Raw genomic sequence first — 72,089 nt, 5'->3', positions numbered from 1 at the left:
CCCTGCCCCCACTTTGCCCTTGAGGATCGCTAGGTTTGGAGCTTCTCTCCTTTCACCTTTCCCCAAGGTACAGCAACCCTGCTCATTCTCCGGCTCTCTTTACTTAGAGTTGACTCTGCCCACCCAAGCCCCAGGGTGCCCGCCCTCTGCTTAGCTGCTTCATTCCCCAGGATGGACAGTTCACCATGCCTGAGCCATCTTCCATGTGATGAGGTTTGAAGGAACCTTGTAGCTTCCCAATTGCCCACCCATATCCACTAGAAGCATCTCTGAAAATGCAAATGCTGTCAAAAAAGGAATATAGGCAATCCCCATTATTCCTAGGTTTGCCTATGCACTGCATTAATAAAAGACTCTTGCTCCTTGGAAGGAAAGCTATGACAAACCAAGACACCATATTAAAAAGCAGAGACACCATTTTGCAGACAAAGGTCCATATAGTCAAAGCTATGGTTTTTCCAGTAATCATGTGTGGATGTGAGAGTTGGACCATAACGAAGGCTGAGCACTAGAGAATTGATGCCTTCATGGTGCAGGAGAAGACTTTGGGGAGTCCCATGAAATGCAAGGAGATCAAGCCAGTCAATCCTGAAGAAAATCAGCCCTGAATATTCATTGGAAGGACTGATGCTGAAGCTGAAACTCCAATAATTTGGCCACCTGATGCGAAGAGTTGACTCATTGGAAAAAACCCCAATGCTGGGAAAGATTGAAGGTGGGAAGAGAAGGGAGTGACAGAGGATGACATGGGATGGCATCTTTGACTCAAGGGACATGAGTTTGAGCAAACTCCAGGAAATGGTGAAGTACAAGGAAGGCTGTCGTGCTACAGTCCATGGGTTTACTGAGTTGGACACAACTGAGCGACTGAACAACAAAGGTTTGTCATAGCTTTCCTTCCAAGAAGCAGGGGTCTTTTAATTTTATGGCTGCAGTCACCATCCACAGTGATCTTGGAGCCCAAGAAAATAAAAATCAGCTGTAGTTCAATATAAAATATATTTTTAAAAAAGAAGATGGAGATAATCATGCTCATCTCACAAGACAGATAAAACAATAGAATAAGGTATAGCACTGTGCCTAGTAAGAACCAAAAAGTGATTTTTTTTTTTAAACAGTAGATGATAGTAAAGCTTCTTTCCAGCTCAGAAAGTCTATGGATATAAGCAGCCAGCACTGCCTTCCATGCTGTTTTTTTTTCCTGACCCATGTCTGTTCCTTATTAAAACACTGCAATGTTGCAGTGAAGGAAGAACTTATTCAGTAACCCTGCGCATCAAAAAATAAACGAACTGACACCAATGCCTCAGAGATGATTCTGAGGGTCACTATAGACCTTCATCTTTTCTGCTTGAGATCACATATATACCTTGAGGTCACAAAAGAACTATGCAACAGAGTTTTGAAACTCTGGACCCCTCCACGTCCTCTGGCTCTACCTGTTAGCAACATAAATTTATTGACATGCTTATTATTTTGTCTAATTTTGGTTTTCTCCACTGGAGTTATAAGCATGTGTCCTTGCTCAAAGTTCAAGGCCAAATGCAGAGTAAAACTATATATTCTCATGACAGAAAGCTCTGCTTTAAAAACTCTAAAAAATAAAGCCTTGTTTATAAGCTTTAGACCATGGCTGCAAGAAAAATGTAATATGCAAATTAGACATTTTATAACTTTACTGCTAAATAATAAAGGCAGCACTCCAAACCTCAGCCAGACATTTGCATAATTGCATTACCATCATTCATATGAGCCATAATGGAACTGAAGGGGGAAGTCTTGCTTATTTCCTATCCACTCCATAATAGAACATGACTCTCATTTGCCCTTACAAATAAAGCTTAATTGTTGTTTTAAAACCAGACACCATATTTGGGTTCTTTTATGGTTCCTGGTCGCCATGAGGGAGCAGCAGCAAATTTCATAAGGAAGGAAAATGTTTAATAAAAAACTGTGGTTATTGCAAAAGAAGTGCACTAAATATTCAACTTTTATTACACCTCTGCATTTGCTTTCTCTGCGTTTCTCTGCATTTTGGCAGAGCAATTTCTCATTACACATATCATCTCTTTTCAAGATTAATTTCTTCAGGGTCAGTTTTTCCCAAATCTCTTTATGTACACTCAGTACAGAAAACCAGCTGATATTCCTAACAACCCCCTTTAAATTACTTAATTAAGTAATAATTCTTGGGTGTCCTTAGAGACAACCTAGAATGCACTCAATCAATGCTTGATGATTGAGTTGAAATTAAATTTATTCCATTTAAGAAAGTTACTTATGGCACCTATCTTGGTTTTGGGCACTCCCAAATGCAGATCCTGACATAGAGCTTGGGTGCAAGCAGTTTAGGGACTCTCCAAGTGGTTCAGTGGTAAAGAATTCTCCTGTCACTATAGGAGATGTGGGTTTGATCCCTGGGTCAGGAAGATCTCCTGCAGGAGGAAATGGCAATCTACTCCAGTATACTTGCCTGGAGAATCCCATGGACAGAAGAGCCTGGCAGGCCACAGTCCATGGGGTTGCAAAGAGTCAGACATGACTTAGGGACCAGGCACAGACCCATGCAGATAGTGTATTTGGAAGGTGACTTCAGGAAGCACAAGTGAGGCAGTGGGGAAAGTGAGACAGGAAAGGGAGGTAAGCTAAACAGGTGTGTCATTGAGACAGGTTAATGCTGGAGGGCAGCTGGGCTCCAGACCCAGAAGGGATGTGAGGAAGAACCATATGAATGGAACTTCATAAACCCCACGTTTTCCCCCTAGGCAGCCATCTCTGCTGCTGCTGCTAAGTCGCTTCAGTTGTGTCCGACTCTGTGCGACTCCATAGATGGCAGCCCACCAGGCTCCTCTGTCCCTGGGATCCTCCAGGCAAGAACACTGGAGTGGGTTGCTATTTCCTTCTCCAGTGCATAAAAGTGAAAAGTAAAAGTGAAGTCACTCAGTCGTGTCCGACCTCAGCGACCCCATGGACTGCAGCCTTCCAGGCTCTTCCGTCCATGGGATTTTCCAGGCAAGTGTACTGGAGTGAGGTGCCATTGCCTTCTCCGACGCAACCATCTCTGCTCTCCTTCTATTACCCACTCATCCCTGGCTTCCCAGGGATGCAGCCTAGAGTGAGGACTGGACACCATGCATTCCATCATTCTCTGACCCCACATCCCACCTACTGTCAAGGCAAATCCATGCACTATCACTCTTCAAAACAATGTTCTCTGTCACCCTCGACTTAAAGGTTATTAAGCTCATTGGAAACCTTGTTTTTAAATCATTATGAATGATTCTTAGAATCTGGCCTTCAATCATTTTGGCTCATCTTTTCCATGAAATGATTTTAAGACTTTATATTCACTGCAACATATTTTTAAGTTATCTACATGATTTTTATCAAATGTTTAAGTGGTTGCTAGATGTGACTTTCAGTGAAATATAGATATTGAAAGTCCAAACTAAAACTGCTATTCTACTCTTTTCAACGTTCCCAATGGAAGGAATCTAAATTCCAAAAGAATTTGATTCTCACCGTTGTACATTTCAGTCGTGTCCAACTCTGTGTGACACCATAGATGGCAGCCCACCGGGGTCCCCCCTCCCTGGGATCCTCCAGGCAAGAACACTGGAGTGGGTTGCCATTTCCTTCTCCAATGTATGAAAGTGAAAAGTGAAAGTGAAGTCACTCAGTCGTGTCTGACTTAGCGACCCCATGGACTGCAGCCTTCCTGGCTCCTCCATCCATGGGATTTTCCAATATAAATTTATGTGTCTCTTGTTTTATGATGTTCCTTAAAGTCTTATTCCCATTACATTTCCCCCACAGAGTTAATTCTAATATAACAACATTATACTTGAAATAATTTTGGTAAGTAAACATGATAATTCCTTTCAAAATGTAAATAAATTCACATTTTTAAAAATTTCCTGTGACCTTAAAGTTCAGATTTTTTTTAACTTTTCTTCTGAGGCATTCACATATACTTCTCATTTAGTACATAATTAAACAGAATAATGCAAATATCTTTTAAACATTGATAAATATACAGCAATTCAAATGCTAGCAGAAATGCATCTTTTTTTCCTAATTGGTTCATCTCTTCATGAATGGATATTATTTTGTTGCTAAAATAAGACAGAGGCCAGCATTAGTGTTATTTTAATAAATAGCACTGAGAGGACTTGTCAAAAAAAAAAAAAGGTAGCTGGGAATAGAATAGATTTTGTTATAGTAATGTCCTTCAATTCTTTAAACTTTTCCAGAGTTACATCCTAAATATAACATAATATAGTAGTCTATCATCAAAGATTATTATGAATAATCCTGGGTAAGTCTCAGGATAATTTTAGAGCAATTTAGTTTAAAATAAAGAATTAGAAAATGTCGGAGTTGAAAGGAAGTTTTTGTCAGTCATTAGAGCACTTTGCTTTCTCAGTATCAGTATTTCACAGGGTGTTTTGGTTTGGCCTTCAGAAGTTTTTCCATCACAGCAAGAATAGGGGTGAATAAGAAGGAGATGTGGAAAAGGGAGGTGTGAAAAGTAAACATGAAACCCTCCAGATGGTAAGAATGTCTGCAGACAGATCAGCTTGACAAGAGCCTGCAGGGAGTTCAGAATCCGGAAGCTCATTGGTTGAAGCCACACATGTCCTTGCGTACTACCTTGGGAAGTCTGTGAACCCCAAGGGTACACACATGTACACACACACACACACACACACACCGGTTTACACACTGGCTTAGGAACCAACTTTCTGACCCCCGAGTCCTTTTGATCCTTGCCTTGTGAAATTCAAAGACCAAGTTTTTGAAACCCCCAAATTGAAAACAAACTCTTTGGTTTGGCTGTTTCACCCTCTGGGCAAGTTAATAAAACTTTAATGCCCTGGCAGCTGCCTCAAAAGAAGGGAAGGGACAGGGGGCAAACAGTTACCAGGAAAAAACAAAAAACATTAGTTAGCAATTCATAGTTGTGCCTTGCCACAAATAAAAAGAGCTTGCTTAAGATTACAAGTGAGCAGGGTACGTCTTGGGTGCTACAGGTGTCAGCAAGTCAAAATAACTTGATTTGTTGGTAGATTTGTTGGTGGGTTTAAGATTAGTGGGTAAGAAAAGAGGAGCGTCTCCTAGCGGAAGGCAGTAAGATAATAAAAGATAGGGATACTGGAAATCACCAAGGATGTTAAGGGAAAAGTGGAAAGAAGGGTTTTGGTGATGTTCATATGAAAGACCAGAGGAAGACAATACAAGAAAAGTTAAAGGAGGCAGCGAGGAATCAGTGGAGATTTCTGGGTCAGGGGACCACATGAAATGGCCATCTTTAATGATATATAACCTTCAGCATTTTATTCCACTTGCCATATGTCAGTAAATGAAATAAAATCCACAGGTAGAAAAAAATATTTTTTAAACATGGCAGGTCATGGCGTTGTATAAATTTTCCAGCGATTGGTTTAGATTTGTGTGAATGTTAAATGTGCCTTTGTTTTATATGTAATGTGTATGTATACATATAACCATCTGAAATATTCTGCAACTATTTAATGATAACAATACATATAGAGCTTCAGGCAGTCTGGGCCAATTGGGTCCTAAACTAATGACTTCTTTACTGAATGTTTTATTTATTGAATTCAGGGTGATTCCTCCCAATGTAGGGCAAAAGGTCTCAGTTAGTGCTAAATTACCAAAGTTTTACCTGGGAATTCAAAAAAAGAATAGCACTAAAATTTGTATATTTTTTAAACATTTGCAATAATAATGATAAAGACTGGGCTTCCCTGGTGGCCCAACGGTAAAAAATCTGCATTCAAATGCAGGAGACACAGGTTCGATCTCTGGAAAATTCCGCATGCCCTGGAGGACTAAGCCTGTGGGCCACAACTGCTGAGCCTGCACTCTAGAGCCTGTTCTCCACAACAAGAGAAGCCACCGCAATGAGAACCCTGGGCACCACAACTAGAGAGTCCTCCCCCTCGCTGCGACTAGAGAAAGCCCGAATGCAGCAACAAAGATCCAGCACAGCCAAAAATAAGTAAGTTAATTTTTTTCAAAAATAATAATGATGATAAAGACTGCACTTCTGTCTCATCCTGGCCTTGATACCAAGAGACTGAGACAGTCTGGGATCCTTTTCTATCATGGCACGGAAATAAGTATTCTCCTGAAAGTTCCTGCTGCTAAGCTAAGTCGCTGCAGTCGTGTCCAACTCTGTGCCACCCCATAGATGGCAGCCCACCAGCCTCCCTCATCCCTGGGATTCTCCAGGCAAGAACACTGGAGTGGGTTGCCATTTCCTTCTCCAATGCATGAAAGTGAAGTCGCTCAGTAGTGTCAGACTCTTAACGACCCCATGGACTGCAGCCTACCAGGCTCCTCCGTCCATGGGGTTCTCCAGGCAAGAGTACTGGAGTGGGTTGCCATTGCCTTCAGAAAATATCAACCCCTTTTCACTGAAAGGGGTTCAGTGAAAAAGTTACTTTATAGGGCAAGAGAGACTTCCCAATTGTAACCAAGTCAAGGACCTTGATATGGGGACATTTTCTTGGATTATCTGAATGAACCCAGTGTAATCACAAAAGGTCCTTGAAAGTGAAAGAAGGAGGTTTACAGGTCAGAGGCAAGGGAGATGTGATGACGGAAACAGAGATCGGAGTGATGCAAGGCCATCATCCGGGGGATGCACACAGCCTGAGAAACTGGGAAAGGTGAGAAAACAGATTCCCCCTAGAGAGTGCAGAAGAAAGCCAGCCCCGCTGACCCTTTCAGCCCAGTGAGACCCATTCCAGACTTCTGAGCTTCAGAATTGTAAGATTAAAAATGTGCATTGTTTTAAACACTAAATTTGTAGTCATTTGTTTTAGTAGAAATAGGAAACTAATATAGTGCCCTAGTGAAATGACAGGAATCTTTACAAATTAACTATGTAGGCATATCTTATATTAACTACACATTAGAATTACATATTGTCTTCTAAAAATATCCTTTGGGGGAACCCATGTACATTGTTGGGCATCCCCTGTGGCTCAGCTAGTAAAGAAGCTGCCTGCAATGTGGAAGACCTGAGTTCAATCCCTGGGTTGGAAAGATTCCCCGGAGAAGGGAAAGGCTATCCACCCAGTATTCTGGCCTAGAGGATTTCATTGACTGTATAGTCCACACGGTCGCAAAGAGTCAGACGCGACTGAGAGACACTTTCACTTTCACATGTACACTGTGTACACTGTTTGTGGGGATGTGATTGGTGCAGCCCTCTGGAAATTGCAAATAGCTTACAAATAGCTGAGAAAAGAAGAGAAGTGAAAGGCAAAGGAGAAAAGGAAAGATATACCCATTTGAATGCAGAGTTCCAAAGAAAAGCAGAGAGATTAAAAAGCCTTCCTCAATGATCAATGCAAATAAAGAAAGGAAAAAAATAGAATGGGAATGACTAGAGATCTCTTCAAGAAAATTAGAAATACCAAGGGAACATTTCATGCAAAAAAATTGGCACAATAAAAGACAGAAATGGTATGGATCTAACAGAAGCAGAAGATATTAAGAAGAGGTGGCAAGAATACACAGAAAAACTATACAAAAAACATCTTCATGACCCAGATAACTATGATGGTTTCATCACTCACCTAAGCCAGACATCCTGGAATGTGAAGTCAAGTGGACCTTAGGAAGCATCACTACGAACTAGTGGAGTTGATGGAATCCCAGTTGAGCTATTTCAAATCCTAAAGGATGATGCTGTGAAAGTGACGCACTCAATATGACAGCAAATTTGGAAAATTCAGCAGTGGCCACAGGACTGGAAAAGATCTGTTTTCATTCCAATCCCAAAGAAGGGCAATGTCAAAGAATGTTCAACTACCGCACAATTGCACTCATCTCACACGCTAGCAAAGTAATGCTCAAAATTCTCCAAACCAGCCTTCAACAGTACATGACCATGAACTTCCAGATGCTCAAACTGGATTCAGAAAAGGCAGAGAAACCAGAGATCAAATTGCCAACATCCATTAGATCATAGAAAAAGTGCAAGAGAGTTCCAGAAAATATCTATTTCTGTTTTATTGATTATATCCAAGCCTTTGACTGTGTAAATCACAACAAACTGTGAAAAATTCTTCAAGAGATGGGAATACCAGACCACCTTATCTGCCTCCTGAGAAATCTGTACACAGGTCAAGAAGCAACAGTTAGAACCAGACTCCTGATATGGAACAACAAACTGGTTCTAAATTGGGAAAGGAGTATATCAAGGCTGTATATTGTCACCCTGCTTATTTAACTTATATTTAGAGTACATCATGTGAAATGCCAGGCTGGATGAAGCGCAAGCTGGAATCCAGATTGCTGGGAGAAACATCAGTAACCTCAGATATGCATATGACACCACCCTTATGGCAGAAAGTGAAGAACTAAAGTGTCTCTTGATGAAAGTGAAAGAGGAGAGTGAAAAAGGTGGCTTAAAACTCAACATTCAGAAAACTAAGATCATGGCATCTGGTCCCATTGCTTCATGGCAAATAGATGGGGAAACAACAGAAACAGTGATACACTTTCTTTTCTTGGGCTCCAAAATCACTGCAGATGGTGATTGCAGCCATGAAATTAAAAGACGCTTACTCCTTGGAAGAAAAGTTATGACCAACCTAGATAGCATATTAAAAAGCAGAAACATTACTTTGTCAACAAAGGTCTGTCTAGTCAAAGCTATGGTTTTTCCAGTAGTCATGTATGAATGTGAGAATTGGACTGTGAAGAAAGCTGAGCACCAAAGAATTGATGCTTTTGAACTGTGGTGTTGGAGAAGACTCTTGAGAGTCCCTTGGACTGCAAGGAGATCCAATCAGTCCATCCTAAAGGAAATCAGCCCTGAATATTCATTGGAAGGACAGATGCTGAAGTTGAAGTTCCACTGTTTTGGCCACCTGATGTGAAGAACTGACTCATTTGAAAAGACCCTGATGCTGGGAAAGACTGAAGGCAGGAGGAGAAGGGGATGACAGAGGATGAGATGGTTGGATGGCATCAACGCACCAACTCAATGGACCTGGGTTTGAGCAAACTTCAGGAGTTGGTGATAGACAGGAAAGCCTGGCGTGATGCAGGCCATGGGGTCACAAAGAGTCAGACATGACTGAGTGACTGAACTGAACTCTGAAAAGGAGCACAGAGCTTCTCAAAAAAAAAAAAAATAGAACTACCATTGCCTGCATGCTTAGTCACTCAGGCGTGTCTGAATCTTGGTGACCCCATAGACTGTATCCTGCCAGGCTCATCTGTTCATGGGATTTCTCAGGCAAGAATACTGGAGTGGATTGCCATTTCCTTCTCCAGGGGATCTTGCCCACTCAGGGGTTGAACCCACGTCTCCTGCATTGTAGGCAGATTCGTTACCATCTGAGCCACCATGGATTACCAAAGAACTATCATATTACCTAGCAATTCTACTCCTCAGTATATATCTGAAAAAACACTAACTCAAAAAGATACATGCACCCCAATGTTCATAGCAGCATTATTCACAACTGCCAAGGTATGCAAGCAACCTAAGTATCCATCAATAGATGGATGGATGAAGAATCTGTGAGACACTGTATTTAAGTGCACTAAGCAGCTTCAGCTACATGCAACAAATTCTGGTAAATTCACTTTTCATTTTTATTCTATTACAAATATTTTCTAATTTTCCTTGTTATGGCTTCTTAGACATACCCATTATTTAAATGTGGACATTTAATTTCCAAATACATAGTATTTTGCTTAAAATATTTTTAATATTAATTAATCTCTCATTTTACACTAATTTCTGATTTAAATGCTTTCTTCTCTGCAATCACCCTCTGTGTTTTTTTTCAGTCTAACTTTACTGAGGCTTCCAATGGTTAAGTCGAAGATCTCTCTTGGTAAGTGTCACATTGCACTTGAAAATATGTGGGTTTATTTTCAAATATCTTTTGATATTGATTTCTAACATAATTCTGCAGTGATAAGAGAACAGACTCTGTTTGATTTCAATACCTTTATACCATGAAATTTTTGCACCTTGTTTTATGTCCCTGGATATGTTCCATTGTCTCTTGGTTTAGTCTAGAGGAATTTGAATAGAATTTGTATCCTACAGTTGTGTGAAAATTATATAAATCTTAATTATGTTCAATTGGTGCACAGTGCTTTTCAGGTCTACTATATCCTTTTCAGTTCAGTTGCTCAGTCGTGTCTAACTATTTGCGACCCCATGAATCACAGCATGTCAGGCCTCCCTGTCCATCACCAACTCCCGGAGTTCACTCAAACTCATGTCCATCAAGTTGGTAATGCCATCCAGCCATCTCATCCTTGGTCGTCCCCTTCTCCTCCTGCCCCCAATCCCTCCCAGCATCAGGGTCTCTTCCAATGAGTCAACTCTTCGCGTGAGGTGGCCAAAGTATTGGAGTTTCAGCTTCAGCATCAGTCCTTCCAATGAACACCCAGGACTGATCTCCTTTAGGATGGACTGGATGGACTTTCTTGCAGTCCAAGGGACTCTCAAGAGTCTTCTCCAACACCACAGTTCAAAAGCATCAATTCTTTGGTTCTCAGCTTTCTTCACAGCCCAACTCACATCCATACATGACCCCTGGAAAAACCATAGCCTTGACTAGATGAACCTTCGTTGGCACCTTCTCTGCTTTTTAATATGCTGTCTAGGTGGGTCATAACTTTCCTTCTATATCCTTTCACTTCTCTGTATATTCATTCTATTAATTTTTGAGAGTTGGATATTGAAACTCCAACTAAAAATCTTAATTTATCTACTTAAAAGAATTATAATAAACAGTGGAACTACATGTAACCTTGTTCTATGTTTTCCCAGTCTCCTGTAAATGTGTTATCATACTTTCATAATTTTAAAAAAAATTAAAATTAAAAAAAGAAGCAGTGAGGTATATACATATATGTATATGAAGATTCCCCTGGAGGAGAGCATGGCAATCCACACCTGTATCATTGCCTTGGAGAATCCCATAGGCAGATGAGCCTGGCTGGCTACGGTCTGTAAGTTTGCAAAGAGTCAGACATGACTGAGGCGACTTAGCATGAGCACACACACACACGTGTGTGTGTGTAAAATGTAAAATGTAATACTGCTGCTGCTGCTAAGTCGCTTCATCCATGTCTGACTCTGTGTGACCCCAGAGACGGCAGCCCACCAGGCTCCCCTGTCCCTGGGATTCTCCAGGCAGGAACACTGGAGTGGGTTGCCATTTCCTTCTCCAATGCGTGAAAGTAAAAAGTGAAAGGGAAGTCACTCAGTCGTGCCCGACTCTTAGCCACCCCATGGTCTGCAGCCTACCAGACTCCTCCATACTCCACCACAAAAAAAGAATAACATTTTCCCATTTGCAGCAACATGGATGAACTTATAGGACATTGTGCTAAGTGAAATAAATCAGAGAAAGACAAATACTGTATAGAATCACTTACATGTGAAACCTGAAAAATACAACCACTTAGTGAATATTAAAAAAAAAAGAAGCAGACTCACGCATAAAGAACAAAGGAGTGGTTATCAGTGGGGAGAGGCGGGGGTAATTTAAGGGTGGAAGAGTGGGAAAGACAAACTACTGAGTGTAAGGCAGGCTTAGCATTGCATTGTGCAACCCTATAAAATATAGCCAATATTTTATAATAATTGTAAATGGAAAATAATTTTAAATTGCATTAATTTTTTTAATAAATAAAACAAAAAAAAATTTTTTTTGGCTACACAGTGTGTGGGTTTTTAATTCCAAAACCAGGTCCAAACCTGCACCCCCTGCAGTGGAAGTGCAGAGTCTTAACTACTGGATCACCAGTGTGTGTGCATGCTCAGTCAAGTCTGACTCTTTGTGACCCTATGGACTGTAGTCCCCTCTAGGTTCCTCTGTCCATGGGATTTTCCAGGCAAGAATACTGGAATGAGTTGCCATTTCCTCCTCCAGGGGATCTGCCCAACCCAGGAATCAAACCCGAGTCTCCTGTGTCTTCTACACTGGCTGGCAGATTCTTTACTATTGCACTACCTGGGAGGCCTCTAAAATTCTTAAATGATTATCATCTATAACATTTGATTGTTCTTGGTAATCTAATGCAGATATAAAAAGTATGTTTATCACCAGGGTAGGCACAAAGGAAATTGAGGTGGGGAACAGAAATTGAGGGTTATTAAACATTATAGGGCCTTCCTAAAGGGCAGGAAATTTATCAGCTGTGCTTCTCTTCTCTACTCAAGCAGTCCTGTTTGCCCAGAAATCAATGAACATGAAACAACTCATGTATCTTCAGTGGACAAACACATGTGTGTTTCCCTAATTCATGATGTAGAGAGCAGGATGAAAGGCCAGAGACCACTGAGGGTGGAAGAGTATTAGATTTACAAAATGGATTGCATCCAAATGTCATGGGCATGAATTTGGGGGAGCCTAATGATTTTTGAAAAATATCCGTTAGGACTGCTGCTCATGCCAGGCTCCAGGGTAAAACCACAAGTAGGAATTGATCTGTTGTATTTTATAAAATCCAAATGCTTCTTTCCTGTTTTTAAATAGTTTAAAAAAAAAAATAACAGAATCTGAAATAGAACACAAGGGAAGAAATCGAGACAGCACATTTGAACCTTCTCAAGCTGCCAGGTCACATATCTCTCCCTCTTCCCCTCCAGAGAGGCCCAGGTGTGACCACTCTCTGTCTGCCAGGGATCTGGGACTCAGCAAGAGGTTATTCACACAATGTCCAGTCCTAGACCATGCTTTTAAAATATTCAGGAGTGGCCAAAGCTTTGGCATTATGTGTGAAAATGAAGTCACTCAGTGGTGTCTGACTCTTTGCGACCCCATGGACTGTAGCCCACGAGGCTCCTCCATCCATGGGATTTTCCAGGCAAGAGTACTGGAGTGGGTTGCCATTTTCTTCTCCAGGGGATCTTCCCAACCCAGGGATCGAACCCGGGTCTCCCGCCTTGCAGGCAGACTCTACCATCTGAGCCACAAGGGATTATGTGTACACTCATTTAAATTCACTGAACTGAAAAAGAACAAGTGAGAAAAAGCAAACGACATTTAGCAAATGCTAAATGTCTGTGTCACTATTTACACTTTCTGGCAAGTCTTATTTGATGATAATTTCAGTCTCTCCCTCTGCTTCTCCCACAGGTACCATGAGCCACAAAGATCAGGAGGAAGAAGCCTGTCCTTCCCCTGAAGCGATCTCAAAACCGAGCAGCTGCTTAAACCCCTAGATGCCTCCTAGACCGGCTTCCCATTAACTTGAGATTTCTGCTCTTTAAGATTTAGGCTTCAGGCAGGATTTGTCTCTCTCCTACTCATTCCTCTCTCTTATCCTCCTGGTCACCTCTGTCTACTTCCTCCCTCTCCTCTTCCCCGTATAACTCTGTAAATACCTCTGAGTGGTCCAGACTATAGAGCGCACATAAGGAAGTGACTACTGGCTAGCTTGCTCTCTCCTCTTTTGATCTCACCGCATCTCATTCCAGTTACCTCTAACTACCCCCTCCATCTTGTCTTCTCCTTGTAACTCAGTGAACCTCTCTGAGTGTCCCTCAATGTGGAGAAACTTTTCATCTTTAACCTAGATGTTTTACCATTGGTGCTGTATAGACGGAGAAGTCTAGAGGCTACTGTAAAAATAAAACTGAAAACCAGAAGCAGGAGGCTTAAATCCAAAGCCTGAAAACATTAGAGAACTCTTGAATTCAGGGAACATTAAGCAATAGGAGCTCATCAAATGCCTTCATACCTACACCGAAACCAAGCTCCACCCAAGGGCCAACAAGTTCCAAAACAAGACATACCATGCAAATTCTCCAGCAACACAGGGACACTCCCCAGAGCTTCAATATACAGGCAGCTCGAAATTATCCAAAAACCTTTGATGTCTCATAACCCATTACAGGTCACTCCACTGCACTCCAGAGAGAAGAAACACAGCTCGACCCACCAAAACTCCAACACAAGCCTCCCTAACCAGGAAACCTTGACAAGCCATTGATAGAACCCCACCCAAAGTGAGGAAGCTCCATAATAAAGAGAACTCCACAAATTACCAGAATATAAAGAGGCCACCCCAAACACAGCAATATAACCAAGATGAAGAGACAGAGGAATACTCAGCAGGTAAAGGAACAGGAGAGTTGCCCACCAAACCAAACAAAAGAGGAAGAAGTAGGGAATCTACCAGAGAAGGAATTCCGAATATTGATAGTGAAAATGATCCAAAATCTTGAAATCAAAATGGAATCACAGATAAATAGCCTAGAGACAAGGATTGAGAAGATGCAAGAAAGGTTTAACAAGGACCTAGAAGAAATAAAAAAGAGTCAAAATATAATGAATAATGCAATAAATGAGATCAGAAACACTCTGGAGGCAACAAATAGTAGAATAACGGAGGCAGAAGATAGGATTAATGAAATAGAAGATAGAATGGTAGAAATAAATGAATCAGAGAGGAAACAAGAAAAATGAATTAAAAGAAATGAGGACAATCTCAGAGACCTCCAGGACAATATGAAATGCTCCAACATTCAAATTATAGGAGTCCCAGAAGAAGAAGACAGAAAGAAAGATCATGAGAAAATCTTTGAGGAGATAATAGTTGAAAACTTCCCTAAAATGGGGAAGGAAATAATCACCCAAGTCCAAGAAACACAGAGAGTTCCAAATAGGATAAACCCAAGGCGAAACACCCCAAGACACATATTAATCAAATTAACAAAGATAAAAGACAAAGAACAAATATTAAAAGCAGCAAGGGAAAAACAACAAATAACACACAAGGGGATTCCCATAAGGATAACAGCTGATCTGTCAATAGAAACTCTTCAGGCCAGGAGGGAATGGCAAGACATACTTAAAGTGATGAAAGACAATAACCTACAGCCCAGATTACTGTACCCAGCAAGGATCTCATTCAAATACGAAGGAGAAATCAAAAGCTTTACAGACAAGCAAAAGCTGAGAGAATTCAGCACCACCAAACCAGCTCTCCAACAAATTCTAAAGGATATACTCTAGACAGGAAACACGAAAGGGTGTATAAACCCGAACCCAAAACAATAAAGTAAATGGTAACGGGATCATACTTAACAATAATTACCTTAAACGTAAATGGGTTGAACGCTCCAACCAAAAGACAAAGACTGGCCGAATGGATACAAAAACAAGACCTCTCTATATGCTGCTTACAAGAGACCCACCTCAAAACAAGGGACACATACAGACTGAAAGTGAAGGTCTGGAAAAAGATATATCACGCAAACAGAGACCAAAAGAAAGCAGGAGTGGCAATACTCATATCCGATAAAACAGACTTTAAAACAAAGGCTGTGAAAAGAGACAAAGAAGACCACTACATAATGATCAAAGGAACAATCCAAGAAGAAGATATAACAATTATAAATATATATGCACCCAATATAGGAGCACCACAATATGTAAGACAAATGCTAACAAGTATGAAAGGGGAAATCAACAATAACACAATAATAGTGGGAGACTTTAATACCCCACTCACACCTATGGACAGATCAACTAAACAGAAAATTAACAAAGAAATGCAAACTTTAAATGATACATTAGATCAGTTAGACCTAATTGATATCTATAGGACATTTCACCCCCAAACAATGAATTTCACCTTTTTTTCAAGTGCTCATGGAACCTTCTCCAGGATAAATCACATCCTGGGCCATAAATCTAAACTTGATAAATTCAAAAAATCGAAATCATTCCAAGCATCTTTTCTGACCATAATGCATTAAGATTAGATCTCAATTACAGGAGAAAAACAATTAAAAATTCCAACACATGGAGGTTGAACAACACACTTCTGAATAACCAACAAATCACAGAAGAAATCAAAAAAGAAATCAAAATATGCATAGAAACTAATGAAAATGAAAACACAACAACCCAAAACCTGTGGGACACTATAAAAGCAGTGCTAAGAGGAAAGTTCATAGCAATACAGGCATACCTCAAGAAACAAGAAAAAAGTCAAATAAATAACCTAACTCTACAACTAAAGCAACTAGAAATGGAAGAATTGGAGAACCCCAGAGTTAGTAGAAGGAAAGAAATCTTAAAAATTAGGGCAGAAATAAATGCAAAAGAAACAAAAGAGACCATAGCAAAAATCAACAAAGCCAAAAGCTGGTTCTTTGAAAGGATAAATAAAATTGACAAACCATTAGCCAGACTCATCAAGAAGCAAAGAGAGAAAAATCAAATCAATAAAATTAGAAATGAAAACGGAGAGATCACAACAGACAACACAGAAATACAAAGGATCATAAGAGACTACTATGAGCAGTTGTATGCCAATAAAATGGACAACGTGGAAGAAATGGACAAATTCTTAGAAAAGTACAATTTTCCAAAACTGAACCAGGAAGAAATAGAAAATCTTAACAGACCCATCACAAGCACGGAAATTGAAACTCTAATCAGAAATCTTCCAGCAAACAAAAGCCCAGGTCCAGACGGCTTCACAGCTGAATTCTACCAAAAATTTCAAGAAGAGCTAACACCTATCCTCCTCAAACTCTTCCAGAAAATTGCAGAGGAAGGTAAACTTCCAAACTCATTCTATGAGGCCACCATCACCCTAATACCAAAACCTGCCAAAGATGTCACAAAAAAAGAAAACTACAGGCCAATATCACTGATGAACATAGATGCAAAAATCCTCAACAAAATTCTAGCAATCAGGATCCAACAACACATTAAAAGATCATACACCATGACCACGTGGGCTTCATCCCAGGGATGCAAGGATTCTTCAATATCCGCAAATCAATCAATGTAATTCACCACATTAACAAATTGAAAAATAAAAACCATATGATTATCTCAATAGATGCAGAGAAGGCCTTTGACAAAATTCAACATCCATTTATGATAAAAACTCTCCAGAAAGCAGGAATAGAAGGAACATACCTCAACATAATAAAAGCTATATATGACAAACCCACAGCAAACATTATCCTCAATGGTGAAAAATTGAAAGCATTTCCCCTAAAGTCAGGAACAAGACAAGGGTGTCCACTTTCACCGCTACTATTCAACATAGTTCTGGAAGTTTTGGCCACAGCAATCAGAGCAGAAAAAGAAATAAAAGGAATCCAAATTGGAAAAGAAGAAGTAAAACTCTCACTGTTTGCAGATGACATGTTCCTCTACATGGAAAACCCTAAAGACTCCACCAGAAAATTACTAGAGCTAATCAATGAATATAGTAAAGTTGCAGGATACAAAATCAACACACAGAAATCCCTTGCATTCCTATACACGAATAATGAGAAAGTAGAAAAAGAAATTAAGGAAACAATTCCATTCACCATTGCAACGAAAAGAATAAAATACTTAGGAATATATCTACCTAAAGAAACAAAAGATCTATATATAGAAAACTATATAACACTGATGAAAGAAGTCAAAGAGGACACTAATAGATGGAGAAATATACCATGTTCATGGATCGGAAGAATCAATATAGTGAAAATGAGTATACTACCCAAAGCAATTTACAAATTCAATGCAATCCCTATCAAGCTACCAGCCACATTTTTCACAGAACTAGAACAAATAATTTCAAGATTTGTATGGAAATACAAAAAACCTCGAATAGCCAAAGCAGTCTTGAGAAAGAAGAATGGAACTGAAGGAATCAACTTGCCTGACTTCAGGCTCTACTACAAAGCCACAGTCATCAAGACAGTATGGTACTGGCACAAAGACAGACATATAGATCAATGGAACAAAATAGAAAGCCCAGAGATAAATCCACACACATATGGACACCTTATCTTTGACAAAGGAGGCAAAAATATACAATGGAGTAAAGACAATCTCTTTAATAAGTGGTGCTGGGAAAACTGGTCAACCACTTGTAAAAGAATGAAACTAGATCACTTTCTAACACCCCACACAAAAATAAACTCAAAATGGATTAAATATCTAAATGTAAGATCAGAAACTATAAAACTCCTAGAGGAGAATATAGGCAAAACACTCTCCAACAGAAATCACAGCAGGATCCTCTATGATCCACCTCCCAAAATTCTGGAAATAAAAGCAAAAATAAACAAATGGGATCTAATTAAAATTAAAAGCTTCTGCACAACAAAGGAAAATATAAGCAAGGTGAAAAGACAGCCTTCTGAATGGGAGAAAATAATAGCAAATGAAGCAACTGACAAACAACTAATCTCAAAAATATACAAGCAACTTCTGCAGCTCAATTCCAGAAAAATAAACGACCCAATCAAAAAATGGGCCAAAGAACTAAATAGACATTTCTTCAAAGAAGACATACGGATGGCTAACAAACACATGAAAAGATGCTCAACATCACTCATTATTAGAGAAATGCAAATCAAAACCACAATGAGGTACCACTTCACACCAGTCAGAATGGCTGCGATCCAAAAATCTGCAAGCAATAAATGCTGGAGAGGGTGTGGAGAAAAGGGAACCCTCCTACACTGTTGATGGGAATGCAAACTAGTACAGCCACTATGGAGAACAGTGTGGAGATTCCTTTAAAAATTGCAAATAGAACTACCTTATGACCCAGCAATCCCACTGCTGGGCATACACAGCGAGGAAACCAGAATTGAAAGAGACACATGTACCCCAATGTTCATCACAGCACTGTTTATAATAACCAGGACATGGAAACAACCTAGATGTCCATCAGCAGATGAATGGATAAGAAAGCTGTGGTACATATACACAATGGAGTATTACTCGGCCATAAAAAAGAATTCATTTGAATCAGTTCTGATGAGATGGATGAAACTGGAGCCGATTATACAGAGTGAAGTAAGCCAGAAAGAAAAACACCAATACAGTATACTAACACATATATATGGAATTTAGGAAGATGGCAATGACAACCCTGTATGCAAGACAGGAAAAAAGACACAGATGTGTATAACGGACTTTTGGACTCAGAGGGAGAGGGAGAGGGTGGGATGATTTGGGAGAATGGCATTCTAACATGTATACTATCATGTAAGAATTGAATCACCAGTCTATGTCTGACGCAGGATACAGCATGCTTGGGGCTGGTGCATGGGGATGACCCAGAGAGATGTTATGGGGAGGGAAGTGGGAGGGGGTTCATGTTTGGGAATGCATGTAAGAATTAAAGATTTTAAAATTTAAAAAAAATTAAAAAAATAAAAAATAAAAAAATATTTAGGCTTCAGTGGGAATGTTCTTGATGAGTGCAAATGACAAGGCCAAGACAGAGGCTGTGCAAAAGAATGGGATTTGGAAATGAAGGGACTTCAAAGTACAAAGGCCTCTGTCAAGTGCAGGAGCAGTTCCTAGAAAGAACACATGCATTTTTATTGATAAACTGCTGTTGATGGACTTCCCAGGTGGCACAGTGGTCAAGATTCCACCTGCCAATGCGGAAGATGCAGGAGACGCAAGTTTGATCCCTAAGTCAGGAAGACCCCCTGGAGGAGGAAATGGCAACCCACACCAGTATTCTTGCCTGGGAAATCCCATGGAGAGAGGAGACTGACAGGCTACAGTCCATGGGGTTGCAAAGAGTCACACACGCAAGTTTTTATAGATATCGTTAGGAATGTGTTATCTCAGGCAAAGCTGACTACCTCACACGTCATTTGCAGCAAACTCTATGGCAATTCTCTCTCTCTTTTGAAATATTCTTTTATTTATTTACTTATTCATTTATTTATCTGTGGCTGCACTGGGTCATCATTACTATATGAGGGCTTTCTCTAGTTGTGGTGATCAGGGGCTATTCTCCAGGTGGCTTCAGCACAGCTTCAGGTGTGTGGGCTACAGTGGTTGCAGTTCCTGAGCTCTAATCTAGACTGGGCTCGGTGGTCATGGCATCCAGGCTTAGTTGCCCAACGCATGTGGAACCTTCCTGGACCAGGGATCGAACCTGTGTCCCCTGCATTGCAAGGCAGATTCTTAAGCACTGGACCACTAGAGAAACTCTACAGCAGTTCTTAAAGGCAAGTGACATCTACAGAGAGCCTTCATGTTCAGGTGTTTAGAAGTGGATTTGACAAGTGATAAATAACACACCTCTCCTTGGTCTAGGCTTCTGACCAGCAACTGAGAAACAAGACAGAAAGGAAAATTTAGATGGGGACCAAACCATCGTCTTTATGACCAGTACAGGCTAAGCTAGAGAATATGCTTACCTCTGAGGGACAAAGGGCTTCCTAAAACTGAACACAAGAATTAACCAGACCTGTCCAGCTGTGTTGGTTACCTATTACTGTGTAACAAGCAACACCCAAACTTTGTAGCTGTAAACAGCAGACATTTATTATCTTGAGCTTCCCCAGTAACGAACCCACCTGTAATGCACAAGACACAAGAGATATGGGTTCAATCCCTGGGTCAAGAAGATCCCCTGGTGTAGAAAATGGCAACTCACTCAAATATTCTTGCCTGGAGAATCCCATGGACAAAGGAGGAGCCTGGGGGTCTATAGTCCATGGGATCGCAAAGAGTCAGACACAGCTGAAGCAACTGAACACACATACTCATTTATAACCTCACAGTTTATGTGGATCAGGAATCTGGGTGCAGCACAGCTAGGTTGTCGGACTCAGTATTTCTCACAAGGCTATAATCACAGTGTCAGCTAGGGCTATGGTCCTGTAAAGGCTCAACTGGGAAAGTGTTGACTTCCAGACTTCCTGGCAGGAGTTAGTTCCTCACAGGCTATTGGACTGAGAGCCTCAATTCCTTGCTGGCTGCTGACCAGAGATATTAGTCCCTTGCTCTGTGGTCTTCTCCACAGGGCTACGTATAACACGAGTGAGTGAGTGAAAGTCACTCAATCATGTCTGACTCTTTGCAACCTCATAGACTGTAGCCTACCAGGCTGCTCTGTCCATAGGATTCTCCAGGCAAGAATCCTGGAGTAGGTTGCCATTTCCTTCTCCAGGGGATCTTCCCCACCCAGGGACTGAACCCACATCTGCTGCATTACAGGTGCAGTCTTAACCGTCTGAGCCACCATGTAAGCCCAAGATAATAAATGTTTGCTATTTAAAGCTACTAAGTTTGCAGAGTTTTTCATTACACAGAAATTGGTAATTAACACATCTAGACAGATCTGGCTAATTCTTGTGTTCAGTTTTAGGAAATCCTTTGTCCCTTATAACCTAAAGGATAACTTATAACTTATACCAGCCTACTTCTCTCCAGAGCATGGGCTCCACCAGAGAGAAAGAGAAGGCCAGCAAGAGAGAGGTCATGATCTTTGTGTAACCTCATCTCAGAAATGCTATCCCATCATGTTTCCATATTTTGTTTCTTAGAAGCACATCACTAGGTTTAACCCACCCTCAAGGGGGAGAGGTTCCAGTAGGGCATAAGTACAATGAGACAGAGATGGTAGGGGACTTTTCAGAAGTCCGCCTTGCAGACATGTCAGACAGCACTGAGGGTGAGCAGGAGGGCTCCCTCCACTGCCCCAGAAGGAAAAACACCTGTTCCCAATAAGCAGCTTGCCTCCAGGAGAAATGATAGAGGACAGAGTGAATGGGATGAATACTACCCATTCTCTTTTATACCCAGCCATCCATCACATCAATAAACTCTGAACAAGGGAGTAGTGGAAAGAGGTTTTAAGACTTGGGCTAGGAACTTCCCTAGTGGTCCAGTGTTTAAGAATCCACCTTGCGAAATGTAGAGCATGAAGGTTCGATCCCTGGTTGGGGCACTAAGATCCCACATGCTGCAGGGCAACTAAGCCTGCACATCACAACTACTGAGTCTGTGAACACTGAGCATTCTTTGGCATTGCCTTTCTTAAAGACTTGGGCTAATCATAGGACTCAAACTACCACACAATTGCACTCATCTCACACACTAGTAAAGTAATGCTCAAAATTCTCCAAGCCAGGCTTCAGCAATATGTGAACCATGAACTTCTAGATGTTCAAGCTGGTTTCACAAAAGGCAGAGGAACCAGAGATCAAATTGCCAACATCCGCTGGATAATGGAAAAAGCAAGAGAGTTCCAGAAAAGTATCTATTTCTGCTTCATTGACTACGCCAAAGCCTTTGATTGTGTGTATCACAATAAACTGTAGAAAATTCTGAAAGAGATGGGAATACCAGACCACCTGATCTGCCTCTTGAGAAACCTATATGCGAGACAGGAGGCAACAGTTAGAACTGGACATGGAACAACAGACTGGTTCCAAATAGGAAAAGGAGTACGTCAAGGCTGTATATTGTCACCCTGCTTATTTAACTTCTACATCATGAGAAACACTGGGCTGGAGGAAGCACAAGCTGGAATTAAGATTGCCAGGAGAAATATCAATAACCTCAGATATGCAGATGACACCACCCTTGTGGCAGAAAGTGAAGAAGAACTAAAGAGCTGCTTGATGAAAGTGAAAGAGGAGAGTGAAAAATTTGGCTTAAAGCTCAACATTCAGAAAACGAAGATCATGGCATGTGGTCCCATCACTTCATGGCAAATAGATGGGGAAACAGTGGAAACAGTGTCAGACTTTATTTTTCTGGGCTCCAAAATCACTGCAGATGGTGACTGCAGCCATGAAATTAAAAGACGCTTGCTCCTTGGAAGAAAAGCTATGACCAACCTAGACAGCATATTAAAAAGCAGAAACATCAGACACGACTGAGTGACTGAACTGAACTGATATTCAAGTAGCATGTAAAAGATAAATTGCATATATATTGCAGCAAGCATTAAAGTAGAGGCCTGGATAAAGTATTGTAGTGAAGTAATAATAGAAGGACGGAGTAACTGCTTCTGCTTGCTATTTGATTTTGTGGGTGAAGTCAGAAGAGTCAAAGACTGAAAGGTAGAGAAAGGGGAGATAATAGAAAAGAATGTTCCAGCAAAGAGAAAGAGAGCATGTATAGCCATAGCATAGTGTGTGGGAGTGGTCAAACCAGTCAATTTTAAGGGAAACCAACCCTGAATACTCATTGGAGGAACTGCTGCTGAAGCTCCAGTATTTTCATCACCTGATGGAAACAACCCACTCATTGGAAAAGACCCTGATGCTAGGAAAGATTGAAGGCAGAAGGAGAAGAGGGCACCAGAGGATGAGAAGGCTGGATGGCATCACTGATGCAATGGACATTAACTTGGGAAAGCTTCAGGAGATGGTGAGGGACAGGAAGGCCTGGTGTGCTGCAGTCCATGGGTTGCAAAGAGACACAACTGGGCAACTGAACAACAGCAAGAGGTGATGAGCTTGGATGACCCTCATTATTTCAGCCTTGCCAACCTCTCCAACCTCTGTCATCTGCTGCAGTTTCCCTCAAATGCGGGAATTTTTTCAGTCTCAGAAGTCTTCTCACTTTGAAGTACTCATATATGCTGCATTTCTGTCTGAAAAGTGTATTTCACCTGACTCTTCTTTCTTGCCTTTGTCCACACATAATCATGCTTGGAAATCTGCTTCCTCTCATTTCCCAGCTTAAGTTCAATTCAGAAAGACCTTCCTTACACCTCTGACCTACTTAAAAATTGTGGGCTTCCACTTGTTACCCTCATTTTAATTTTTTTGCATGATATCTGTCACAATTTAGAAGTATATAAATGATTTATAATGCACATAAAAAATTTTAAAAAAAAATAAAAAGCAGAAACATTACTTTGTCAACAAAGGTCCATCTAGTCAAGGCTATGGTTTTTCCAGTGGTTATGTATGGATGCGAGAGTTGGACTGTGAAGAAAGCTGAGCACCAAAGAATTGATGCCTTTGAACTGTGGTGTTGGAAAAGACTCTTGGGAATCCTTTGGACTGCAAGGAGATCCAACCAGTCCATCCTAAAGGAAATCAGTCCTGAATATTCTTTGCAAGGACTAATGCTGAAGCTGAAACTCCAATACCTTGGCCACCTGATGCGAAGAGCTGACTCATTGGAAAAGCCCCTGATGCTGGGAAAGATTGAGGGCAGAAGAATGGGACAACAGAGGATGAGATAGTTGGATGGCATCACTGACTCAATGGACATGGATTTGGGTGGGCTCTGGGAGTTGGTGACGGACAGGGAGGCCTGGCATGCTGCGGTTCATGGGGCCACAAAGAGTTGGACATGACGGAGCAACTGAACTGAACTGAATCATAGGGCAGGCTTCCCAGGTGGTGCTAGTGGTAAAGAACCAGTCTGCCAATGCAGGAGATGCATGAGACTCAGGTCCAATCTCTGGGTCGGGAAGATCCCCTGGAAGAGGGCACTGCAACCTGCTCCAGTGTTCTTGCTTTGGAAATCCCATGGACAGAGCAGCCTGGAGGGTGACAGTCCATGGGGTCACAGGGAGTCAGGCAGGACTGAAGCAACTTAGCACGCATGCAATCATAAAGAGAGGAGAATGGGGACATGGCCTGGGGGGGGTCCTTCCAAATGGTAAGAAACTTCAGAAGTAAAGAAGAAGCAGCTCCCAACACTCACAATACTCTGTTTATATTATGATGTCCATTTTACATACAAAGAAACTGAATCTTAAAGAGACTGGGTAACCCAAGGTCACATACATACCGGCATGATGGAGCCAGAATCTATAAATACCCAATCCAATCCCTGAAAAAAAGTGCCTAAGTCCATGTTAGAATTATACACCCCCATATTCAGAATCTGCTTGGAAGTAACTATTTGATGAAACTATTTATACTTGCCAGTGAAAATATCTCACTTCAGGAATGAAACGCAATTGTTCTTTCCGTGTCCTGAAAAGTCCCCTGAATCTGAAGTTTTATGACAGTGATGAAACAATAACTCTGCCAGAAAATAAAATACACACCTGGCTTAGGAGCCAGCAGTCCCTGGCATCAGCCACTGGCTGCCCAGGAAGGCAAAACACCTCAGGACTGTGAGCTGGCGCATCCAGCCCAAGACTCGCCAAGAGCTTGCAGCCCAGACAAAGGTGGTGACATCCAAAAGGTTTGTCCAGAGTGCATATGGGGGATGTGTCACTCCTGATAATGTAACAGGTCGCAAGAGCTCTGCTTTGAACTTGAAACAAGATATTGCTTTCATCAGCTATTCAGTCTCCCCTGTTTTTTTGCTCTTTGATACAGGCTATACATCAAAGATGGTGAGACTTGGCTTCCTGCTGCCTTTGAAGTAGTGAGTCTGACAATACCTATTTCTAGCCTTACAGGCGGCACAGAAATATATTCCATGCAGACCTTTTTCTCTGCAAGATTTGACATCCTAAGGAAATGGACCCAAAAATTTTTTTTTATTTTTTATTGGAGTATACTTGTTTTACAATATTGTGTTAGTTTCTACTGTACAGCAGAGCAAATCAGCCACATGAATGCATACGTTCCCTCTTTTTGTGGACTTCCTTCCCGTTTAGGTCACCACAGAGTACGGAGTAGAGTTCCCAGAGCTAGAGAGTAGGTTTTCATTAGTTCCCTATTGTATACATAGCATCAAGAGTGTATATATGTCAATCCCAATCTCTCAGTTCATTACCTCCCCCCACGCTTCTCCCTCTTGGTGTCTGCATGTTTGTTCTCTATGTCTGTGTCTCGTTTCTGCTTTGTAAATAAGATCATGATATTCACACAAAAAAAAATTAATCAAAGTATGGTCACGTGTGTAATCCCATGTTTCATCTCATTTATTCGATGGATATTTGAGTAGTGATGGTATGCCAGGCACTGTGATGTGTGCTGAGAGTAGGACATAAATAAATCATGGTCCAATGTTGGGGGAAATTGATGGGTTCCCAAAAACAATGCAAAGAGTGCTATTGTAAAGGGATGTCTCAGGTCCTCTGGGGTCTCCCAGGAGGGGCTGTACATGTGAAGGGGACTCACAGAGGGAGAAGACTCAGAGACACACGCATATCTGTGCATCTGTCTCTGGGACCCAGCTCACTAAGCTGCACTTCCCTTGCCCAGAGCAAAAGAAGATTGCAAACATGAGGGCTGGGATGTGGGAACGGACCAGATGGGGGTCCATAGGGCAGGATAAAGGAGTTCATGTGAATAATGTTTCCCAGAGAGACCAGTGGAATGGATAACCATCAACAATGTGCCTATACACCCAAGTCCTCGGAGATTCTCCATACTCCAAAGTATGGAGAACCTAGACTTTAGCTATGTCCTAATCATTATCCTCCTCTTCCAAATGTCCTATGGAAACATATCTCTCCCTCGAGATCAAAGGTTGCTTCTTGGCATTACTCAGATTTTTCTAGAATAGGGTTTATGCAAGATGGAGGCTTTGCTGGGAGTCAGTAGGCCCCCTGCTCATTATTTCCTCCTTGACTAACACAAATGGTACAAGTGGGCAGTGAAGTGTTGGTACATATCCCATGTCTTCATTTACCTGGATGTAGCAGAATTTCTCTTGGGTAACAGTGACTCTTTCTCAACAAAGCCTCCACAAGAGTCTCCATTTGAACATGCCATCACACACGAAGCACCGAGAAGATAGCTTTCCCTGGGGCACACCTGCAGGTCCCAGTACCAGTGAAACCAGTGATGCAATCAGCCTCTCTGCCACGGAACTTGAACTTGAACACATATGCTCTATCTTCATCTTACCTTTTGCTCTCCATTATGAGTCACTGATGTTTTGAAGAAGTTCCCTGCCCACTCCCCCACCCCCAGTTTTCTCACACAGAGGCATTTTTCCCTATCCAACCTTTTAATAGCCTGCTTACTGTTGTTCCCAAGCCACTATTTACCCTTCCCATCCCCACACACTCTCCACCCAACTCCCCAGCAGAGGTAGGCCTATTACTGATCTGCGTCCTCCTTTGCACTAGTCTGACAGCAGCCTCCATCCACACATGGCTGTCCTCTCATTTCTTGGTTCATTTGGGGGTTTAAGTGAGCCATCATCATACTTCCTTGATGGAGACAGTAGCGTTAGGTGCTGTAGAAGTCTTTCTGTTGTTGAACTACTACAGAAATGGTCATTTCTAAATCCAAGATTCCTCATATCTATGTCAGGAATTCAAAACGAAATTGAACAACCCACATCCTTGTTTCACAGACTTACTTATTCACCTAGGGAACACAAAACAGGCTGTGTCCTGCTGAAGGAGACTCCTGAATTTGCAAAAACAACCTGCTTGAGTTTACTGAGGATAATTCTGACTCATGCACAGAGACACTGCATTTATTTATAAATATCTGCACAACTCTAATCTTCAACAACATGAGTGCACCATGGAAATCTTTTCATCTCACCTTTTACCTTTTTTACATTTTTGCATTGTTGGCACAGCCTGTCTGCTTTTGACCATAATCAGAAATTTATTACTAGCAAGGAGATTTTGTTTTCTCAGAAATTTATTAATAGCAAGGTGATTTTGTTTTATTGTTATATGTTTACAATTTGAAATCATATTTACAGTTGTAGAAAATTCAGTTGTTAGAATCATGGACCCTGAGTCCCTGATCATAACAAATGTTTATAAATTGATCATATATCTACCGTAAATTAGACAGGCAATGAGAAATTTTGACACAGGCTGTGAAATAATCTTGGTCAAAATCAAGCCACTCTTTTCATCTGCTCTAAGATGTTGCTTGAAGAGCTCACTGAGATGAGGTCTCATTACCACATAGAAGAAAGCCTCATATCTTCAGCGCAACAGCACTCCATCCTTTCTAAGAGTAATAATATCCATTAGTGTTAAGTACAGACATTAGTATCTGTTGAGACTTCCCTGGAGGTCCAGTGGTTAAGACTCCATGATTCCACTGCAGGGGGTATGGGTTAGATCCCTGGTCAGGGAAATAAGATCTCACATGCCAGGCAGTGCATCCTAAAAAAAAAAAAAAAAAAAAAAAAGTATAGTCTCTGCTCATGAGAGTAGCCAATGTATCAATTAGACATCACTGTGTACACACCATATCCCAAAATACAATGACCCAAACAATAATCATTCATACAGTTCATTGTCTTAGTCCGTTCAGGCTGCTCTAACATAATTCCACAGACTAGGCAGCTTATAAACAATCAGCATTTATTTTTCACAGCTTAGGATCTTGGAAAATCCAAGATTTCAGTGCTGGTTAATTTGCTATTTGCTAAGGACCTGGTTCATAGATGGCCATCTTTTCATTGTAACTTCATGTGGTAGGAGGGCTAAGGGATCTCTCTGAAGCCTCCTTAATAAGAGCACTAATTCCATTCTTAAGGGCTTCTCCCCCATGCTCTATTCACATCCCAAGACCCCACTTCCTAAGGCCATCACACTGGGGTTAGGGCTTAACACGTGACTCTGGGGTGGGCGGACATTGACATCAGACAACAGCATGCATGAGTCTCCAGGACAACAACCTAAACTAGGACAAGCTGAATGTTTTCACTCTGGGCTGAGCATCCTCAGGTACCTGGGATCAACTATGGTTTGGTTATATGGCTCTGCTTCTAGAAGTTGGCCAGCTGTCAGCAGGGGCTCCTCAGCTCTGCTCCAGATGGCCTTCCATTCTCCAGCAAGCTAGTCCAGGCATAGTCTCATGAACTTAGCAAGCTTCCAGCAGAGACTAGAACTGAGCCTGTTGAGACTCAGTTTTCTATTGCTTTGTAATAATTACCACAAACTGAGCACTTTAACACAATCATTTGTTACCTCGTGGTTCTGTAAATCAGAAGTTCAACACAACATGACTGTTAGCTCTGGGCATCACAAGGCTGAAAACTAACCAGGAGACTGTGGGGGGGGGGGGGGGAGCGGGGAAGGGATGCTTCCAAACTCATCCTTGATGTTAGTAGAACTCAGATCCTTATGGTTGTTGGACTGCGGTCTCTGTGTCCCCGATGGCCATCAGGCAGAGTTTGCTCTCAACAAGTAGAAACTACTCACACTCCTTATTACCAGGTTCACTCTAGCCAGCAAGGGCATTCAAATCCTTCATGTGCCTTAGATCTCCTACTTCCTCTGTCTCTGACCTCTAGACCCAGATTTTGGGTGCTACTGTGATTATTAGATCAGGGCCACCTGGATGATATCCCTCTTGAGGACAACTGTTTTTGGAAAGTCAGTTGTATCTGGAAAATCTCTCTGCTATAACATAATCACACTCACTGGTACCCAAAGCAGCCAAGGCAAGGGGATCACACAAGAAGAGTGTCACTGCAGGTCACCTGGCAATCCTGCCCCGAGGAAGAGGCTTAGACTCCACTGGCTCATCCTCACATCTACCACATTCTAAAGATCAAGGCAGGTCAACCCAAATGTGGACAGTGGGGAAACAGATGCTACTTTTTGATGGAAAGAACTGCAACATCACATTGCAAGGAGGCAAAGACACAAGGAGAGGTGAAAGGTTGAGATCATCTCTTGCAAGCTATCCCAGACAGCATACATGAAACTTGCTTAAAGAGTCCAGCAGCAACACCTCAATCTGTCTTGCTGTAATGAGGTGGCCCAGGAAGCATGTCCATTTCCAACTCTGAGGATGAAAATATGGACAGGCAGAAAGTAAATGTGAGGCCTGCCCTGCCCATAGAAGGAGATCAGCCATATTTATTTTCCAGCTACTTCACTCCACAAAGACCAATCTATCTTTGCCTCTTGTTCTCTCATTGGTACAATAAAACACCAGGAGGCTTTCACACCTCACTTCAGGGAGCATGGCGGGGGCGGGGGGGGGGGGGGAAACCTGCTGTTCCCAAACCAGAAACCTGAGTATGCTAATATCCTTTCTAGAAACGCTGCTGACTGTGTTTGCTCCCAAAGAAAAGGATGAGAGAGGCAGGTGCAGAGGAAATAAAAGCCACAACCAGTCCAGATGGGAAAGTCAAACCTGGCAGATAGATTTCCTTTCACTTACTGATGTTTCAAGATTCATGAAGCTTTAAATCTTACCTTTATAAAAGAAATCCTCCAAATGTTCATCTCCCTTCCATATGCAAAATTGAGGAGTTGAGAATGTTTCAAAGAAACTACCCATAATCTCAGAAGTAGAAAGAGACAAGAGTCCCAGTGAACACAAAACTAAGACAAAACAAAGTGTTTAGGAGGGAAAAAAGATTTTCTGTCCTCAGTGGAGTTATATCTATTTATTATTAAATGTTTCTGGGCTTTAGGGGCAGGGCCAGAGAAAACAAAATTTCAAATATCAACCTATTTTTAATTTCTTTTTTTTTTTTTCATTTTTTGAGAGTGTTGAAATCATGGCCTGCTGCTGCTAAGTCACTTCAGTCGTGTCCGACTCTGTGTGACCCCATAGATGGAAGCCCACCAGGCTCCCGTGTCTCTGGGATTCTCCAGGAAAGAACACTGGAGTGGGGTGCCATTTCCTTCTCCAATGCATGAAAGTGAAAAGTGAAAGTCAAGTCACTCAGTCATGTCCGACTCTTAAAGATCCCATGGACTGCGGCCCACCAGGCTCCTCCATCCATGGGATTTTCCAGGCAAGAGTGCTGGAGTGGGGTGCCATTGCCTTCTCTGAAATCATGGCCTACTTTCATTTAAATGGTTTTTCAGAATTTAATTAGTTCAAAGAATGTTAAGGAAAAAAAGATGAGCTATTGTGTGATTCCCAGGCCACCTTGGAAATCTGCACCTACTTTAGAATAAAAGCTTATAGGGAACATATTTTTATTTTAAGAACTTTCACCAGCTGTTCAGAATTGTGTCTTTCTGTACATACATCACTTTATGACTCTCACAACTCAGCTCAGTGGCGAAATGTCCCACTTTCTGCATCAGTTCTTAAGTCAGGTCTGCCAAAACACTCTGAAATCTCCATTGTGGACTGGAGTCTAGCCAGTAATATACACCCAGCATCCAAGAAGAGTCAGAGGGAAGTTCAAAGTAAAGAATCATTCTCAGGGAGAAACAGTTAAGAGCAGGCTAGAGAAGCATGGATGGACCTGGAGATTGTCATACTGAGTGAAGCAAGTCTGACAGAGAAGCAGAAACACAGTATGATATCCCTTATGTGCGGAATCTAAAAAGTCATGACACAAATTAACTTACCAACAAAGCAGTAACAGATTCACAGACTTAGAAAACAACATGTTTACTGGGGGAGGGGCTCAGGGGCAGGATAGGGGGATGGAATAGTTAGGGAGTTTGGGAAGAACAGGTACACACTGCTGTATTTAAAATGAATAACCAAAAAAAATAAAAAAATAAAAATAAAATAAAATGAATAACCGACAAGAACCCACTGAATACCACAAGGAACTCTGCTCAGTGTTATGTGGCAGCCTTGATGAAAGGGGAGTTGGGGGGAGAATGGGTACATGTATATGTATGGCTGAGTCCCTTCACTGTCCACCTGAAACTATCACAACTTTGTTAATCAGCTGGGTTGGGAAGATTCTCTGGAGAAGGAAATGGCAACCCACTCCAGTATACTTGCCTGGAGAATGCCATGGCCAGAGGAGTCTGGTGGTCTACAGTCCATGGGGTCTCAAAGAGTCAGACACGACTTAGCAACTAAACCACCACTAACCCAATAAAAAATAAAATTTTCAATGTTAGAAGAAAGAGAAAGAGTAGGCTAGAGAAAGGCACAGAAAAGTGAACTGCACTGTGCTTTCATTTATTTGGAGACAGCACTATTACAGGGTTTGCAGATTGCTTTGTAGCTTCTTCAGATCATTGTTATTTATGAGTGGAAAGCTCAGAGTAGCAATGATGTGCCAGCAAATTGGGGCCCCTTTTTACACATGAATCCATTTTGTCACCTTTCATTTATGTGCGTATTTAACTTTCTCAAAAAACTATTAGCTTAGCTGGTGGTCTGTATTATTTCCACATTTAAGCAATAAAGCAGTGTTTCTTTTTAAAAATTTGACTTCTTTTTTAGTTAGATTTGTTGCCAGGGCTCCCAAAATAGACAGCTGAAGCCTATTAAGTATGTTGATCACTATTACTTGGGAAAGGTGTTGGCAATCTTTTAGTGGGGAGCTATGTTCCCCAATGGCCCAGTGGGTAAAGAATCTGCCTGAGATCCAGGAGACACGGGAGATGTGGATTCAGTCCCTGGGTGGGGAAGATCCCCTGGAGAAGGAAATGGCAACCCACTCGAGGGTTGGTGCTTAGAGAATCCCATGGACATAGGAACCTGGCAGGCTATAGTACATGGGGTCACAAAGAGTCAGACACGACTGATCGAGTAAGCAAGTGAAGCAAATGTTACTGACATATTTTTCTGACAGTGCAAGGATGAGACAAATAGGGAAGGAAGGGGAAACTGGTGGTTGATATAAAGCTAAGGAAGACTCCCCTCTCACTCTCATCCTATTTCACATCTGTCAGAAATATGAGCACTGTTCCATGTCATATATGAAAGTCATTAATAGAGTAAATCCTAAAAGTTTTCACCACACAGAAAAAATTGTTCTAGTTCTTTAATTTTGTATCTGTATGGCATGATGGATGTTCACTAAACTTATGGTGATCATCGCTTTATGATGTATGTGAGTCAAATCATTTTGCTGGACATCTTAAACTGATAAAGCACTGTATGTCAATCACAGCTCAATAAATCTGAAAGGAAAAAGAAAAAGTTGAGTATCTTTTTAAAGTATAAGTGACAGTTGGTGTAGTTAAGTCTGTCCGTCTCTGATGTTAGGTCTGCCTTGAAGAAACCCTTCTCTGACAGAGGAAACAGTTACATGGAGACACCGTGAGCCTGGGCTACTCACCCCAAGTTGCTGCCTTGTCTCCAAAACAGGAGGACTTAGGGCCTAGACAAATCACTCAGCAATAACCCTGATCCCCAATATTCAGCAGTTCTTACCCTGCTCTTGATGTTTGGTCATAAAGTCGTGTCCAACTCTTTGTGACCCCATGGACTATAGTCCCCGCCAGGCTCCTCTGTCCATGAGATTCCCCAGGCAAGAATACTGAAGTGGGTGCCCATTTCCTCCTCCAGGGGATCTTCCTGACTCAGGGATCGACCCCTTGTCTCCAGCATTGACAGGCAGATTCTTTACCACTGAGCCGCCTGGGAAACACTTCTTACCCGATAACAGTACACAAGCTGACTCTCACATTTAAGGGGCATAGAAGCTCCCAACAGCACAAGCACGGGGGGTTGGAGGGCGCACCTGGGTTTACCTTGGGGACAAAACATACAAGATTGGTGCCCTCAAGGATCTTAGATCTTAGTAATTTTAATGTATCTTGCTTTCCATTCATTTTTCTTGATAACAATATCAGAAAATGACCATTTTGCTGGTATATGACCTTTTTGAGAACATTAGCTACATTCTGAAATATGCCACATTAGGTTGTAAACCATGATTAAAAAATAAGATCTCTTTTTCCTGAAGCTAATGTGTACTTAAAGTGAGACACCCCCACCCCAAAGAAAGCCTAAATTAGCTATTCACAGATACTCTTTGGAGAAATTAGGAAGAAGAGCAAGGTAAGTTGACATACGTGTTTTGTTACTCCATTTTAAAGACCTAAGAAGCTTCCTCCCACTTAATTATCCATTGCTAAACCACAGCATTTTCCTGTTTGGCGTAAATGAAGAAAACAGGTCTTTCTCTTTTTCATTTTTCCCACTGGGAATAGGGAATGGTTCTCTCAGTTATTACAGGAAGGATCCACGAGGACATTTCAAGTACAACTAATTAAAGAAGTGTTTCCTGAAATTGGTATATTTGTATTTAGCTACATTAGAAAGAACTAAATATAAAATGCTACATACAGGAATAAACAGAATTACTCAGAATGGGAGAGTGGGAGGAAGAGGTTTGAGCAAATGTTAAGAAGGTTTTAACAAAACCTTAAGAGTTAAGTTGTCTTCTCCATAGCATTCTTTTTTAAACTTTGCCAGTTGGTAGAAAACAAAGTCTTCAATATGAAAAACAATTTTACGCACAAAATAATTGACCTGTCACACAGTAGAACTGTGCATGGTCTAAGGAGAATGTTCTGCAATGATGGAAATGTTCTTTATCTTTGATGTCATAATAAGATGACCAATAGCCACACGATGAAATTCAATTAAAGTAACTAGAATTCAATAGAATTAACAATTGAGTTCCTTAGTTACAGTGGCCCCATTTCAAGTGCTTAGTAGAAACCTGGGCTAGTGGCTACCATATTGAACAGCACAGTCCAAGGGTCTAAGAGGTTTAGGTACGCACTGAATACACATATTCAAAGCTTGCCAAATCAGGGTGGAGATGGAAAATATTTCGAAGAAACTTCTGTGGAGCATGAAGGAAAAAGGTCTACTTTGTATCACCTGGAGGATTTTTTTCCTCTTTCCATCAAGTTTCAGCCAATAATTAAGACAAGTTTAGCAGAACTTTTGATCCCAATGCCTTGAACAAATTCTCATGTCTTCCCCTAGAGACTTTCCTTGATACGGTTTTATACAGCCTGTCTATAGAAAGCACAGTCTCCAAGCACCCAATATATGTTTTCATGTGAATTCACTTCTCTGGTCCTTTGAGTATATTTAGCATGGAAATTCCCCCCCACTTAAATGCCTATCTGTAACTCAGTCACCACACTTCCCAAGGTTGTTCCATGAAGCAGGTTGTTCTATGTAGTTTGGTCTATTTCTGCAGCTCAGCCCACGTAATAAGATTTCCAAGCTGGCAAGAAAGATAAAAATAAACAAAGTCCTTTATTGTACAGGTAAGCCTCTGGAATGGCTTTACTTTCCTATGAGAGCTGACGCAAAGCAGGAATTCAAGTGACGCTAGGTCAAGATGTGAAGGCCAACCACAGATTCCTGCCCACTCTTCAGCCCACAAGTACCATAGTCCACATGTGGATGATGGAGTTTACTCTTAAATTAACCCATACGAAGTGTATCAAGTGTGGTGTGAGTGGATTTTATGTGACAGAAGAGAGATCCTTGGCCAGCTTCAACTTCACATTCAAGGTCATCACTTCTATAATGCTCTTATAAGCTTAGAATTAAAATGAGGCCAGAAGCTATCAAAAACATGCTTGCATATATACCTGCCCCAGAAAAAGCTCCTGGAAATGATTTGCTTTACTCTGCTGGGGTCTGCTGCAGCCTGGACATTTGGGAAACGGCCTAGCAGCCCAATCCCCTTTAAGAGAATCCCTTCAAGAAGGAGAACAGTCTGGGGCCAACCAGGGGTCAGGTCTGCCTCAAGGCAGCCTTGAGGAGATCATGTTCGCCAATTCTCACAGGCTCACCACCATTCTCAACATTTAGACCATCTTTACCAGAGTTTAGACATTGACTTTGAGTGAACGGTGTGTGGATTCAGCATCTATGGAAACTGACACTTGATAAAATGAAAGTGAAAGTCACTCATTCATGTCTGACTCTTTGCAACCCCACGGACTATACAACCCTTGGAATTCTCCAGGCCAGAATTCTGGAGTGGGTAGCCTTTCCCTTCTCCAGGGGATCTTCCCAACCCAAGGACTGAACCCAGGTCTCCCACATTGCAGGTGGATTCTTTATCAGCTGAGCTATCAGGGAAGCCCAAGAATACTGGAGTGGGTAGCCTAACCCTTCTCCAGCGAATCTTCCCCACTCAGGAATAGAATCGGGTTCTCCTGCCTTACAGGCAGATTCTTTACCAACTGAGCTATGAAGGACTGTTAATAAGCATATTAATAAACACATCACCTTTTTGAAAATTGCTTAGTGCATTTTGTTACATACAGGGCACTCTTCATAAACAAATGTTTATGCGACCTCCTCATATAATTACCAATGTAAATGGCTACCGAAGCTGATTGTCTGCCTACTTGGGCACATGCGATACCTCAGGGGATGTGAATAGCATTTGCTCCATTACCTTCATCCTTACGGGGCCATTTTCAAAACAAGCATGGTCCCAAATCCAAACACTTATTCCTAAGATTGAACCCAGGCCACATGGACCTCATGGGAAGAAATCAGAAAGAACAAAACATAGTCAGGCTAACACTGTGATTGAATATGTCTCCAATGTCACCCTCAGCATTTTACCTCCAAAAAAAAAAAGATACAGGTCATGCTTGAAATACATATGAATCATAGCAGCCTTTAAGTGAGAAGATAAAAAAAAAAACCAGGAGGGAGGGTAAAATGTCCGCAAGAATTCAAACAATACAGGGAGGCCTCCTCAGAGGATCCTCAAGCCCAGGTTTACAGCAGATGTTGGCAAGCTACCTAGAGCCAAATCTGCCCGCCTGCTTTTATAAATAAAGTTTTATTGGAACAGGGCCACACCAGTTGGTAGACACACTGCCTGTGGCTGCCCTTGGGTACAAGGCAGAGCTGTGGTGGAGGCCATGTGGCCCAAAGTGCTGGAAATATTTACTGCCTGAACCTGAAGAGAATATGTCTGCTGACCTGGTGTTTAGAGTTTTAGAGATTTTGCTGAAAACAGACATCCCTGGAGTTCCCAAAGCACTCATTTTTTCTGGTTAAAAATGAATGGGGGGAAACTGAAGCATGTCTGCATGTCTGTTACAGAGCAGCACGTGTGTGTCGTCTAAGAGGCATCTCTCATATAGCTTTGGTGCCCTAGGTTCTGAATAATTACTTCTTTGTTAACTTTGGGTAAACTTATCTTTAAGAACTTGAGAGAAGGTTGGGCATATCTCTGAAGTTTAATTTCAAAATAGGTTGAAATCTAACCTTGGGATTCTCCCAGTGGGGAGCTAGATAACAATGTATTTGCCTGGAGGCTTTTCAAGGGGATGTTGCTGACTGGTACATTGCCACTGCAGACCATGGAAGTGAACTTGAAAAACAGGCATAATTGCCTGTCCAAGTTTTCACCATAAATAATCATTTTTTAAAAGCTTCCAGTAACTTACCCACTAGGAGAAAAAAAAAAAAAAAAAGGAAAGTGGGACAATGACGCTGTGACTTTGCTCCAAAATCATCATGTGTAATGTCATGCTGCCATCTGCAGTACTTTACTTCAATATTTTCACCCAAACATGGGAATTTTAATGAGCTCTGTAGACGCGTGGCCGTTCTCTTGACAGAGAAACGTTTTGCCTGCAACAGCAGTGAAAGAAAGGTTTCGACCAACTTTCTCTCTTTAGTCACAGTCCCCAGTTCCTCCCCACCCACATGCCACCATTTCTAAGAGGGTTTCGATTTTCGATGGTGCTTTTGTACTCGTGCTGATGTTAAATATGAAAGTGAATCAACATGCTGTACCGAGTCGGGGGAGGGCCCTGAAACTGCTCAGAAACGCTGTGACGCGGGGTCTCCTTACACTCATCAAATGTCAAGTGGGGAGCAACACTGGGATGTGGCAACAGAAGACATGAGACCCAAACTCCAGGAAAGCCCAGGTTTTAAAGCTTTGGTAAATTTGGGGGTTAAGAAATCCATGCCGAGGGCTAGGCTTGGTAGCACGTCTGCTAAAATTAGACTGATACACAGACGATTAGCATGGCTCCTAAGCAAGACTGAGGCACAAATTCCAGAACTATTCTGTTATTTACACATATTCTAAGGGGATGAATTTATGCTAGGGCTGCTGTAACAAAATACCACAGACTAGAGCCTCGTAAAGCACAGAAAATCATTGTCCTACAGTTCTGGTGGCTGGAACCCCAAGATCAAAATGTCAGCAAGTTTGATTTTCTCTGAGGCCTCTCTCCTTAGCTTGTGGATGGCCACCTTTTCCATTTCTCCACATGGTCTCTGCCCTGTGTGTCTGCATCTTAATGTCTCCTAATAAGGACACCAAGCATTAGATTAGGGCCACCCTGACGATCTCATTTAACCTTAGTTAACCCCCTGGAGGAAGAAATGGCAACCCACTCCGGTATTCTTGCCTGGAAAATTCTATGGACAGAGGAGCCTGGCAGATGATAGTCCATGGAGTTGCAGAGAGTCAGACATGACTGAGCAACTAACATAACATAAATAACCTGTTGAAAGAACCCACTCCAGTATTCTTGCCTGGAGAATCCCAAGGGCAGAGGAGCCTGGCGGGCTACAGTCCATGGGGTCGCAAAGAGTCAGACAGGACTGAAGCGACTCAGCACTCACTTACCTCTTGAGAGACCTATCTCCAAACACAGTTACATTCTGAGTTAGTGCAGGCAAGGACTTCAGCATCTATGTAGAAAGAAAGGATACAATTCAGTCTGTAACAGGAAATGTGTTAAATAAAATACTTGCTTCTAATGTCTGGATCTAAAATGAGTAGACTACAATAAGTAACAAGGCATTAGGATGCTTGGAAGGAAGAAAGGGAGGGAAGGAGCAAGATGAGGCAGCAAGTAGGGAAGGAAGGAAGGAAGAGAAAAGCTTGAAGAATGGCTAGAGTCTAAACTGGTCCAAACACGAGATCTTACTTAAGGAATTGGCCCCATATACACCTACTAGGGGGAAGAAGCCTAAAACAAGAGGAGATGGGGGAAACTGAATGATCCCAGGCATTAAGGCCAGTCACCTTTGCCTGCTACGTATGCCCTGTAGGGCCCAATGGTGTCTTGAAGCTGTAATGTCACTGTGGTTTAGTCACTAAGTCATGTCCGACTCCTGCAACACCATGGACTGTAGCCCTCCAGGCTCCTCTGTCCATGGGGTTTTCCAGGCAAGAATACTTGAATGGGTTGCCATTTCCTTCTCCAAGGGATCTTCCCAACCCACGAAAAGAACCTAGGTCTCCTGCATTGAAAGCGGATTCCCGCATTGCAGGCAGATTCTTCACCGACTGAGCCACAAGGGAAGCCCCCAATGTCACTATATCTACCAAATATTCTATCACTCTGAAGCTGTCCAAGAGACCGGACACTCAGCAGATCCCAGCAAAGACTGCCCCAGAAGTGTGCCTTTAACTTTGCCTGGGGGATTTAAATCCAAATCCAGCAATGAAAAAATATGGATCAGCTATTCTCGAAAGGTGTTGATGCTGAGCACTGTGGTCCGCAGAGTCTCTTGAAGATAGGAAGTTTCGCTCTTTTTCCTGCACTGATATAGTGAGGTGGGGATGCGGAGCAGACAGCTCACCCTGTCGTGCATCTGATAAAGCACCAGCAGGGTGTGTCACTGTTTGGCTGCTTCTGAACCACCCTAGCCAAGGCCTGTTGTACCTGTCCCCTAATCGCTCACAACGCTTCATTAACGGAGCAGCAGCCTCTGTGTCTTTAGGATCTCTGCTGTGTGTAAGGCTTGGACCAGGTTGCCTCCATGTACTATCTTGTTTGATAATCACCTTTGCAAACTCTTAACCACCAAATGCATTAATACAAAAATGGCTTTGAATGTGTAAACCATATGAACTATATGTTGCAACCATTTTGCTTTATCCTACTAGGAAAAAGCCATGGATGCGAATCAGGAAGAGGAAATTACCAACTGAACAAGTTCTATGTTGTTTTGTCTTGCAATCAACAGCAGTTGGTGTATTCTGGCTAGGAGGGTTTCATATGTCAGTTCACATGCTGCTTAGTTTTTTGTTTTTTGTGTTTTTTCACTGACAATTTTGAATCAAAATGCCTGAAGTCACAGACAATACCACCTTTAGGCGCTCATCTAATAATCCCAGATAATAACTGAAGTATATCTAAAGCAGTCACTATTAGCAACAACAACAAAAAAGTATTTGTTATTTACGGGAAAAACGCAAATAAAGAATAAATTGCTCCTTATAGTAGTAGTAGTTTAGCTGCTCAGTCGTGTCTGACTCTTGCAACTCCTCAGATTGTAGCTTGACAGGCTCCTCTGTCCATGGAATTCTCGAGGCAAGAATACTCGAGTGGGTTGCCATTTCCTTCTCCAGGGGATCTTCCCGACCCAGGAATCGAACCCGGTCTCCCGCATTGCAGGCAGAATTGCTGCTTATAAGCAAATTCCAATTACTGATACAAATGGGAAACACGTGTAGTTAGTTGTAGGCGGTCCGCTTAGCTTGCAAAAGGGAACCTTAGGGTGTAAACATTTGGTGGGGTAATACTGCCCTCTAGTGGTAGTATTAATTTCAGAGAGTCACTCTGAACCCTTGACAGTATTCCCGGCCTCTTTTTATCCATTTTATTGCTAACCTCATCCCCAGAAGATACTGAGAATCTATTCGGTACACATAGACACTTGGGAATCTACATGTTATTTAAACTTGATGGATGATGATGTTCCAAGGGCTCAAACCTTAGACCCAGACAGGAGAGGACTCTCTGGCCCCACTAGATGGTTTAGCTCTGGCTTTCCTGGCTGTGCTCCTCCCTACAGATCAAGGTGCCCCGGGCGCGCCCAAACCCACGCCCTTTTCTTCCTGCCCCAATCTCACCTCCACCCTTAGGTCCACTTCATTCCGCCCTGTTAATACACAGGTGCTCTCATTTTGCCTGAGGTTTTGATGAATAATAGAAAGCTCCCTGTTCCAGGATATCATTTGCATTTAGAAAAGCTTCCTGCAATACCATGACACATCCCTTCCCAGCAGTAATAATGAAAGGGAATTTTAAGATACGAGAAGAGACCCATGGGATAACCTTTCTCACCCCTTCAAATCACATAGGGAGTCTGCAAGGAACCTGGTGAGGTATTAGTCGCTTAGTCCTGTCTGACTTTGTGACCCCATGGACTGCAGCCCACCAGGCTCCTCTGTCCATGGAATTCTCCAGGCAAGAATACTGGACGGGGTTACCATTCCCTTCTCCAGGGGATCTTCCCGACCCATGAATCGAATCCCCGTCTCCTGCCTCCTGCGTTACAGGCAGAGATTCTTTACAGATTTCTTTTTTCCAAGGTCCTTGGGAAAAGCAAGGACCCTGGAGCTTTTTCCAAACCTCAGTCCTCTGCTGCCACCTTCAGGACATTTGTCGTAGCTGCGTGTTCTGCGCTGCTGTTTACTTCATCAAAACTTAGTCCATAAAAAGTTTGTCATACAAAATGAGTAAGCTCTAGATGTTCGCTGGTCAACGAGGTGCCTATAGTTAACCCTGCTGTGTTGTGAGCTTCAACAAACGTTAAGAGGGTAGATCTCATGTTGGGGGTTCTTACTAAAAATAAATAAAGGCTACTCGAAATAGAGAGAGGCAGGGAGAGAGGGAAGGGAGAAGGGAGGGAAATAGGGAGCGGCGCAAGGGCACCAGGAGGGACCCATCTGAATGTTGTGTGAGAGCCGGCTGAGAAAAGACAGGTTGGCATCTATGTTTATGGTATTTCACACATCATGTAACACTTCCTATTTGCTACTCTATCAAACAACAGAATAATTTTTAAAAATAGCTAACACTATATCTATAATGTAGATGTATATAATAAGCAATAAAAGTATATAAGTGTAATGTTTTTATATATAACAAAACTATTCAACCTAAATAGGATGAATATATATATCCCTATATATATTCGTTCTGTATTTTATCATTGTTACCATGTTTCAACAGAATGGGAAAGACTAGAGATCTCTTCAGGAAAATTAGAGATACCAAGGGAACATTTCATGCAAAGATGGGCTCGATAAAGGACAGAAATGGTATGGACCTAACAGAAGCAGAAGATATCAAGAAGAGGTGGCAAGAATACACAGAAGAACTGTACTAAAAAGATCTTCACGACCAAGATAATCACCATGGTGTGATCACTCACCTAGAGCCAGACATCCTGGAATGTGAAGTCAAGTGGGCCTTAGAAAGCATCACTACAAACAAAGCTAGTGAAGGTGATGGAATTCCAGTTGAGCTGTTTCAAATCCTGAAAGATGATGCTGTGAAAGTGCTGCACTCAATATGCCAGCAAATTTGGAAAACTCAGCAGTAGCCACAGGAATGGAAAAGGTCAGTTTTCATTCCAATCCCAAAGAAAGGCAATGCCAAAGAATGCTCAAACTACCACACAATTGCACTCATCTCACACACTAGTAAAGCAATGCTCAAAATTCTCCAAGCCAGGCTTCAACAATACGTGAACTGTGAACTTCCTGATGTACAAGCTGGTTTCAGAAAGGGAAGAGGAACCAAAGATCAAATTGCCAACATCTGCTGGATCATGGAAAAAGCAAGAGGATTCCAGAAAAACATCTATTTCTGCTTTATTGACTATGCCAAAGCCTTTGACTGCGTGGATCACAAGAAAATTCTGAAAGAGATGGGAATACCAGACCACCTGACCTGCCTCTTGAGAAACCTATGTGCAGGTCAGGAGACAACAGTTAGAACTGGACATGGAACAACAGACTGGTTCCAAATAGGAAAAGGAGTCTGTCAAGGCTGTATATTGTCACCTTGCTTATTTAACTTCTATGCAGTGTACATCATGAGAAAAGCTGGACTGGAAGAAGCACAAGCTGGAATCAAGATTGCCGGGAGAAATATCAATAACCTGAGATATGCAGATGACACCACCGTTACGGCAGAAAGTGAAGAGGAACTAAAAAGCCTCTTGATGAAAGTGAAAGAGGACAGTGAAAAAGTTGGCCTAAAGCTCAACATTCAGAAAATGAAGATCATGGCATCTGGTCCCATCACTTCATGGGAAATAGATGGGCAAACAGTGGAAAGTGTCAGACTTTATTTTGGGGGGCTCCAAAATCACTGCAGATGGTGATTGCAGCCATGAAATTAAAAGACGCTTACTCCTTGGAAGGAAAGCTATGATCAACCTAGATAGCATATTGAAAAGCAGAGACATTACTTTGCCAACAAAGGTCCATCTAGTCAAGGCTATGGTTTCTCCAGCAGTCAGGTATGTATGTGAGAGTTGGACTGTGAAGAAAGCTGAGTGTTGAAGAATTGATGCTTTTGAACTGTGGTGTTGGAGAAGACTCTTGAGAGTCCCTGGGACTGCAAGGAGATCCAACCAGTCCATTCTGAAGGAAATTGGCCCTGGGATTTCTTTGGAAGGAATGATGCTAAAGCTGAAACTCCAGTACTCTGGCCACCTCATGAGAAGAGCTGACTCATTGGAAAAGACTCTAATGCTGGGAGGGATTGGGGGCAGGAGGAGAAGGGGACAACAGAGAATGAGATGGCTGGATAGCATCACCGACTCAATGGATGTGAGTGTGACTGAACTCCGGAGTTGATGATGGACAGGGAGGCCTGGCGTGCTGCAATTCATGGGGTCACAAAGAGTCGGACACGACTGAACAACTGAACTGACTGACCGTGTTTCCGTGTTTAATTGTCTCAATTTAGTCGTCTCCACCATGAGGTGGACACTGCTGCTGCTGCTGCTGCTGCTGCTGCTAAGTCGCTTCAGTCGTGTCCGACTCTGCGTGACCCCATAGACGGCAGCCCACTAGGCTCCCCCCATCCCTGGGATTCTCCAGGCAAGAACACTGGAGTGGGTTGCCATTTCCTTCTCCAGTGCATGAAAGTGAAAAGTGAAAGTGAAGTCGCTCAGTGGTGTCCGACTCTTCGTGACCCCATGGACCGCAGCCTACCAGGCTCCTCCGTCCATGGGGTTCTCCAGGCAAGATTGCTACTATTAGCTTTATGTTACAGAGGAAGACACTGAGGAACTCCCTTGTCTGAAACTCCCCAGCTAGTGAGTAGCCAAGCCTGAAGCTGAGCTGTGTTTATCTCTCCCCCTTCAGAGTCTGCATTCCTCACCGTGGGGTGAACGCCTGTCGTTTCACCAAGCGGGACGATAACGAGAAAGCATGATGTTGTGAAACAGGAAAAAACGAGACCTAACATCACCCCTGGGTTCATTCACAAGCGTTGCTGGGTACTGAGAACGCAGAAAGGGGCAAGAGAAGCAAGGCTTGCTCACTACCATACGTGCTAATATGAAGAAGCTCAACAGAAAATAGATTTTTTAAAGAGTATTTTTATATACTTTATAAAATATATACTTTATAAAAGTGTACTTTATAAAAATGAGTATTTTTACATTAAATAAGGATGGCTTGTAAAATAGATAAGCTATGTTTGTTAAGAATGCAAATAGGATTATGTGATAGAAAGTGTCTGGAAAGCTGGTTTATTTGGGGCAGCCTGAAAAGAGGTGGATTTTTTGATTGGCTAATGTGTTAGTCACTCAGTCATGTCCAACTCTTTGTGACCCCATACACTGTAGCCCACCAAGCTCCTCTGTCCGGGAATTCTCCAGGCAAGACTACTGGAGTGAGTAGCCATTCCCTTCCCCAAGGGATCTGCTTGACCAGGATCGAACCCAGGTCTCCCATATTGAGAGCAGATTCTTTAGCATCTGAGCCAGCAGGGAAGCTTCCTTCCAGGGAAGGTTGGCTAGAGGTAATCTCAAATTTTAATCTGGCTCCATGAAGTTCTATGGAGTTAGAGAATTCCAGAAGGATGAAAGAGCTGGTACAAAAACCCCTGAGGGAGGGAAGCTTCTCAACAACCCTGAAGAGCAAGAGTAAGTCCCATTGTCAAGAGTTAAGAAGGGCAGGGAGGACAGAGGTTTGAGCGCCAGGCACGGCTGCAGAGGCCCACACGTGGGGGTGATAGAATCAGTGGGAAGAGAAGCCGCTGGAAGGCTTCAAGCCCATTAAAGTGATCACTCTGGCTGCTCCATGCAGAAAAGGTTCAAAAGGAGTAGAGAATAGAAGGCGGCAGGGTATAGTCAAAAATCACTCATAGCAGTGCATCCCGATGAGGTGAATTCCGTGGCCCTCCAGTGGTTAAGATTCTGTACTTCCAATGCAGGGGACGTGGGTTCAATCCCTGGTCAGGGAACAAGGATCCCACATGCTCCCCTGGGTGCAGCCCCAAAAAGAGAGGTGCTTAGATGCCTTCAACCTGAAGTAAGAGGGTTGGACAGACACTTCCAGAAGGATCTGTCTGGTGCGTTGTGGCTGTGAAGCCTACAGATACGGCTGACGCTTTCAGAACGGAAGAGGAGGGGGAGGAGATGAATTGGAAGCAACGCTCAGATGCCGGGAGTTGCTGCAGCCTGAGGAGGAAAGCCTTGAGGGGAAGCGGGGTCCAGTCATAAGCTGCGAGGCCCACATGGGGAAGCCCAGTCAGTCTTTCTGACCCTGTGACTGTGGTCGCCTTACTGAGCCTCGCTGAGCCCCACTGTCCACACCAGTAACCACGCTGGCGCAGACCCCTCTGTACGACTTCTCTGAGTCTATGTGGGACTTGTTGCAGTTTTTACAGATCAGCTTTCAAATCTCCCAGACCATGAGTAATGGTGAAGATACACATTTGCTTACTTTGGGTGACCCTGTGTAAACACAAGGCTTCTCGGATGGCGCAGTGGTAAAGAATTATTGCCTGCCAACGTAAGTGACACAAGAGATGCAGGTTCCATCCCTGGGTCGGGAAGATCCCTGGAGAAGGAAATGGCAACCCACTCCAGTATTCTTGCCCGGAAAGTCCCACAGAGGAGCTTGGTGGGCTACAGTCCACGGGGTTGCAAAGAGTCAGACAAAACTGAGCGATTGCACACACACACACGCACGTGAACACACACGCACGATTGTATTTAACAGTCAGAGGAAATGTCCAGAAATAAAAACAAAATTACTTTCCACCGTCACAGTACTGCTACAGCAATACTGGTTTAAAATGAATTTTCATGTTCTGTAATTCTGAAAACTTTGGAGAGAAAATTCCTCTAGACAAGGGTAGCAGAAGGATAGTCTGCTTGTGGAAGAAAGTGCGTGTGTGTGCTGAGTCGCTTCAGTCGTGTCTGACTCTTTGCAACCCCATCATGGACTGTAGACCATCAGCCTCCTCTGTCCATGGGATTCTCCAGGCAAGAATGCTGGAGTGGGCCGCCATTTCCTTCTCCAGGGGATCTTCCTGACCCAGGGATCAAATCCACATCTCCTGTGTAGCAGGTGAATTCTTTACCACTGAGCCACCAGGGAAGCCCCACTTATAAGTGGAACCTTTAAAAATGATACAAATGAACTTACAAGACAGAAACAGACTCACAGATACAGAAAACAAACTTCCAGTTATCAAAGGAAAGGCTAGGTGAAGGGGTAAACTAGGAGCTCGGGATTAACATGTACACATCACCATGTAGAAAATAAACAACGAAGCCCTACTGCCTGATGCCAGGAACTATATTCCACACTTTGTGGTAACCTATAATGGAAAACAAGCTGAAAAAGGATATGCATATACTGAATCACTTTGCAGTGAACCAGAAACTATCACAAAATTGTAAATCGACTGTACTTCAATTTAAATAAATAAAATCTGGTCCCTCTTCCCGCTGTCAGGGGAGGGTAAGAATATTCCTGCCCTGTTCCTTAGAACTTTATTTTTTAATTTGAGTATAATTGCTTTACAATAGTGTATTAATTTCTGCTGTACAGCAAAGTAGTCAGCTATAAGAGTGTGTATGTGTGTGTGTGTGTGTGTGTGTATCTCCTTCCCAGGTGGCTCAGTGGATAAAGAATCTGTCTGCAATGTAGGAGAGGCAGGAGACAAAGGTTCGATTCCTGGGTCAGGAAGATCCCCTAGAGGAGGGCATGACAACGCATTCCAGTATTCTTGCCTGGAGAATCCCATGGATAGGGGAGCCCAGTAGGTTACAGTCTATAGTGTTGCAATGAGTTGGACATGACTGAAGCAACTGAGCACATATTGTGTTTTATACATGCCAAGCACTGTTCCACACACAAACTCTCACAAGAGCTTACAAAGAAGATACGGTTATTGTCCCATTTTCCAAAAGAGGAAAAATTGAGGCAAAGAAAGTTGAACTAACTTTCTCAAGGTCAGAGGTGCTTGCCTCCAGAGTCTTTTTCAAGAAACTTGAGAGCACAAGTCTGTTTCTTGGCATGACAGATACTCAGCCAAAATTGTACTTGGAAAATTCTAACAGCCACGTCACCTTTATAAAAGTTTAATGCTCTAGGATAGCCACAATCTGAAACACTGATAACTCCAAGTGCTGGCAAGGATACGAAACAGGAGGAACTCTCATACACTGCTGGTGGGAGTGCAAAATCTGGAAGACAGTTTGGTGGGTTCTCACAAAACTAAACATACTCTTACTGTTGCTGTTGTTCAGTCACTAAGTTGTATGTGACTCATTGAGACCCCATGGACTACAGCACACCAAGCTTCCCTGTCCTTTCCCATCTCCCGGAACTTGCTCAAACTCATGTCCATCAGGTCAGTGATGCCATCCAACCATCTCATCCTCTTTCATCCCCCTCTCCTTCTGCCTTCAATCTTCCCCAGTATCAGGGTCTCTTCCAATGAGTCAGTTCTTTGCATCAAGTATTGGAGCCTCAGCTTCAGCATCAGTCCTTCCAATGAATATTCAGGGTTGATTACATTTAGGATTGACTGTTTTGATCTCCTCGCTGTCCAAAGGACTCTCGAGCGTCTTCTCCAGTAATCACGCTTCTTGATGTTTACGCAAAGGAGATGAAGATGTATGTCCACACAAAAACATGTTCATGAATACTTATAACAACTCTCTTCATATTTGCTAAAGTTTGGAAGGAACCAAGATGTCCTTTGGAGGTTGAATAATAAACTGTGATACAGCCAGATAATGTAGTATTATTCAGCACTAAAAGGAAATGAGACATTAAGCCATGAAAAGGCATGGGAGAAGCTTAGATGCATATTACCATGTGAAAGAAGCCAGTCTGAAAAGGTTACATACAGTGTGACCCCAACTGGAGGGCTTTCTGGAAAAGGCATAACTATGAAGACACTAAAAAAGCTCAGTGATCACCAGGGGTTGGAGGCTTGGATTAGGGGATAAAGAAGTGGAACGCAGATGACTTCTAGGGCAGTGATAATCCTCTGGATAGGATTTCCCTGTGGTCCAGTGTGGTTGGGAATCTGCTTGCCAACACAGGGGACACCGGTTTGATCCCTGGGGGATTCCACATGCCACAAGGGAGCTAAGCTCACATGTCACTACTACTGAAGCCCATGCACCTAGATCCTGAGCTCCACAAGAGAAGCCACCACAATGAGAAGCCCGTGCATCAGAATTTATTGCCACTTGCCACAACTAGAGAAAGCCAGCTCACAGCAAAAAATAAATATCTACTCTGGCTAAAACTCTAATGATGGATACACATCATTAGACATTTGTCCAAACCCACAGGCTATACCACACAAAGAGTTGAACCCTGTGGATAATTGCATTCATGCGTGCTCAGTTGTGTTGGACTCTTTGCAACCCCACAGGCTGTAGCCTGCCAGGCTTCTCTGTCCATGGGATTTCCCAGACAAGAATACTGCAGTGGGTTGCCATTTCTTCCTCCTGGCGGATCTCTCTGATCCAGGGATCCAACCCACATCTCCTACATTGCAGGCAGATTCTTTACCAACTGTGCCACCTGGGAAGCCCCTTAAATAATTACGATCGCTCCATATAGGATCATCAATTGTAACAAACATGTGACTCTGGTGGAGAACCTGATCACAGATGTATGGATGTATGGGATGCAAATTGCTTTGACAACATGGTCTCTGCTTACAGTACAAAGAAGATGGTATTTTTAGAAGCAAGATGAGTAACATGGGGCATGGCTAAAAGCATAGGCTCTCAGCCAATTAATTGATCAGTCTACCAAGAAATCAGAAAGAGTGCCACCAGAGAGAGATTATGCAACGTTTACAAGAACGTCATAGGTGTTTTTATGGCTTTGTAACATTGGCATTTTCTGCCAAAAACTGGCATAATCTCTAACAAAAGAGCAAGCTGTATGTTTACATACCAAAACAACTAGTTGAGAAATAAAAATAATTGATAAAAAAAAGTCAGTCATTTTATCATTGCTATTTTAACTAACCTGGTTGAATGGGCCATTGTTTTGCCAAGAAGTAGATAATCTATGCTCACATTGAAGGTAGATAGGATCTATGGCCAAGTAAATATTTCTGAAATAGGCAGTGTATGAACTTACAGTGTTCATACCCCAGTAAAGAAATACAATAATATATGAAGGTACTCAGGAATATAGCTAGATTAATTTAAGGAAAAAAAAGCACATGAAAATCTTATTATAGGATGAGCTTTAGGGGGGAAAAAAAGTGTTTTTTCTAAGTATGAAATAGGTTGATTTTTAATCTCTAACTGTAAGGTTCTCACTTTGTGTTGCCCTACTGTGCAGAACATCACAGTACAGAATGTGAAAGTATAACACATTTTCTTTATAACTGTGGAAATAGCCATTGGTATCTACTAGGCCAAACCCATTCTACAGATTGGAAAATAAAGTCTTAGAGAAGTTAATTAACTTTCAGGGTCATTACCAGTCACTGGTACCAGGGCTCAGACTAGAACCTGGTTCTGTCTCTCATAAAAAATGAAAGACTTTTTGACAACTTAAATATAGCCAATCTTTAGCTGTTAGTTACACCACTTTCAGCCAGCTCTTCCAAACTTGCCATGTTTGGAAACTTCATAGAGTTAAGATACATTAATTCACTAACTTGACGCAGGGAAATCCTGAGACATTCCTCACCTAGTACTTTTATGGGCTGTTGGCCTCCTAGCAGATGTATGAATTCTTAAATGATATTGAAAAGAACCAGCCCTTATTTTGGATGATGCTTGTAAACATATCTGCTGTTCAAAGGGACTTCGTTGACCTTAGCATGACTGAAAGAGGAGGGTTATTATAGCTACCAAGTGCCAGTTAGAAACTCCACCATGGATTATTTTAGAAGGAGTAGACTAAAGCTATCTTTCTTTTCCTTTACCTTTTGAAATCATGTGACTAAAACCAGCCATCAGTTAAGGGCAGAGAGATGTTACAACGAAGTTTCCTTTAAAGACTTTTGTTGTTTTTTTTTAATGTGGACCATGTTTTAAAGCTTTTATTGAATTTGTTGGGCTTCCTTGGTGGCTCAGAGGGTAAAGAGCCTGCCTGTAATGCAGGAGGCCTGGGTTCGATCCCAGGGTTGGGATGATCCCCTGAAGAAGGAAATGGCAGCACACTCTAGCACTCTTGCCTGGAGAATTCCATGGATGAAGGAGCCTGGTAGGAGTACAGTCCAGGGGATTGCAAAGAGTTCCACGTGACTGAGCAACTTCACTTCATTGAGTTTGTTACAATATTGCTTTTGTTTTAAGTCTTGGTTTTTTGGCCATGAGACACATGGTATCTTAGCTTGTGACCCAGGGATCGAACCTACACCTCCTGCGTGGAACGCAAAGTCCTAACCACTAGACCCCAAGGGAAGTCCCACAATGAAGATTTAAAGAGAAAAATTAAATTAAAAAAAAAATTTTTAACACCTATGTTCTGTTAAACACCTATGTTCAATCACTAGAAGCAAAAGTTTTATTAAAAAAAAAAAAAACCTTTAGTACACAGACATGATATGGGAAAATACTAAATAGAACAGAACATACTTTTTTATGTTTAAAAACAGTTGAATAAGTCTGATATTTTGTTTGTAAAATGACTATATCCCACTTAATTTTTCTAATCACTAAGATTAAGTTGTTGCATTTAAGTCCTGAAAGTGAAAGTGAAGTCGATCAGTCGTGTTCGACTCTTTGTGACCCTGTGGACTGTAGAAGACCAGGCTCCTGCATCCATGGGATTCTCCAGGCAAGAATACTGGAGTGGGTTGCTATTTCCTTCTCCAGGGGATCTTCTCAACCCAGGGATCGAACCCAGGTCTCCTGAATTGCAGGCAGACGCTTTAACCTCTGAGCCACCAGGGTAAGTCCTGAAACCAATTTCTAAATCTCCATTTTCTCAGCTCCTCTTTGCCAGTAAATAGGCCAAGCAAAAATAATTCATTCTTACAGAGCTGAAACAAATAGAATTCAAAATAACTGAAAATAGCATCACTGGTCTGGTTACCTAACAACCAGGAATGAATCCTCTGATCCTCATGACAGTTAAAAGTACCAAATACACAGTGGCTTTTTTAGTAAATAACCCCTCCCCAGGCTGCGCGTGACCTCTGACATCGCCAAGTCTTTAGAAGAGGTTTTTAAACTTGTGTGACTGAGTTCCAATCATAACTTGGACATAGAAATAATCTTGAAGCTTCTAAAAAGGAGAGGAAATATATATATATAAAGGAAATAATAGGGAATTTAGACTAAGATTGACATGTAAAGATGCTCTTAATAGCATTATTATCATAATAGTTAAAAAAGTAATCTAAGTGGTCAATAAAAATCATCTCCGTCATCATCAACATCACCGTCACACCATCATCAACATCTTGAAGCTTCTTCCCAAAGTATGCCTAGAAAATTATTATTCTTGGCAATGTAGAGACATGCTTTCTTCTATCATAAAAAAAGCAAGGTTCCAGTTAGACACGCATATGCTCCCATGATCTTGCATCTACCCCATCTAAAGACAGGGCCTCCCTGTCTGTGACACCAAGTCCACACAAGGGTAGCAAGTCCTGGAGTAGCCATCAGGTCAATGGGATGCCACCCAACTGGGTCCTCCTCCGGACTGGTATCCACAGGCAGGTCTCTACACCAAGTCCGCCTTCAATGGGGTGAAAAAGGGAGATGAAAGTGATAAAGCCAGTTTTAAGTTGCTTTTTATGGTTACAAAGTAACTTTTTAAAATTAATTTTTTTGGAGTATACTTGCTTTACAATGTTGCATTAGTTTCAGCTATACAGCAAAGTGAATCCATTATAGGTGTAACTGTATCACTATGGCCCCTCTTTTTTAGATTTCCTTCCCGTTTGGGTCACCACAGAGCCCCCTATGCTATATAGTAGGTTCTCATTAGTTATCTATTTTATATATAGTATCAATAGTGTATGGGGCTTCCCTGGTGGCTCAGTGGTAAAGAATCTGCCTGCCAATCCAGGAGACATGGGTTCAATCCTTGGGTCAGGAAGATCCCCGGGAGAAGGAAATGGCAACCCACTCCACAGTTCTTGCCTGGGACATCCCATGGACAGAGGAGTCTTGCAAGCTACAGTCCATGGGGTCACAAGAATCAGACACAACTTAACAACTAAACAACAGCATTTTTTCAGAAGAGAGAGAGTAGGCCTCTTGGACTTTTATCTGGAAGTTTCAAAGATCATCCAAGACGTGTTTGGAGTGGAGCACTATTCACTTTCATTTCTATGTATCCTGCACCAGAGGCTTTACAACAGCTCAAGCCCTAAGTGTAATTTCTGTCAGCACCTATGCTAGAGCAGCCCAGGGCTTCATCATACAGCTGGACATGTAACCTTGTGAATCCCAAACTCACAGCATACCTGACCTTTGTATGCAAATAGTATTTCCTGGAGTGAAGAAATGAATGGAAATTCACTTAGTACCCAGAAGCCTGTCCATCCCTCCAGTAGAAAAGACTAAATGCATCTGAGGAAGTTCTGGTGAACCAATCACAGGGTCGAGGGGTGAGAGGGGGATTTTGTTTCTGAACTTGGCTGAGCCCATCTCATGCCTTGTAAATGTCAGTGTGTGTACGTGTGAATGTCTGACATTACTCAGTAGCACATACCAAAGGCCAAGAATTTGGCAGAGCTGGGCTGATTAGCATGCCTAAAAATATTCCGTTTTATCAAAATCCATCCTGATTGCCTTTTAGCATGTGGGCAGAATGCTAGAGCAGCAGGATCTTCAGGAAGCATAAATTCTGAGAGGCTTTCCAAACATCCCAAAGGACACAACCTCATTGTGTAAGACGCACCCCTTCCACTTAACTTCTTGTTTGGCTATTTATATCCCAACAGATTTTTTGTAAGCCATGTAAGGCAATGCTCTCTCATTCACAAACATTCATAAAATGCAATCTAATTTAAGTCAACAAATAGCTTTTGAGAACCTATTAAACCCAAGATACTCAGTTAGGCTCCAGGGGGAATATAAGGTCAAACAGGTAATTGTCCTCACTGTGACTTGGCCTGCAACGCAGCAAGAGTTGCAACCTTTCCTGGGAATGAGCTGCTCTTGAGCCAGGCAAGTCGTGATCCATGCTTTAGAAGAAGGACAAACCAAGAGCTAGAAGAGACAAGGAAGAGATCGGTTTTGCTGGCGAGGGTTGGCAAAGGCTTCTTGAGGACCATGGCATTTGGATCTACACCTTTAAGAGTAGGGAAAGTTAGCCAGATGGAGCTGGGGAAGTGTTCTGGGCAGAAGGTGCAACTTGAATATGCAAATATAGAAAGCACAGGGCATCAGAGAAATTAGTGTGAAGTTTTCCAGCTTCTTCCTTATCACAGGGGATAAGGTTTTCCAGAATGAGAAGGCTAGAGACACCAGGATCACAGCTTCCACGGCACTACCATCCAGGAAATGAACTACAGTGGAACAGTCTCTAATCAAGAGGGAAAATGCCACTTCTGCAAAATGGCCAGAACCACAAGGGTGATGATTTACACTGGAGGTGAATAAGCCTTAATCTTGGTATGGAGACATGCTAAAGAGCTGTCTTTGGTGACATTGACAGGTACACACAAATATATAAGTATTTACATCTCTGGCAGCGCAGTGGTAAAGAATCCACCTGCCAATGCAGGAGACACAAAAGACATGGGTTCGATCCCTGGTTTGGGAAGATCCTCTGGAAGAGGAAATGGCAACCTGCCCTAGTAGTCTTGCCTGGAAATTTTCATGGACAGAGGAGCCTGCTGGGCTACAGTCCATGGGGATCTCAAAGAGTCGGACATGGTTGAGCACACACACACATCTCACTCTAGGCGCTTTACTTCACAGTCATTCTTTCTTTCTTTCTTTTTTGTCTTTACTGACTTTGTTACAATATTGCTTCTGTTGTATGTTCTGGTTTTTTGGCCAAGAGGCATGTGGTATCTTAGTTCTTCTTCAACCACGGATGGAAACTTCACCCTCCACATTTAAGGGTGAAGTCTTAACCACTGGACCACCAGGGAAGTCCCCTCATTCTTTCTTTTTCAGCAACCCAAATCCTCTTGGTCCTGGATTTAGTTTAGGTCTCTCACTCCCGCAAGAGACTTACCAAAAAGCTGCAACTCGCAGTTTCGACCATGTTTCCGCTGAAGAGGTCAGGGGAGTAAACCTAAGAAGTGATTTATCTTGAGTGGTCAGAGATTTGAGAAACTTGCTCAAGAATTACCTTTCTTCTTACCTGTCAAATGATAAAGAACTACCGAGCACTTATGAAGAGAATACTTTGCCTAGCTCTGATACCACCAGATAGATGTTGCTATGAAGGGCTATTATGTAGTCAATTCACAAGCAATGACTCGGTACCCAATGTCTGTCCACATAGGAGATGTTGAAAATCATGGCTGGAAGATAGCTAATGTTGCTGCCAGATAGCGACATCTATCTGGTGGTATCAAAACTAGGCAATCAGCTCTTCATAAGGACTGGGTAGTTCTTAATCATGTTACAGGTAAGAAGAAAGGTAATTCCTGAGCAAGTTTCTCAAATCTCTGGTCAGTCAAGATATTACACTTCTTGGATCTAGTCCCCTGACTGAACTAAGAACAAAGCCCTTTCTAAAATAATGACCTTTCTTTGTGAAGACATGGCATTGCTTATATTTCTTTATGAAGATAGGATCAGTTCATCTATTAATGGATTAGATGACTAAGAAAGAAGATGATAGAAAACAAAGGACATTTCAGCAAAAAGGGAACATGGAACCAAATATTAAAATAAACATATAAGGGACTTCCCTGGTTGTCCAGTAGTTGAGAATCCACCTTCCAACGCATGGGGCACAGGTTCGATCCCTGGCCTAGGAACTGAAATCCCGCATGCTGCAGGGCTAACAAGCCCAAGAGCTGCAACTAGAGAGGCTAGCGGGTTGCAACTACAGAGCCTGAATGCTCTAGACCCCATGCTCTACAAGTCCTTTCACCACATCTAGAAAAAGTCCACATGACACAGTAACGATCCCATGGAGCCAAAAAAAATTTTTTAACGTGTAAGCCTAATTCCCACGTTTCTAAAGCCTGAATCACAGCAACTGAAATCAGGTAACTCCAATCATTGGAATAGTTTACATATATGCTTTCCGTGATTCCAGAAGACATGGAAATTCAGGCATTTGGTTTGTTACCCGAGCCTACAGATACACACCTAGTTATTGTGAGCAACAGCTGGAGTATCCAACCATGCATTCCCTATGAGCTGGGCTCCTGCCTCTCCCATCATAACCAAGCTGACCTCTGCCAACAGCGCCACCTGGTGGTTAAGTCACTGTGTAGTTTAACTTCTAATTTCCTCAGTGTGCCTTCCAATGCCTGCAAACTATACCTATTTCATGTGCTTTTCTTTTTAAATGTAAGGCATAAGACTCGAGCAGATGCTTGTCCTCTCAGCAGTAAGTACAAGACCAAAGATGAATGAACTAAGACGTTTAGACTGGCTGGTCACTTATTTCCTGACATTTTAGCCATCTAAAGAAGAAGGAAAGTTGAAGAGACATTCTAGAAAATGTAGGAAATGGCAGGGACAGGAAAGACAGGAGCCATGATTAAATATGGGCTGGACTGTGTTATCAGTTCAAGTGGACGAAGGGAAAAAGCCAGTCCTTAGATCCAGGGTCTAAAAATTCGAAGGAGAATCTGTGCAGAGCAAAGAAGAAACGAGTTTGGAAAAGACTGAAAGGGAGTTGACAGCTACAGGAGCTCATTCATGGTAGAGAACCAGAGGGGTTGGCAGTGGATGAGGAAAGGAAATTCATGTGGCAAGAGGCTCAGCACTGGCATACGAGAGGACTGCGAAGGTGGAGGAAAGCGAGTTAGGAAGGAGCAGGGAGAAGAGGAAAAGACTAAGAACAGGAATTCTTAACAGCAAGTCAACAAGAACAAAACCAACACAAGCCTGTTCATATGTGTGTGTCGCATTATATTAAATTCTTTGAAACATTTCCTGTGAAGCCCAGACCTCAGGCATGAAAATTGCAAGTAAAACGTCCCTAGCACAGGTCACCTAAAAATAGCTCCCAGGTACTGGGGGAGACTGGGAGGAGGCTGGATTCAAGTGGCTTGTGGATCCAGGCCAGCTCTTTAGCTCCAGAAAGTACACAGTCCGTGACTTGGCACAAGCCATGCCAAGTGGGAGACGTGTGCCCTCCCTGTGGAGGCCCCCTCCAGGGAGGCCAAAGTTGGCTGCATGCTCCTTCCAGGTAAGCAGCTGAGAAGTGCTGCATAGCCAGTTTCCAAGATGAAACTGTCATCGTCTATGAATAGGTGCCCTCTTGAATCAGGGGCACCCTCGTGGGATCAGGGCCAGCCTCCTGGACACACAACCTGTGCGTTTGCACAGGGCCCTGTGCTCAGGTGGGCCCTGCACTTGGTTTGCTGCTCTGTGGTTGCTGTCTTGAAATTCTTAACAGGTTGGCTTTGGCTTTGTTTCTTGTTTTTGTTTTTGTTTTTGTTTTAACAAGGGCCCAGCTTGCACTGGACATCATCTGGTACTGGGCTTCACAAATTATGAAGCTGGCCCTGCCTGGGACCTGTGTCTTTCACTTAAGCTGGACAAGGACTGACCTACTGAGATAGGCTGGGACCTGGGATGCCTTGCTACAGGGCTTGCACCTGGACAAATGCCTCCTTGAGTGAGAAAATACAAAGAAACTACAAGAGCTAAAAGTAACTGTTGGGGAAAGTTATAGACAACAAGATACAAAATAAATAAATAAATAAATAAAACCCAACTGCCACTTCTGCAGAGCCACGAGCAAAAGCAGGGTACCACACATGCTCCCTGCACACAACACGGCTAAAACAGTGGGCAAAACACCTAATCAGCCCTCTAGCCTGACCCCTGGGCCCTCCCTCTACTCTCACACCAAATCAAGAACCAACTCATCCCCTCTCAGCAAGCAAACAAACAAGGGACCCTGTTGTCTGTCCTCAAATATCCCTGCTGCAGCAGGGGTCCCAGTAAAGCCCTGTCTGAATTTCTTGTCTGGCCTCTGGTCAAATTTCTAGTAATTTAGTAGGCCAAGAAACCCGGTCAGCAGCAGTGTCGTCACTTCTAGGGTCACCAATGATAGCTTCCCTCCAAGACTCCTTTCCTTGGAGCACAAACTACCCCACAGAGTCTGGGAGAGCTCACAATGCAGTAGTGGTCCAAGATGTCGAACAGATCTTATGTGGACTGAGTAGAAGGGGCTACAGTAAAGTTTCTATAGTCAAAGCTATGATTTCTCCAGTAGTCATGTGCAAATGTGAGAATGGACCATAGAGAAGGCTGAGCAATGAAGAATTGATGCTTATGAACTATGGTGTTGGAGAAGACTCTTGGGGGTCCCTTGGGCAGCAAAGAAATCAAACCAGTCAGTCCTAAAGGAAATCAACCCTGAATATCCTCATTATTGTTAATTTGAAACTCTGTTGTAAGATTTTTTTTTAAACTATATTTTAGTTCTTTGGAGAATCCGTTCAAGATATATTTTGGCAGAATATATTGTTATTGTATGAATTGAGAGGTCTTTGGCCAAATAGGTTTGGGAAATACTGCATTAGACAAAGTTAAGTTACTATAGGGTTCTCAGAACCTTCGATATGCTGTTGGTGGTTTCAAACACCAATAAGGACCTGTATTTTACACGCCATTTCTTGAATTTATCTTTATGTGGATTTTTTTTTTTAAGTAAGTGTCATGTGGGATTTATGTTCTGAGAAATGCGCTTAGAGAAATGCTGGCCTGTGAGTGTTTCTGCTTGTTTGTACTCATTGCAAAGGCCTTTAGTTCTTGGGCTTCCCTGGTGGCTCAGACAGTAAAGTATCTACCTGCAAAGTGGGAGACCTGAGTTCAGTCCTTTGGTTGGGAAAATCCCCTGGAGAAGGACATGCCAACCCACTCCAGTATTCTTACCTGGAGGATCCCCATGGACAGAGGAGCCTGATGGGCTAGACAGTCCATGGTTGGTTCATGGGGTCACAAAGAGTCGGACACGACTGAGCAACTATGCACATTCGTTGGAAGGACTGATGGTGAAGCTGAAGCTCCCACATTTTGACCACCTAGTGTGAAGAGCCAACTCAATAAAGAAGACCCTGATACTGGGAAAGATTGAGGACAGGAGGAGAAGGGGGCAATAGAGAATGAGATGCTTGGATGGTATCATCGACTCAATGGACACGAAATTGGGCAAACTCCGGAAATGGTGAAGGACAGGAAATCCTGGTCTGCTGTCATCCATGGAGTCGCAAAGAGTCAGACATGACTGAGCAACTGAACAACAACTCCACACTCCAAGGGTGAGAAGAAGGCCTGAAAGTTCAATTATGTCTCAACTTGACTGGGCTCCATGGTGCCCAGGTATTTGGTTAAGCATTATTTCTTAATGTGTCGGTAAGGAGAAGGAAATGGCAACCCACTCCAGTGTTCTTGCCTGGAGAGTCCCAGGGATGGGGGAGCCTGGCGGGCTGCCGTCTATGGGGTCACACAGAGTCGGACACGACTGAAGCGACTTAGCAGTAACAAGGGTATTTGGGGGCAGGAGGAGAGGGGGACGACAGAGGATGAGATGGCTGGATGGCATCACTGACTTGATGGACGTGAGTCTGAGTGAACTCTGGGAGTTGGTGATGGACAGGGAGGCCTGGCGTGCTGTGATTCATGGGGTCACAAAGAGTCGGACACGACTGAGCAACTGAACTGAACTGAACTGAACTGAACTGAAGGGTATTTGAACCAGAGGACTAAATAAAGCAGTTTGCCCTCCCCAATGGGGATGGATATTTCAAGCCTCATCCAATCCCTTGAAAGCCTGAACAGAATAAAAGTTTAAATAAGAAAGAATTCTCTCCCTCTGCCTGACTGTCTTTGACCTGTGTTCTCTTGCCTTCAGACTAGAATTTGAATTTACATCATTGGTTATCCTAGGTCTGGACTTGACAGCCCCCATAACATGTGAGCCAATTCTTTATAATAAATATATATATACATATGCTGCTGCTGCTAAGTCACTTCAGTCATGTCCAGCTCTGTGCAACCCCATAAACGGCAGCCCACCAGGCTCCTCCGGCCCTGGGATTCTCCAGGCAAGAACACTGGAGTGGGTAGCCATTCCCTTCTCCAGTGGATCCTCCCCACCCAGGGATAGAACCCAGGTCTCTCTAATTGCAGGCAGATTCTTTACCATCTGAGCTACTGAAAGGTTATTACTGAGCCACAAAAGATGCTGGGATTCTTGGCCTCCAGGGGAGAATAATTCAATCGAGGGCCAGAGACGAGGCTTGATCGCTCAGAGCTTTTGTGTAATAAAGTTTTATTAAAGTGTAAAAGACATAGAGAAAGCTTCTGACATAGATACAGACATCAGAAGGGGGCAGAAAGAATGCCCCCCCACCCACCCACCCACTAGTCTTTAGCCGGACGTTATATAGCTGCTAGCAGTCTGCTAATTAGAGAAAGGAGATATCTCAAAACTCAGAGGATGGCACCAGGTCCCTCACCCACAACATGCATTTTAAGATAACATTGGCACCAGGTGTGTTGTCCTGGGCCATAAAATGATTGATATGAATCTTGAAGAAAGGCAGGTTACCAAACAAATGCAGTCTCATTAACATAGCTTAAGAGAACATTTGCATGAGTAAAACATACTGGTTTGTCAAGTCAGTTCTGAGTCTTAGCTGGAACCAACTTGAAGACTGAGTCTAGGGTAAATACATAATTCATTAACATAGCTTAAGACAAAAAAATAAAAATAAAAAACACAACTTGAGACAGACATTTCCATAAGAAAAGCACATTGGTTAGCTCAAGGTTTGAGAAAAGTTAAGTTTGGGTGGAGCCAGGTGTTGTTATGGCAACAGAGAATTTTAAGAGAATCCTCCTTTTAAATTTGTATAGAGAAGTAGTTTGTTTCCTCCTGCCGCTTAAGAGAGAGATAAAAAATGTCTGACACTTGCAGCCTATTTCCTCTGTTTGGAGACCCCTGGCCTTCCTGTCTGTTACCCTCTCACCACCAAGGAAGCCCAATTATTGTATTATAGATAATAGTATAACGTGCATGCATATATATATGTGTGTGTGTGTGTATATCTCCTATTAATTCTCTTCCTCTGGAGAACCCTGACTGATACAATGATGATAAAGCTGTTGTAGGCTTGAAGGCAGACAATTTTCTTTCAGGCCTCTGAAACTTTTTTTTTTTTTTTTTTCATTAAAACTGATCTTATTTGGATATAATTTCAAACCTACAGAAAACTTTCAAGAATTAAGGTAGTATAAAGAACACCATGAAGTCTCTGGCCATATTTACTTTTTGTTGACATTTTACCCCATCTGCTGTATTATTTGAGGCCTCAGAAGCTTTAATTAGGCTTTACACTGTATTTCTAGAGTCAGTTATGAGAAATATCCTCCCCATGATATGCAAGGTTTATAACCTTCCAGAGTCAGCAAACCTCTTCTATAAAGTACCAGAGAGTGCATATCTTAGGTTTCACAGCTCGTAGGCTCTCTGCTGCAACAGCTGAGGTTGCCATAATAGCATAATAACACATGAAAGCAGGCACAGGTAACATGTAAACTGGTGGGCCTGTCCATGTACAGATAAAACTTTAATTGCAGAAGTGAGTGGTGAACAGGATTTAGCTCAGAGGTTGACATTTGTGTCAACCACATATTGGCCACAAGAGCATGGCCAATGGCTGAACAACAAAGACATTTGCCATCTACCTCTTAGGAGATTGAACCCCATGCTGCTATAGCTGTTGACCTTCAACAATCCCTGAGGGAGTTCAGGGTGGAGTGAGGCACCCTGTGCTCCAGGGAATATGGTGGGACAGGTCTTTAGATAGTTGGATGTTTTTCAGTTCAGTTCAGTCACTCAGACTTGTCCAACTTTTTGCAACCCCATGGACTGCAGCATGCCAGGCTTCCCTGTCCACCACCAATTCCTGGAGTTTACTCAACCTCATGCCCATTGAGTCGGTGATGCCATCCAACCATCTCATCTTCTGTTGTCCCCTTCTCCTTCTGCCTTCAATCTTTCCCAGCATCAGGGTATTTTCAAATGAGTCAGTTCTTCCCATCAGGTGGCCAAAGTATTGGAGTTTCAGCTTCAGCATCAGTCCTTCCAGGGAATATTCAGGACTGATTTCCTTTAGGATGGACTGGCTGGATCTCCTTGCAGTCCAAGGGACTCTCAAGAGTCCTCTCCAACAGCAGAGTTCAAAAGCATCAATTCTTCAGTGCTCAGCTTTTTTTATAGTCCAACTCTCACATCCATACATGACTACTGGAAAAATCATAGCCTTGACTAGACGGACCTTTGTTGGCACAGTAATGTCTCTGCTTTTTAATATACTATCTAGGTTGGTCATAACTTTCCTTCCAAGGAGTAAGCGTCTTTTAATTTCATGGTTACAATCACCATCTGCAGTGATTTGGGAGCCTAAAAAAATAAAGTCTGACACTGTTTCCACTGTTTCCCCATCTATTTGCTATGAAGTGATGGGACCAGATGCCATGATCTTAGTTTTCTGAATGTTGAGCTTTAAGCCAACTTTTCACTCTCCTCTTTCACTTTCATCAAGAGGCTCTTTAGTTCTTCTTCACTTTCTGCCATAAGAGTGGTGTTGTTGCAGGAAGGAGGACCCCTTCCAGGGCCTGAAACTGGGCTCTTGTCTAACACTCAGAAATGAATTGTCCGAGGAGACACATGTGCTGACAAAGCAAGAGACTTTATTGGGAAAGGGCACCTGGGTGGAGAGCAGTAGGGTAAGGGAACCCAGGAGAACTGCTCTGCTGCGTGGCTCGCAATGTCGGGTTTTATGGTGATGGGATTAGTTTCCAGGTGGTCTTTAGCCAATCATTCTAATTCAGAGTCTTTCCTGGTGGCACACGCATGGCTCAGCCAAGATGGATGCTAGTGAGAGGGATTCTGGGAAGTGGATGGACACGTGGTGTCTCCTTTAGACCTTTCCCAAACTCTTCCAGTTGGTGGTGGCTTATTAGTTCTGTATTCCTTATCAGGATCTCCTGTCATAAAACAACTCATACAAATGGTTACTATGGTGCCTGGCCAGGGTGGGCGGTTTCAATCAGTGTGCTTCCCCTAACAGTGCCATCTGCATCTGAGGTTATTGATATTCCTTCCAGCAATCTTGATTCCAGCTTGTGCTTCATCCAACATTTCTCATGATGTGCACTGCATATAAGTTAAATAAGCAGGGTGACAATATACAGCCTTGATGTACTCCTTTTCCTATTTGGAACTAGTCTGTTCCATGTCCAGTTCTAACTGTTGCTTCCTGACCTGCATACAGATTTCTCAAGAGGCAGGTCAGGTGGTCTGGTATTCCCATCTCTTTCAGAATTTTCTACAGTTTATTGTGATCCTCAGAGTCAAAGGCTTTGGCATAGTCAATAAAGCAGAAATAGATGTTTTTCTGGAACTCTCTTGCTTTCTCGATGATCCAACAGATGTTGGCAATTTGATTTCTGATTCCTCTGCCTTTGCTAAAACCAGTTTGAACATCTGGAATTTCACAGTTCATGTATTGTTGAAGCCTGGCTTGAAGAATTTTGAGCGTTAATTTACTAGCATGTGAGATGAGTGCAGTTGTGCAGTAGTTTGAGCATTCTTTGGCATTCTTTGGATGTTTTTAGGAACAGATTTTATGATCTCAATCCTTGCATCTCCTCATATCTAGAGAAGCACTAAATCCCTTCATGGTGACATCAGATCCTCATGACTAACAAAAACCCTTTTGTAAAATAAGTGCTTCTTGATATTGAACTCCCCCTTCACCAAAACCTTATATATTGACTTTCCCCCACTGCCGCTTTGGAGCAGTCTCTCAGAGCTCTATGAGATGCTGCCTTCCTGGCTGTAGTCCTCATTTTGCCCCAAACAAAAGTTAACTCACAACTCTTAAGCTGTACATCTTTTTCTTTTTTCTTTTTTTTTTTTCCTCCAATATTTGCAATCCCTCCTCCAGAGGGAAAAGTCATCTCATTTTACCAAAAATTACAGCAAAAATTAGACAATCTGAAGTTTGCCCTTTGGGTTGCCATGCCATATAACCCCAAGTCCTTTACTTCCTTGGTGACTCTTTTTCACCACCTACTCTACAGAGATTTTCTTCAATTCAGTAGGAGCACAGGGAGCCTTGAAAGAAAACCACGAGAGGCTTGCCAGCCCCTCTCCATCATGTCCTCCTCAGCTGCTACATTCATATGTCTCATAAAACCTAATGGAGGCGGGAGATTCCCTGGCGATTCAGTATTTGAGCATGGTTTCCCTGCTGAAGGCACAGTTTAGTTTGAGAACTAAAATCCCAAAACAAACAAACAAAACACACTGAGTGGAGGTAAGGCCAGTTGGGAAGGGAGGGGTTATAGCAGATCGAATAAAAGAACCAAACAAACTACTATATATAAAATAGATAAACAAAAAGGATTTACTGAATAGCACAGGAAACTGTAGTCAGTATCTTGTAATAACAATATTCAATACTTTATATAATGAAAAAGAATATATATAAAACTCAAATCCCTTTGCTGCGTACCTGAAACTAAAACAACATTATAAATAAACTATCCTTCAATTTAAAAAAAAAAAAAAAGATGAGAAATCAAGAAGATAAAAAAGGAGCAAGAACTTGGAAGGAGATATATAGACCAAAAAATGGGGCAGTGAATGGGAAAGATGAAGATGGAAATGAAAAGAATTAGAAGCCAAACCACGGAGAATTCAAGCCAATGAGATCATTAGACTGAGGTAGGAAAAGAAACATCATGATAGACTTCCAAATGTGTTTCCAGTCTCTGCTCATTAGAAATAAAATCTCTACCACTGTGTATTTCTTACACTGCCAGATCATTTGATACTCACCCTGGGGTAACACTGAATATCTAGCTTGTCCTAAGAAAAGATGTTGCCTTCAGCTTGCTGACAACCTTCGAGAAATCAGGAAAGGAGACAGGAATGCAGCTTCTCTCCATGAGATGCCATCTCTGGTACATTACATGTCACGAGCCTTTACTGCTACGGCCCTTGTTAGATCAGCAGCTATTCCTGTCACACTTCAAAGTCTTTGCACAAGAAGACAAAGAACATGCCATGAATATTTGGAAAAGTCTACAATATATTCTGCTTGACCTATGAAGGTTATCCAAACCACAGAAAAATAAATAAGGCTGAGTTTTTACTTTTTACGCTTCCTGGGTGGCACAGTGGTAAGAAGCCTCCTGCCAGTGCAGGAGATGCAAGAGATGTGGGTTTGACCCTGGGCTAGGAAGATCCCCTGGAGTAGGAAGCGGTAACTCATTCCAGTATTCTTGCCTGGAAAATTCCATGGACAGAGGAGCCTGGTGGGCTACAGTCCCTGGGGTTGCATGGAGTCGATCGCAAAGGGTTGGACACTATTGAGCATGCATGCAACCCAATCTACAACATCAACCCTCACCTGAAATTTATTTCCCATTCCCTGTCTTTGTTTGTGTTCAGGTTCTATCTAGTTCACTATACAAAGTAAGTCCTCTGTCACCTGCCTTTCATCGATGGAGTTCAAAGCATCCCCGAAACTCACTGAGTGAGAAAAATAAGCTCTTGCAAAGATATGCACTTGTTCTAAGGTTCCAGGACTAATTAGAATGAGTGGCAAGGCAAAGATTCAGGAGAATGATTAAACCACCTGGGCAATTAGAGAGAGAGATAGGGGACTAGTGTCAGCTTAGGGGAGACAGGAAGTCCAGAAACAGGAAGCCCAGAGAGAAATGCCATAGAGGATATGACCCTTGTTTTCTTAGATTAGGTCACTGCCTTTCTCAGAGTCAGAGCTTCTGCAAGCAAAGCTGTTTCAGCCCCTTCGTAGAGCCTCTGCTTTGTAGAATAGTGGAAGGATCTGTCACCAACCAGTGACCTTAGGCAAGTCACATGAACGTTTTGAGCCTTAGCTTCCTAGAGGAAATGTGAAGATAATCCAGTCAACTCAAGCTTCAGTGACCGAGGCATAATGCTGCTTGACAGACAGAGGCATTCAGAGGGGGAGCTATCTTGGGACTTCCCTGGAGATCCAGTGGTTAAGATTCAGCACTCCCAATGCAAGGGACCCAAGTTGGATCCCTGCTCAGAGCACTAGATTCCATATACCGCAACTTAAGAGTTCTCATTTCATAACGAAGATGGGAGATCCCACATACTGCAACTAAGACCCAGCGCAGCCAAAGAAATAAATATAAATACGTTTTTTTAAACAAAGAGGAGGAGCTATGTTGACATAGAAAGAAAAGAGGTAATGAGAATGACCACGTTCTTTTCAAGGGATAAACTGAGAAACGGACAAGCTTCCAAACCAATGACTTTCAACTACAAGCTCCAACCTCCCTCTCCCTGGGCTAATCACTGATCACTGTAGCCCCTTTACTTGGACTACATGGAACATGCCAAAATGAGAGGGAGTTAACACACCTCAAAGGCAGCCCTCAAAGGCAACCAATGATGAAGAATCCCATCTCTCTCGCCCTGGGAGTGAGAGCAAGGGCAACTCTGGAAGCAAGTTCTAGAGCGTCACCCAGCAGGACTAAACTGCTGCCACACACAGAGTAACCTGCTTGACATCACACCCTTTGATATTGACAGCTTCCCTTTCAGAAATGTCTCACCTCCCCCACTCGCTGCTGCTGTTTCCTTGAATCATCTCCCAAATAAACTACTTACACTCATATCCTTGTCTTAGAATCTGCTACCAAAAGGCGCCAGCCCAAGAGAGCCATTCAGAAACACCCGGCACGTAGTGCCAGATGCAAGCCTGGGAGATGTGTCAGAAGAACGGGCCGTATTTGCAAGCTGTCTTGTATGCAAGTGTACCACGTGAAAAAGAGAGCCTAGAGTGAGCTCTAATCTATTTATTTTTCTTTCAAATATGTTCTATTAGTTAATTTTATCGCAGTATAGTTGTTCTACAATATTGGGTTAGCTTCTACTGTACAACAAAATGAGTCAGCCACATGTATGCATTTATCCCCTCCCTTTTGGGTTCCTCTCCCATTAGGTCATGACTTAATGCTTAGTGCATTCAGCAGAGTGACCTGCACTGTACACTCTGTCCCCCTCGATAGTTACTGTGTATCTATTTTATACACAGTATTGATAGTGTGTATATGTCCATCCCAATCTACCAATTCCTCCAACCCTGCTTGTTTCCCCATTGGTATTCACACAGTTGGTTTCGATGTCTGTTTTTCAAATGTGGTCACCTAAACCATTTTTTCTAAATTTCACATATATGCATTAATACAAGATATTTGTTTTTCTCTTTCTGACTTACTGCACTCTGTACAACCGTCTTCAGGTCCATTTGTGTCTCTGTAAATGACTCAATTATGTTCCTTTCTATGGCTGGAATTAATATTCCACTTTAAATTCTGCCACATCATATCATCCATCCATCTGTTGATGGACATCTTAAGAGTTAGTTAACTTTAAATAAGCTGGCTTAAAACTCAACATTCAGAAAACTAAGATCATGGCATCTGGTCCCATCACTTCATGGCAAATAGATGGGGAAACAGTGGAAACAGTGTCAGACTTTTATTTTGGGGGCTCCAAAATCACTGCAGATGGTGACTGCAGCCATGAAATTAAAAGACGCTTGCTCCTTGGAAGAAAAGCTATGACCAGCCTAGACAGCTTATTAAAAAGCAGAGACATTACTTTGCCAACAAAGGCCCATCTAGTCAGAGCTATGGTTTTTCCAGTAGTCATGTATGGATGTGAGAGTTGGACTATAAAGAAAGCTGAGCACGAAAGAATTGATGCTTTTGAACTGTGGTACTGGAAAAGACTCTCGAAAATCCCTTAGACTGCAAGGAGATCCAACCAGTCCATCCTAAAGGAAATCAGTCCTGAATATTCATTGGAAGGACTGATGCTGAAGCTGAAACTCCAATACTTTGGCCACCTGATGCAAAGAGCTGACTCATTTGAAAAGATCCTAATGCTGGGAAAGATTGAAGGCAGGAGGAGAAGGGGAAGACAGAGGATGAGATGGTTGGATGGCATCACCGACTCGATGGACATGAGTTTGGGTGAACTCCAAGAGCTGGTGATGGATAGGGAGGTCTGGCGTGCTGCAGTCCATGGGGTCGCAAAGAGTCGGACATGACTGAGCGACTGAACTGACTGAACTTTAAATAGAAAACTTTTAAAATGAGGCTGAAGCTGCTAAGAGCAAGAGAGAATCTGAACAGGAAATATTTCTGCAGAGACCTAATAGGCAGCAAAAGAAGATCATAATGGAAAGCCTCTTGTAGTGAATAATTAATGTAGGGGACAGAAGGAAAAGTTACAGTGAAGCCTATTTTAACCTTTAACACTCCTCTTGTCTATGAGGACGTGCACAAATAACACACAAGACCTTGAAAAGATACAGAAATGTGTCCCATCGGCAGTCTGCCAGCTGGGCTCTGTATTCACCTGCTTGGCTTCCCATGTCGGGCAGTGGTGAAGAGCCTGCCTGCCAATAGAGGAGACACGAGAGATGTGGGCTCACTCTCCGGGTCAGGAAGATCCCCTGGAGTAAGAAATGGCAACACACTCCAGCATTCTTGCCTGGAAAATTCCATGGGCAGAGGATCCTGGTGGGCTATAGTCCCTGGGGTTGCAAAGAGTCGGACAGGACTGAGCAACTGAGCACACGCATGAGCGCACACACACACAACACATTTACCTGCTAGGAAATAATAGTTCCCCTACTCCATATAGCCCTCCCTAGAAGTGCTTGCAGATGCAAATAAACAGAAGCCACCTCTTATAGGCTGTGGCCATCGGAGAATGGAAGAGACAGGCTCACCATTCCAAGTGGGCCATTGCTGAGTAGCTGGGGTTCAGGTGACATAATCATTCCATTTGTCTCCATCGTGTGTTTCAGCAAAGCATGAGTGTGCAACAAGCACTACATTTGCTTTTCCATGAGTATTAGTCATGCTCACTGGCAGAGAGCCTCTAAGTTGGTCTCCATGGTCCACCTGACAATCACAGCATCCTCCTGGGACTCAATGCATAGTGTAGTCTCCTGTCTTTGAGTGTGGATGGGACCGGGACCTTGTCTGTCTAACATGACAAAGATGGTGGGATGTATCTGATTACATTACATAAGATTATAACACCTGTCTTGCAGGGAAACTCTTTGCCTGGCTGCTTTTGAGGAAGTAAGTATTTATGTTGGGGAGATCCATGGAGCAAAGAACTAGAGGAGCCTCCAGCCAACAGCCAGCAAGAAACTGAGGCCCTCAATACAACATGTAACAAAGAACTGAGCTCTATCAACGACCACATGAGTTTGGAAGTGAATCCCTGCCCAAACAAGCCTGAGATGATATTGAAGCCCCAGCTAACATTTTTACGGCAACCTTGTAAGCAGAGGACTAGTGTGTGCATTTGTGCTAGGTTACTTCAGGCATGTCCAGCTCTGTGCGACCCTATGGACCGTAGCCTGCCAGGCTCCTCTGTCCATGGCATTCTCCAGGCAAGAATACTGGAGTGGGCTGACATGCCCTCCTCCAGGGGATCTTCCCGACTCAAGGACTGAACCTGGGTCTCCATGTCTCCTGCACTGGCAGGCAGGTTCTTTACCACTAGGTCCACCTGGGAAGCCCACAAAGGACTAGAGGACCCAGCTAAGCCATGCCAGTCCCTTGATCCATAGAAACTGTAAAACAGTAAGTCTGTGTTGTTTAAAGCTGTTAAGTTTGTGGTAATATTATGACCCCATAATAGATAATGTGCTAACTATAATCTTGTGTTGACTTATTATTGGGTCTTAGTCTTAAGAATTGTGCTGTTTATCTTTAATAAGTTCTAACCAGTAAAACTTGAGATTTGAAAATTGTTGAATTTGTCATTGCCATTCAAAAACCTGTTGCAGTGAATACGGGGGCTACCAAACTGGGTAAAAAGATTTTCACCATAATTGCTTAGGTGAGTGATAAAAGGAACCCTGACAATGGTCAGATCTGAAGAGCTAGAGAAGTCTCACTGTGCCTGATGAGGGTCTGAATCAAACTCCAAATAGAAGAACTATCAGTGCTTTGGGTTCTATTTTTCTCACACTTGAGTTTCAGGAAAAATTAGAGAAAGTCAGAAATGTGAATGATGACTAGCTAAAGAGCCAGGATTTGAAACAAATTCTGTGTGTGTGTGCTCAGTCATGCCTGACTCTTTGTGACCCCTTGCTCTGCAGCCTGACAAGTTCTTCTGTCCGTGGAATTTTCTAGCAAGAATACAGGAGTGAGTTGCCATCTCCTCCTCTAGGGGATCTTCCCAACCCAGGGATCAAACCTGTGTCTCTTGCATCTCCTGCATAGGCAGGTAGATTCTTCACCACCAGCGCCACTTGGGTAGCCCTGAAACAAAGGCATTAGATTTAAAACGGACCATGTGGGACTTCCCTGATGGTCCGGTGGTTAAGACCACATTCCAATGCAGGAAGTCAGGGTTCAGTCCCCGGTGAGGAAGCTAAAATCCCACATGCCTTTTGGCCAAAAAGACAAAACACAAAACAGAAGCAATATTGTAACAAACTCAATAAAGGCATTAAAAATGTTCCTCATCAAAAAAAATTAAAAACATTATGCACTTGAAAAGTTGGTGAGATTAGCATGCAGTGACCATAACTCAGGAGAATGCAGGACTTCAGCCCACTGGTAAATCTATCTGATCAAGGGCAGTTGTCAAAGAACAGGGGCTTTCCTGCTGGTTCAGATGGTAAAGAATCTGCCTGCAATACTCAAGACTTTGGTTCGATCCTTGAGTTGGGAAGATCCCCTGAGAAGAGAATGGCAACCCACTCCAGTATTCTTGACAAAGGTAACAATATATAGTGCTAATTGTCATGCTGTCAATAATGAAAGAGTTGTAAAACTCAACATAAAATGACTTTACTGTAATATGTTATAACCACACAGAGAGCCTAGAAAAGCATATAAAATAGGCATTGCTATATATTCAAGTTGTGTCTTCAGTTGCACAAATGCCAGTGTATATGTGGATGGGCAATAATTTGGGGACTCCTTCTCTTTCTTGAATTTATCCTTCCCAGTTCCTTGACATACACGGTCTTATCATTAGTTCACAAGTCTCACCCTCATGGCCAATCATCTCAGAGCTGGTGGAGATGCTCTCGCTCAGGATTCCTCAGTCCCTTCAGCTCCTCTATGTGTCCTGCCGAGTCCTCCCTCTGATCCACCCCAGCCTCCAACATGCTTGTCCAGTATCTGCTCCATATGCTTCCTCTGTGCATAAGGAGTAAGCAATCAGGGCATCCATAAAGCATGGAAAGGGGCAAGAAGAGAATCTGTCTTTCATCGTATCTCCAAGGGGCAGAGTCTCTTCACAGCTAGAGGTGACCTCCCCTTAGATGACATTTCCCATGTGGCTTTCCCCTGCTGAGATAGCAGGCACTTTTCTTATCTTGGGTTTCATTCTGTTACCCACGCACCGAGCTTTGATTTGTGGGGAGCTTTGGAGACTGATGGAAGGAAAAGGCCATCCAACCTCACCTACTTCCTAGCTCAAAGGTACTTGGGTTTGCTCTCCCTTGTTCCATTCAAGAAGTAACCTTCTCATGTGACATCCCTTGTATGTGGCATTACAGACTCAATGGACACGAATTTGAGCGAACTCTGGGATATAGTGAAGGACAGGGAAGCCTGGTGTGTTGAAGTCCATGGGGTCACAAAGAGTTGGACAAGACTTAGCAATGGAGCATAACACATAAGTGAAATCTACAAAGAAATGATACAAATCAACTTAGTTACAAAAAGAGAGTCACAGACTTTGAGAACAAACTTATGATTACCAGGGGAAAGGATGGGAGAAGGGATAGTTAGGGAGTTTGGGGTGGACATGTGCATACTGCTATACTTAAAACGGGTAACCAAGGTCCTACTGTGTAGCACAGGGAACTTTGCTCAATGTTATGTGGCAGCCTGGATGGGAGGGGAGTTGGGAGGGGAGTTTGGAGGAGAATGCATACATGTATACGTATGACTGAGTCCCTTTGATGTTCACCTGAGACTATCACACTGTTGCTTGTTAACTGACTATGTCCTTGTTGGGTCACCAAGTCATATCCAACTCTTTGCAACTCCATGGACTGCAGCACACCAGGTTTCCCTGTCCCTCACCACCCCCTGGAGTTTGCTCAAGTTCAGGTCCATTGAATCGGTGAAGCCATCCAACCATCTCATCCGCTGCCAGCCTCTTCTCCTTTTGCCTAATTGACTATGTGCGCGTGTGTGCATGCTAAATCGAGTCAGTCATGTCTGACTCTGCCCCATCCTAGATCTGTAGCCAGCTAGGCTCCTCTATCCATGGGATTCTCCAGACAAGAATCCTGGGGTGGATTGCCATGCCCTCCTCCAGGGGATCTTCCCAACGCAGGGCTAACTGACTATATACTCCAATACAAAATTTTAAAATTTATATTTTAAAAAAGTACCCTTCTCATGTCCAGTCTACCATCCACTTCTCGATGGGAGTCATGGGGAGGGGAAGACACAAGCCCTCTTCAGGCTCACCTAAGAGCACAGCTGACATTGGTACATTTCATGGGTACCAAGGCTGGTGGACGAGTTTCCTTCCCCTACTAATTTCTTGATGTCTTGAGCACCATTGCTATAGGATCCAGTTGCTTTTTATTCACTGGCAAGGATCCTGACTGGTTCACTAGCAGATAAGAGATGCCTCCGGAGGTCAATTATCTAAAGCCCATCTGGGATTCCCAAGATCCAAAATAAGATCCAATCCCTGAACTGAAGCTTCTGGCATTGGCCCCTGGGTGATGGGAAAGGATTTAGGAAAAATAGTAGAGTTGCAAATGTTTTATTCTGGGCTGTGAGTTAGCTAATATGATATTTGGATTTATATTTTATCTCAGTAACATATCAAAGTTCTCCTGGTTGTCTTCCACAAAATGATGGTAGGATCTACTAGAATGTTTAACAAAGCAGAATGGAGAGAGATTTGGTTCCAAATAGCACCATATGTGGCCACTAGCACACCCATATTTGGGCTCCATTGTTTTCTATTCCAGATGGAAATTTCCTAGCATATCATTAAAGTGAGGTTTTGAATTCCCTTGGAAATGATACAAAATAAGTGTAGATATTTTTAATCCCTTCCTAATTGAAATATTTCCCATTTGAACAAATTTTCATTCTCTCCTATTTAGTCCTAATGATTCAAACAAGCGATCAAGTGAACTGAAGTTTTCTCCACAAAACCCATGAAGTAAAGTCCCCTTGTCCTACATGGAAAAATTCTGCAAGTTCTAAAATTATCCTGCTCAAGTTTTAGCTGCCCAGTACCAAGAACAAAAATTCAGAGCTTTATAGCTGTAAAGGTTTCCAATTC

General features: G+C 42.6%; 1 non-coding gene across 1 annotated transcript; it reads left to right on the top strand.

The window, feature by feature from the left end:
- Nucleotides 1-37,302: 37,302 nt before the first annotated feature.
- On the top strand, nt 37,303-37,409 carry LOC114111232 (U6 spliceosomal RNA). Its single transcript, XR_003587308.1, has one exon. It is a non-coding gene; the product is annotated as a U6 spliceosomal RNA (small nuclear RNA).
- The last annotated feature ends 34,680 nt before the right edge of the window (nt 37,410-72,089 follow it).

Source organism: Ovis aries, chromosome 1 (genome assembly GCF_016772045.2).
Source record: "Ovis aries strain OAR_USU_Benz2616 breed Rambouillet chromosome 1, ARS-UI_Ramb_v3.0, whole genome shotgun sequence".
Classification (NCBI taxonomy): Eukaryota; Metazoa; Chordata; class Mammalia; order Artiodactyla; family Bovidae; genus Ovis; species Ovis aries.
Note: the sequence above shows the minus strand (reverse complement) of the source record. Positions and strands in the feature narration are given on the sequence as shown.